This window comes from Anser brachyrhynchus, assembly GCF_964034855.1.
Source record: "Anser brachyrhynchus genome assembly, contig: SCAFFOLD_120, whole genome shotgun sequence".
Classification (NCBI taxonomy): domain Eukaryota; kingdom Metazoa; phylum Chordata; class Aves; order Anseriformes; family Anatidae; genus Anser; species Anser brachyrhynchus.
Window position 1 is genome coordinate 40,356 of NW_027663910.1, and position 60,613 is coordinate 100,968.

General features: G+C 60.3%; 3 protein-coding genes across 3 annotated transcripts in view; all 3 read left to right on the plus strand.

The window, feature by feature from the left end:
• Window positions 1-12,121, plus strand: part of LOC308186656 (adenylate cyclase type 10-like) — a gene marked incomplete at both ends in the record, with an annotated part of 14,797 nt that extends 2,676 nt beyond the window's left edge. Inside the window, 20 exon segments of the mRNA XM_080608776.1 lie at window positions 14-52; window positions 386-529; window positions 1,286-1,488; window positions 1,937-2,030; window positions 2,346-2,434; window positions 3,006-3,197; window positions 3,413-3,534; window positions 4,161-4,237; window positions 5,124-5,313; window positions 6,233-6,425; window positions 6,754-6,840; window positions 7,294-7,455; window positions 7,458-7,585; window positions 8,254-8,390; window positions 9,032-9,163; window positions 9,759-10,013; window positions 10,158-10,496; window positions 10,715-10,833; window positions 11,053-11,165; window positions 11,908-12,121. Of these exon segments, the coding sequence (XP_080464902.1) occupies window positions 14-52; window positions 386-529; window positions 1,286-1,488; window positions 1,937-2,030; window positions 2,346-2,434; window positions 3,006-3,197; window positions 3,413-3,534; window positions 4,161-4,237; window positions 5,124-5,313; window positions 6,233-6,425; window positions 6,754-6,840; window positions 7,294-7,455; window positions 7,458-7,585; window positions 8,254-8,390; window positions 9,032-9,163; window positions 9,759-10,013; window positions 10,158-10,496; window positions 10,715-10,833; window positions 11,053-11,165; window positions 11,908-12,121 (3,029 nt within the window).
• A 10,751-nt stretch (window positions 12,122-22,872) lies between these two features.
• LOC308186657 (adenylate cyclase type 10-like) lies at window positions 22,873-30,912 on the plus strand (the record flags this gene model as incomplete). The annotated part of the gene is given in 14 exon segments (XM_080608777.1): window positions 22,873-23,029; window positions 23,916-24,105; window positions 25,017-25,209; window positions 25,538-25,624; window positions 26,078-26,239; window positions 26,242-26,369; window positions 27,038-27,174; window positions 27,816-27,947; window positions 28,543-28,797; window positions 28,942-29,280; window positions 29,499-29,550; window positions 29,799-30,021; window positions 30,392-30,499; window positions 30,673-30,912. Coding segments are annotated over 14 exon segments (2,349 nt in total). The 3' UTR covers window positions 30,859-30,912.
• Window positions 30,913-44,303: 13,391 nt separating this feature from the next.
• LOC308186658 (adenylate cyclase type 10-like) lies at window positions 44,304-52,350 on the plus strand (the record flags this gene model as incomplete). Its single annotated transcript, XM_080608778.1, is given in 14 exon segments — window positions 44,304-44,460; window positions 45,347-45,536; window positions 46,455-46,647; window positions 46,976-47,062; window positions 47,516-47,677; window positions 47,680-47,807; window positions 48,476-48,612; window positions 49,254-49,385; window positions 49,981-50,235; window positions 50,380-50,718; window positions 50,937-50,988; window positions 51,237-51,459; window positions 51,830-51,937; window positions 52,111-52,350. Coding segments are annotated over 14 exon segments (2,349 nt in total). The 3' UTR covers window positions 52,297-52,350.
• Between the last annotated feature and the right edge of the window lie 8,263 nt (window positions 52,351-60,613).

A 60,613-nucleotide genomic window follows, 5' to 3' on the forward strand; every position in this document is an offset into this window, starting at 1 on the left:
TCTTTCTCCGCAGATGTGCTGGATTTTGGAGGAGACATCCTGAAGTTTGGAGGTGTGTCCTTAGGAGGAGGCTGCCTCCGTGTCCTGCTGCTGTGCAGTGTTTCCCGCGGGAGCCGCTTGCTCTGTGCTCTGGCGTGATGGAGCAGCTCTCTGGCCGCTGCAGCTGTGGAGGAGTGCCGGGCAGAGGGTCCCCCCGCCACCCACCCTCTTCCTCTGCCGCCCTGGCTGGTGCTGTGGCTGGCCCGGCAGAGGGGAGGGGTCCCTGTGGCCAGGGTGCCGTCCCTCAGGAGGATGCCCTCCCACAAGCCCATCTTCCTCTGCACGCCGGCTGGCCGCTTGCTGCTGTCCCTCAGGAGAGCCTTCACCTTCCCCTCCCTTTCCCCAGGGGATGCTGTGCTGGTGCTGTGGAGAGCATCGGAAGCTCAGCTGCCTCAGACCATCGGCCTGGTGCTGCAGTGTTGCCAGCAAATCCAGAAGAAGCATGGCACTCGTGACACGCACGTGGGTGTGAAGCTCCAGCTGAAGATAGGTATGGGCGCTGCTGGGTCAGCTGTGCCACGTGCACAGCCCTGGCACTCTCCAGTGCTGCTGGCTGCTTCTTGCCTCCAGAGCAAGGCCGGCACCTCTGCAGGGGCCAGCGCCAATGGAAAGCCTCCCCTGCCAGCATTCCACACCGAGTCCCTGCACAGGCACTTTTGCCCTGCCTGCCGCTTGGGTAAGGCACGCGTCGGCTCTGGGAAGCTGCCTCATGTTCCGGCAGCCAAGCAGCCAAGGGTTGGTGTTGCTGAGAAGGATTGTCGCAAATGAGCAGGCGACAGCAGCGGACTGCAGCCTTCCTTACATCACCTGTGTCTCCCTGCTTGCTTTTGTTCCACCTCTTCACCTCATCTTCACCTCAAGCTCCACCCTTCCCCACTATCTGAGAGCCTCCCATCTTTCCTCAAGCAGACAGCTACAACCTGCGTGCCATCAAAAAGAGCAGGCACTGATCAAACCTGCTGTTCTGCTGGGCTGGTGGCACAGGCAGCAGGGTGAGATGCCCGGCAGTGCCAACACATCGTCAGCGTCGACTTCTTTGGTGTCTTTGCAGACACCAATTCTAATTTACAGTAGAATATCTAATGTAAATCTCCTTCTTTTTAGTCTAAAACCATTACTCCTCCCCCCTCCCTAATGCCCGTCTCCAGGCTGGGTTTCAGCTGAGCTGCTGGCCAGCTGAGGTGCTGGGGGGCCATAGAGGTCAAAAGCTCCCCGGTGTCAGTGCTTCTTCTCGCTCTCTCCCCAGGGATCTCCGCAGGGCAAATGACCTTACTGACTGCCGGAGACAGGGAGCAGCATTACTTCATCTGCAGCCAGGCCCTGGATGAAGTTATGGAGGCCCAAAACCTTGCGGTTAAAAGTGAAGTGATCCTCTCACCCACCTGCTGGGAGCTGTGTGAGCAGGAACAGATCCAGACCAAGCTTCTTGGTGGCAAACGGTCTCTGAAGGTAGGTGGACGGGTTGGCCTCTAGAGCCTTTCTGAAGACCCGCACCCGGAAGGGAAGGAGGCAGGTGCTAGAAGGCTGAGGCGCTGGACGTGGAGAGAGTTGTAGCCGTAAGGGTTGGTGGAGAGCTGAAGCAGTTGCCCTTCCACCTCAGGGGTAACTCTGGGTTGTGTTTGCTTGGCGTGAGGGGCCGAGGGAAGCACGGGAAGGGTCTGGGCCCCCGTGGGTCGCCGCAGCTGTCCTTGAGAGCTGGGGCATGCTTGGGTGATGCCTGCGTGGCTCTGGTCCTTCTGAGGAGGCACTTCTGTCCCAGCTGAAAATCCAGAGAAGTGGGCTTGCTGCACCAAGAGCTTCTGCCCTTCTCTGGAAAGTGAGAGTGGAGGGGCCGGCTGTGTCTCCTGGGGCTCCTTGGGGCGGCCAGTGGCAGTACTTTCCTTCTGCGTGTCTGCAGGTTCTGAGGATGGAGCACAGGTCTGGATCGGAACGCCAAGATGCTGCAGGCCGCTTTGACCAACACGCGAAGATGCGGCATTTGGAAAGGATAAGTGAGTCCCTGCTTCACCGTGTTCTGGGACTGGCGGGAAAAGTGGGGCCTGCCTGCTTCAGAGTTCCAGGGAGGAACTCCCTCTGCCCTCTTCCACCTTTCAGTCGACGTTCGTGCCTTTGGCCCTCCTGTGCTTCAGCTGAGGCTGTCGCTGCCGCCCCCTCCTGCCAGGGGACGGCTCCGGCCGAGCAGCTGCAGAGGGGAGCAGGAGGAAACACCAAAGAATCTCTGCTCTGCTTTGCCCAGCGCCAGCCCCGTCTTTCAGCCCCCTTCTAGTCCCGTCCTGCCAGTGAAGGCCTGCGTTTGCTTCCCTTAGGGCAACGAAGGCCAGCTCTTATCATGTCCAGTGATCGAAAAGTGGCAGCAAGGCTGAAGAAGCACATACCGGCAGCCGCTCTCAGGAAGGTAAGGCCACCGCTGCTGGAGGCTGCATTTTGGGAGGGCAGAAGAAGGTGTGCATTGCAGGGGTGGAGCTCTCGTGAAAACAGACAAACGAAAGGAAAAGCAGCCTGAGGCGGGAACCCAGGGGAACTGACGCCAGGGCTAGTGGTGCTGCATGTGCCAGGAAACTGCCCGTTTTGTGCTGCTCCTCAAAGAGGCGCGGGTGGCGGGAGGTGGCCTTCCCTCTGCCTTTTCCACGACTCTTGTTCTGGACGTGCTGTGGGCACGAGGCGAGGACAAGCGGGCGAGTCTGCTCAAGTCCCTGGGACGTGCCAGAGGGTCGCCCCTCGCGGCCGTACTTGTCACAAGATGGGGTGTTGCTGGAACATTCCCCTCCTTTGTCGTTTGTGCTATGACTGTGCTATGACCTGCCTGCCGCGGGCTGGCCTGCGATTGGCACCGAGCAGAGGACTTACCCTTCCTCCAGTAGTACCTGGTATTGCGAGCACGCCTGCTCTCCCTTGGTGTATGGCACGGGCCCAGAGGAACCCCCGGGAGAACAGGCTGGCAAAGCTGTCGTGCTCTTCCCTTCCAGATGGATGAGGATGTGCCGCTGCACCTGTGGTCTGAGCTACGGCCAGTCACCAGCCTCTTTGTCCAGCTGCAGTTTTCTGCAGAGGCCAACTTACTGGATCTTAGGAGGGGCCTCTCTAACGCCAACAGGATCATTTCAGCAATCCTCAGTCCTCACAAGGGCGAAAACAACAAAAGCCTCCTGTTTGATAAGGTGAGCGTGGGGGAGCAACCCCACCCCCAGAGGGTGGCCCTTGTCTGTTTAGTGGAGAGGGACTGAGAAGCAGCTCTGCCTTGCCGGTGGGATCAGTCCTCTGTGGCTTTGTGTTGACCTGCAGCTGTGCTGGTCTCCCTGGCGACTGCAGCGGAACGACATTAGCTGCTGGCCATGGGCACTGTAACCAGATGTGTTGCATCCGTCCTCTGCAGGGCTGCACGTTCCTCTGTGTGTTGGGACTGTCTGGAGCAAAGCTGCAGCACGAGAGCATCCATGCCTTGGAAAGCGCTCTTCAGATCGTCAGCATGTGCTCCGCGTCGCTGAGGAAACTTGAGTGAGTGTGTGGCAGCGTTGCAGGGCGTGCGTGCTGCCTGGGACAGCGCAAGGGGGCTGACCAGCAAGAGATGTGGCCTCCTGGCTTGGCCTCCTTTGTCCCTGGCAGGATTGAGGCAGCACCCTGAGAGGCAGCAGGCGGCCCCTGGGCTTAGCTCAGGGCAGCCAGGCGCAGGCCCTCCAAGCAGAGCCTGCCAGTCGTGGTGCTGGAGCGAGCCCTCACCAGGGCACGAGGCTCCTTGGTGCCAGAGGCAGGCCCCTCTGGGCAACAGGGCCAGGAACAGGGCTCGGGCCCAGCCCCGTGATCTCAAGCCGCTGGCATTGTAGGTGCTCTGTGGGCAGCACCTGCTTTCCTCCACTAATGAGAGGGGCTGTGGCCTGCTGCAGGTCGCAGCCATCGTGCCTCAGGGGAAGGGTCCAAGCCATCTTGCGTGCGCCCTCCCCGTGTCCCTTGTGAGCGGGGTGTGTTGCGCCCCGAGCTCTCCAAGTCCCCAAGACACGCACTGGCTGTGGGACAGCAGGTGGCCCTGGCTGGCGCCAAGGGGAGATGTGGGAAGGGGCGGAGCGGGGCGAGCAGGTCTGCGCCTGGGGCGCCACTGACTTTGCGCTTCTCTCCCCGTGTGCCAGGGCAGTGTCCGTCGGGGTCACCAGCGGGACGGTGTTCTGCGGCCTCTGTGGCCACCCTGAGAGGGCCGAACATACAGGTACCGCACCTTAGTCTGAAGAGTGGGAGGCTGGCGTGGGTGCGCTTAAGGATGTCAGTCATGAAGAGACGGGCAGGCTGGGGCAAGCACATATGCCACAGGCTGCCGGTGGCGGCCCAGATGGCACCGGTCTCCACCTGAGGTGGGAGAATGGGCTCAGAGACTTGTGGTTCCCGCTGGGTCCGCTTGCCCTGCCGCTGGGTTGACCTGTGCCTGAGGGTGTAGTCCCAAAGCTGGGGAAAAAAAAAACACAAGGAAACCTTGAGGAATATAGGGAGGCCCGCAGCTTGTGTAGTCTTTTCTATAGCTCGTATAGTCTTTTAGCTGAGAAAATAAGGGAGCAGAGAGACAGGCAGCCTTGAGCTAGCAGAAGCAAGGAAGATATGGGATAAAAGGTAAAAACAAGAAGGAGAACAACAGCTCCAGACTGATCTATAGTAACCTTTTGCTCATTAAGGGTCATAAACGTATTAAAAAACATACCCATCAAAATGCTAATGTATGCTGATGTGGGATTTGGTGTCCCTTCCTCCCCCGCTCTTCCTCTGTAATGTGCAAACTCCGTAGACATAAGTTAGGTGAGCTGTAATAGCCAATCAAAAGTAGCCAAAGAGATAGCTTTCACAAGTTTGCTGTGTATAAATAACGGTGATTCAAGTCTGAAGTGTGCTGGCTTTGCAAAAGATCGCCAAGCACCTGACTCTGCAGAGTTATATAATTAGTTATTTAATTAAAAGACCTTCGTGTGGATTTCAGCTCTGTGTGCTTATTGGTGCAGTCCACTGGGCATGCACCTATGGACAACAAGGGGAAGTAGCCCTTGGCCTTGAAGGGTGGGGCAAGGCCGCTTTCCTAACCATGTCAACGTGTTCTCTCTCTGTGGCAGTGATTGGCCATAAGGTGAACTTGGCTGCACGCTTGATGGTGCACTACCCTAGGCTGGTGTCCTGTGATGAAGCCACCTCCGCAGCCTCTCGCCTGCCCGGTTGCTTCTTCAAGGAGTTGCCGGAGACAAAGCTGAAAGGCGTTACCAATCCCGGCCATATCTATCAATATGTGGGAATCGCCGAGAAGTGGTGAGTGTCTTCCGAGCCATCTGGATGGGGGCACAGGGACCCCAAGGGTGCAACCTTGGCCGGCAAAGAGGAGCTGTGCAGCAAGAGACCAGCCTGGTCTCCCGCAGACATCCCTTCCCCGTGGCCAGGAAGATTCAAAGGCCTGGCACGGGTCTGCTTTGTACCTCTCTGCCTTTCTGTCTCCTGCTGCTAAGAGAGCCGGGAGTGATGCCAGTGGGGTGGGGAAGGTTGTCCTGGCTTTGGAGACGCACGCTAGCCATGCAGGCTTTGTCCAAGCGGCTTTCCGCTGGGCTCCCTGCGCTGTGCTTGCTCCACTACGTGCAAGGCTACGGCAGAGGTCATTCTGACGCAAGGAGGAATTTTTTCCCAGCTCCTTCTGCGCAGGAAGCTTTGGGTCAGTCATGTCGCCCTGGGGAAAGGTGGGCCACTGGGCCACTCTTCCTCCTGTCTGCCTGCTCAGTTCTCAGGTGTCCCTCTGGGCCATGGTTGGAGGACCTTTTGAATGTTAACGTTGCTGTCTCTTGAAAACTATCAAAAGACTTGAGCCAAAGGTGCCAGATGCTTGGTGTCCTGAGCCACTAAGTGACACAGGTCCTCCTTTCCAAGAGGCTTCTTTTGCTTGTCCAGGGTGGCAAAGCAGTCTACTAGCCTACAGCACACCCCGGCTTCTTTGCCCCATCTGGGTTTTCTTTGGTTTTGGCCTCTGGCGAGGCCTCTGGCCTCTGGCCTGACGTTCGTGGAAGACTGCGATGCCTCTGCCCTGTGCCTGGCCCTCCTCCCCCACCCCCGGGACTGCGCACCCTGCGTTCCTTTGCAGTAAGAACCAGGCGGCGTGAATCTCTAGCTCTCCTGTCTTGGCAGGCGTGGGCTACTGGGGGCCTTTTCTGCAGCTCAGGTGCCTTTTGCTTTTGCACCGCAGGGTTGTCACCGTGGAACTGACCGAGGCCAACGTGAGGCAGCCCTTCTCTGCCATCCGTATGCTGGTGGCCAGGGCTCTGGGCCTGCAGGCGGGTGAAACGTGCGAGGACAGGCAGCGCACCCTGCAGGCCAAGCTCCAAGGGGCGATAGAAGAGAGCAGATATTGCCTCCTCAATGACATTCTCCTCGTCAAGGTGGGAGCGAGAGGGTGAGACTGCCTCCTGAGGTAGTCTGGTTGTTGTCTGGGTGTTCCGCTGGGCAGGCTTAGCTCCGGGCTGGGAGCCGCGGGGCTCATAGCACCGCGTTCTGATTCCTGGGTCCGGGGAGGCTCCCTGTCTGTGGTGACTTCATGTCCTGCGCATGAGCCAGGTGTCTTGGTCAGCACCCTGGAAAGGCCAGTGAAGAGAGGCTCGTGTTGACCTCATGCAAAAGCAGAGGCGCTTTGTTCTGCCGTCGAGCTTGGTGGATAGGCATGCCTGGTCCCAGGATGATGTTTCTTTCTGACTCTGCTTTCCCGTCCAGTTTGCCGTCCCGGACAAGATTCGCAAGATGCATGACACTCCAAGGAAAAGGGAGTTGCACCTGACTTGTATGCAAGTGCTACAGAAGGTGAGCGTTCCTCCTTCCACCTGGGTCAGAGAAAGAAAACAACCCTGCCCGCTGCAGGCTCCACATCAGAGCGGCCTGAGTGGGCAGCAGGACGATGTGCCAGGGTCATCGCCCTTCAGGGCCCAGGAGCCCCTCCTCCCAGAAGCCCCTCTCGAGCCCTCCCCATATGCCTAGTAGCTCGCCTCCTGTTAAGTTGGAGGGTATGTGCCCTGGAGGAGGATTGACGCCTTCTGCGTTCCTTTGCCCAAGTTCCCTCCTTCAGAAGGGCAAGTGGTGCTTGAGGAGACCTTAAAGTCTCGCAGAAATGAACAGCCAGTAAGCTTCTGAAGAGGGAAGCGGCTGGGGAGAGACTTCTGAGTATTCTCCGTCTCCGGAGAGAGGGGCTACATTTCCTCCCCTAGAAGACGCTTGAGAATCCACCAGACCCCACACAGAACCGTCTGCTTTTTTCAGACCCTTGGAGGAGAATTCGGCATATTTGTCATCGACAACGCCCACTTCATCGACCCTGCCTCCTGGATTATCATGTGGCCCGTGCTCCAAAGCGTCACGCTCTTCATGGTCATGAGCTTAGCTCCTGGCCACGAGAGAACGGAGAGCTTTTTCAAAGCTGCAGCACAATGTCTGTGAGCACAATGTCCCAGAGAATCAGCTGTCTTCATCTGGAAGAGCTGAAACCTGCAGCTGTGGTGCAGAAAGCCTGCCAGGACCTTGGAGTGGTCAGCATCCCCAGGGATCTAGCAAGGTATGTTGCAGGCCAGGGAGTTCTTCCGGAGGGGCTGGACCTACGCCGCCCACGGAAGGAAGTCGCCCCGCAGGAAAGGAAGCACGGGGCCTTCTGGCAGCATCCTTGACTCCAGCAAGGACCTGGGTTTCTCCTTAAGACTCACCACAGCAGGCGGGAGCTAAGAATAGGCAGCTCCCAAGATGCAGCACGCGGGCAGTGACAGCCCTTTGCTGTTGCAGAGGAGGGAGGGCAAGGCAGGGAGGAAAGGGGAGAGAAGAGGAGAGAGGAGAGCAGAGGGAGGTGGGTGCCCAAGCCTTAGCGTGGCTGAGGCGTGCAAAAGGCTTTGACCTATGTGGCCAGGCTGCAGGAGGGATTCCCAGGAGCAGGGGTCCAGCCAGCTGCCAGAGCAGATCTGGGCTCCTGAGGACAGGGAAGGTCAGGCTTGCTGCGTTGTGCTTTGGACATTGTCCACGACCATTTCCCCACGGACTCCAGCAAACGGTGTAGGGTCAGGGGGTCCCAAACGCCCAAGCCAGTGGGAGGACCGCCCCCTTCTGAAGTGCGCCGTAGCTGTGACGAAGAGGCTGGTTACCCTGTGAGGCTGAGTGACTCGCCGCCCGCCCATCAGAACTGTGTCGCACCGTACTTCCCTGGTGTTGGTCACTGCTGGCTCTGCTCCTGCCCAGGTTCCTGATCCAAAGAAGCTCTGGCATCCCATATTACTGCGAGGAACTGCTGCGCTGCCTGCGTTGCAACAACATGCGCTTGTTCCGCACTGGGAGGCAGGACAAAAAAGCAGAGGACGACTGGGAGGGCTTGATCGGTAAGCACTCTTGTTGCGCACTGGCTAGATGCTGTTGCACCTCCCTCCCCCCCGCACGACCGTGTCCTGTGGCTCTCCAGTGAGTCTGGGCAGAGTCCGATCTGGCAGCAGGACAGAACTTGATCTGGCTGAGGCGTGGGCTCCCGCACACCTTGCTGTCACCTTGGCAAGCCACCAGCTCCCTTGAGAAGAAAGCCCTTCTGCAGGAGAGGGACAGACCTGGGAAACTGTAATCCAAAACCATAAATGCCCGCAAAGGCGCTGGGAACTGAGGAGCTTGGCAGTAATGCAAGAGCACTAATTGCAAGAGCAATGCCAAGCAGAGTGCTGTTGCCCTGGGGACAGCCTGCATGGGCTTTGCTTTTTGGATTATCACCGGCAATTTCCCTGGCTGTGGGAGGTAGCGCGGTCAAAGGCAGCAACTACTGCGTTCTGTCGCGGGACGTTCATTCAGTACAGCTGGGCAGCTGGTGTGAAGGCGGAAAAAGAGTTGCAAGGGCGATGCAAACAAAAACACTGCAGTGGAAACCGGTTTGCCCCGCTCACTGACCGCATTCGGTGCGGGCCATGAAGCGCACCCGACCGTGACAGGTTGGACTTGCCCCACCTTGTTCATGCGCTCCCTCTCTCTCTCTCCCCAGCTTCTGCAGTCGAGACTTCACACCTCGTCTCAGCCACCTCAAGCTCCAGTGCTGGGAATAACAGCGGCAGGGTCTGCACCATCAGACCAGACGTCAGCCTGGAGACCACCGTGCTGCCGGCCACCTTGAAAGGTGAGCGGCTGAGTTCGCGGCTGTGCTGGGGTCCTTTCCTGGGGTGCACATGAGAGAGGGGCTGGGCATCGGCATGCTGTGGAGTCACCCGCTCAGCCGGGGGGTCCGTGCCAGGAAAGCGACTCCGGTCTGAGCAGAAAGAGCTCTGTGCTTAAGGGCACAGATGTCCCCCTCCGGGCTGTGGACCAGCTGTGAGCCTACCTGTGAGGCGCACAGCAGTTGCGGGGAGCTCCAAGTCCAGCTCTGAGGTGGTGAAAGCGCTCTCTGTTCTCTGTGTGCACTGCTGGGCGTCAGCCTAGTTCAGCTCTGCTAGGTCGCATCGCGGGTCGCATGTACCCGCAGGATCGTGCCCTCCCCATCCTTGGTGGAGGAGCGCTTGTCTGGGTCTCTCTTATCCCTGGGCCTTGTGGCCTGTGGTTGCCGGAGGAGTGGAGCCATCCTGAAGACATTCCCCTGGGCTGCGATTGCCCAGCAGGTGCCATCTTGAGGAAGAGAGGCCAAAGTCTACCCTGTTTCCGATGGTGGAACTGTCCAGCCTCTCCAAGCTCAGGCTCTGGGACACAAAAGAGAGAGACGTTTTGCTTCTTCTTGACAGAGATTGCGCTGGCTGAGCTGGACCGGATCACGCTGAAGAAGCAGATGGCTTTGAAGTTTGCGGCCATCACAGGGCCGGTGTTTACCACCCAGCTGCTGGCTCACATCCTGCTCACCTGCATCAGGCAGCAGATGAATTACTTGTTGGACGTGCTGGTGAGCGACAACATCATTAAGTGGCTGAAGGACACAGGGGTGCCCAGAGACGTCCAAGATGCTGGAGAGGAGCCGTTCACCTCTCAGCAGGCAGGGAGCGGTAAGTGGTGGCAGTAACGTAGACCCAGGAGCGCTGTAGCTGAAAGGGGCCTTCCCCCACCAGCTTTGCGCAGAGGGAAATTCCCAGCGGCTGTTGAGAATGCCTCTACCACTCTGTCTGAGGCCACGATCCATTGCCTTGCAGGGGCGGAGAGGCCGTCTATGAGCGAGGAGACCACAGAGTGGCGGGCTGGCGTCCTGGCCTTCTGTGCCCCGCTGCTGCGGGAGGCAGCCTACGAGCTGTGGCCCGAGAGACAGAGGGCCAACGCGCAGCGCAAGCGTGCTGCGTTCCTGGAGAAGCACGCGCACAAATGCCGGAGCTGCCACGGAGGGGACTTTGTGGCCTTCCACCGCTTTGCCGTCCCCAGTCCCCAGGATGGGGAAAACTGCCAGGGCTCTGCGGACGAGGATGACTGGCACAGCTGGGAGGCCTTGGTGCTCGCTGGAGAACAGCTGAAGAAGGACAGGAGTCACAACCCTGAGGGTAGGCTGTGTGCGTGCTGCGGAGCCCCCTCCCTCTGGAAGCCCAGGCCCATGTGCTGGGGACCTGGTGGGCCCCAGCTTGCCAGGGATGAGCCAGGGGACGAGGATGATCACCGCAGCTCTTGTGCCCTGGGTCTGCTCGGCAGGAGCCTTGCAAGCCCGCAGCTCTTAGCCCGGGCTACGTGGGGAGGTCCTTGACACGCTCTCTCTTCTTCCCAGGTAGTGCAAATGCCCTGCAGCAGCAGCAGGCTTTCTCGGAGGAGGCCCTGATGGAAGGCCCTTATGAAGCTGAACGAAGCGGAGGCCCTGAGGAACTCCATGGAGAAGACAGCAACTGCGTTAGACTGCTTTGAGGAGGCGACCTTCTTCAGCCTCAAAGGGGAGGTAAAGCGGCAGGGTGACGCAGAGGGGTGTCCTGGAGGATGGAGCCGGATGCTTTCCCTTCTTGCAGGGGGCGTCCCTGCTATAGGCAGCCCCTGGTACATTTCTGCAGCCTCTGCAGGAGGAGAGGCTTGGGAAAGCGGTCCGTGTCTGCCCGTCTCCCTCTTCCTGTGCAGGTCTGCTGTAATCTAGGATGCGTGAGGCTGGCCAAGAAAACGACCAGGCGGGCGCTGAGCCTTCTGAAAAAGCAATTCCCTCAGACGCGCGCCGGAGCCTTTGTCAAGTCTCTGTGGGAAAGGTTTCAGGGTGCTCTTTGTGCCCCAAACAGAAGAACACCCTCCCTTCCGCCAGAGGCTCGGTAAGCAGCAGAAGGGAGCACATGGGAAAGGAAGAGTATTCTGGTGCCAGGCATTCAGGCCCAGGCCTGCCTGGACTTCAGGCCATACCTACGCTGTCCCATAGCTCATTAGCAGGACCGAGGCATTAAGGCACGACGTGTGAGTCAAACAGCGGGCAGTGCAGCCTCACGCTGCCCCCCTGTGCGGTCCCTGGGCCTTTGGGTAGAAAGCAGCTTGTGCCGAGGGATGCACCTGCTGGCACGTTTCGGATGAGGCCAGGGGTGCCTGGGAACAGAGAGATGTGAACAGGGAGGACGGGCTTAACAAGGGAAGGAAGGCAGTCTGGAGTGACCTCCAGGGACGGGATGGGGTTGGGTTAAGGTGTGCGTGCGGGGCGGGGAGCGTGATGATGAGGAGGCGCAGAGTTGCGATAGTCCTTCTCCTGCTGGTGCCTGGCATCACTTCCCCCCCCCCCCCCAGTCCCGTAGTGCCAGCACACCCTCTGTAGCGGTCGGCTGCCCCTGGCAGCACTTCTTCATTTGCGCACTTCCATGCCGGCAGCCCTTCCAGCACCAGCTCCCTTCCTCTGAGGAGGCGGACGTGTCTCAGCCGCCACCCCACTTTCCCCTGCCCAGCCTGACTTGGTGCTCTACAGCCGTGCCTCTGGGCTCAGCAGTTTCTCTTGTGTGCCAGGAGGAAGAAGCTCGCCTGGATGCTTCAGCAGACCCGCTGCCTCTCCTTACTGGGGCACCTCTACAGCCTGGAGGGCACATCAGGAGGACGGAGGTTCTCCCGCCTGGCAGCTCTCATGAAAGCCAACAGGGACGGGAGAATGGACTCCTCTCAGGAAGAAGACTCCCTCTCCGCCAACTGCCTTTGCGTCCCTCCTCTTCTTAGTGTGTCTTAATAAAACATCTGTTGTCTTACGGTGGTGGTTGTCGGGGCTCGCCAGGGGAGGTTCAGGTTGGAAATAAGAAGAAAGTTCTTCTCAGAAAGGGAGAGCTCGCTCCCACAGCGAGAGATGCGGGGCACTGAAGAAGGCCCGTCAGCACAAGCTGCATTGCCGGGGAGGCGGTCTGAAGGCTCCCTTGGGGCCCGTGTGGGCACCTGGAGGGAGACGGCATGGTCAGGGTGGGACACGGGCAGCTGCCAGGGGCTGGCACCGGTCTGCAGGGCAGGCAGAGCGCTGCTGCCACCGTGCCAGCATTGGCCTCAAGACCGGGGCGGGGAGCCACGGGCCAGGCTGCTCTGTGCCCACAGAGGCCCGTCCCACCCCCACTGGGGGGCACAGAACCCCCAGCGCTGTTGCGACCGCTGGGCTGGTGCCCGGGCAGCTCAGCCTTCCCCCCCTCCCCGCCCCACTGGGTGTCCCCTCGCCTTCTTCTCCGCTCCCAGTTTGCCATCGGGCAGGTGCCTCCCCTCCAGCCTTGCTCAGGGCAGGTATTTCCTCCCCGAGACGGCGTGGGGTGCGTTTTTCTGCCGTTTCCCTTTGTGGGTTTCCGGGAAAACGGTTTGGGAAGAGGGAGAGGCACAGGCACAGGGAGAGGAGAGGAACGGCACGGGGGGGCGTTCCGGAGTCCCCGCGGGGTCAGGTGGGCTGCTCCGTCCCGAGGCATGCTGGGAGCTGTAGTCCTGTCTGCAGCTCCCTTCCCAGGCTGGTGGGGCTGGAGGCCGTGCTGGCTCCTGCAAGCCCTGGCAGGGGCTGCACCCCTCTGCGTGGCCCAGGGCACTGTGCGGGCCAGGGTTTCTGCAGTGAGCACGCTGGCAGCTCCAGGGTGCTCATGCCCAAGAGAGCAAGGGAGCATTCAGCCTAGACATCTGGCGGGTCCCTGTGCGTAACATGGGGTCGACAACTGTTGGGCGCCACACCACTGGCCTCAGACACCTGCACGCACAGCTGGGATGCCCGTGAAAACTCTAGTGCCTAGGTATCCGTGGCTACGCACCACTGCTGAGCACTGCTGGGAGCAGGCAGGGCGGGCCTGGAAAACGCCCGTGCCCACCTTCTCGGCCCCTGACAGCTCTAGGGCTGCAGGAAGCCTCCCAGCGGGCTGTTCTGTGGAGGGCGGCGTGTGGGGCTGGATGTGGGGCAGGGAGAGGCCCCTCCGCTCTGGCCCTTTGTGTGGGTGGAGGCGCAGCAAGGGCAAAACGGCTGTGGTGGGCCTGGTGCAGGCACGGAGGGGCTCCGCACCTTTCTTCTGGATTCAGGAGCTTCGGCCCCAGGGTGAGGCACGTTCAGAGGGAGCCTTGCTAACAGCCCGTGCCCCTGATGCGCAGGCCCTCCTGAGGGGTGTTGCCCCCTCAAGCGACCGCTCAGCTTAGAAATCCCCACCTGAGCCACACACTGGTTCTGGTCATGCAGGTGGAAGAAGAGGGGGAGGAGGGTGCTCTGCACTTGCTTCTTCATCTCCGTTTCATGGGTGCCCTCTGCCACCTCCATGGCGTCCTTGCAGAGAAGGATGGAGAGCTCTCTCACGCAGCTGGACTCCTGGTGAGACAGAACAAGTGAGGACCTCAGTCCAGGCTCTTCCGAGCTCACAGTGAGCAAGGGGTCGGTGTGGCTGATAGGGAGACACGCTCCTGGCTCCCACTCTGCAGTGAGCTGTGGTAGGTAAGGCCGAGCGTGCAGGCAGTGCAAAATGGCTCAAGACGCAGGAAGGGCAAGGCAGTGGGTTGCAGATGCTCCACCCTGGGGCTGGCAAGGGGACACGTGGCAAGGGGAGAAGCTGCCACGGGCAGCGAGGGGCCGAGGAGAAGTTGCCGTTGTGGAGCACACGTCTGCAGGGCTCTGCACAGGGAGGGACTGCCCCAGCCGGAGAGCCCAAGAAGCACCAAGCAAAACGTTTCCAGCACGTGCCCAGGGGTCGTGGTGGGAGAAGAATTCGCAGGCCAGTGAGACACGCGGAGAGGGACGCACCACCCCCAGGCCACGTTCACGTGTCCCGTGGCCACGCTGGCCAAACCTCCGGCTTGCCCACCAGCCTTACGTTTTCAAAGAGGGGCAGGAGCCTCTCCGGCAGCTGCAGAGCGATGGGGCCAGCCACCTGCCCATCTGCCAGGCGGAGTGCGTTGCGGAGGACAGTCAGGGCCTTCATACTGATGGCGCCGTCGGCATCCTGCAGTTGCTGCATGACCTCTGGCAGCAGGCCTTGCAGAGTTACTGCCTGCATGAAACACAGCAGTTCTTTTTCAGGATCACCGAGGACCACTCCAGCAGAAGCCCTTTGCTTACAGCGGGCGCAGCCCAGGGCAAAGGTCTGTCTCCAGGCCAGCACGGAGCATGCTGAGGCCCCTCGGGACAGAAGGCTGCTGCGTTGGGTTGCAGAAGCAGCCACTTGTGTCAGCCTGGCCCCGTGTGGGGGCTCATCGTCCCAACCTCAGCAGGATGACTGCTCTGAGTAGAGTGCTCCTGCAGCTGAGGCAGCCCCGCGCTGGCTGGCCTGGGGCCTGGCATTGACCTCTACCTGGCACAGCAGGAGATGCCTTTGAGCGGACACCGGTGCCGCTCTCCTCGTGCTGCACAGTCCAGGGGCTGGCCAGAAGCGCTCAGGGGCCGATGAAGAAGGCAGTGAGAGCAGTGGAGCCACTACCGCCCCTCCCGATTCCTGGCAAAGTCCAAGCAAGCCTCTGCGGGCAACAGCGCCTGCAGGCCAGCCCCAGGTGGGTGCCGCCACTTGGCCCAGATGCCCCCACTCACTGTCTTGGGTCTCGTAGGCAGCACGACGACGCTTGTGACCGCCATCCTACGCAGCACCAAGGACTGACTGTGCATGTGTGACTGAAGAAGGGTCAGGATGCAGTCATCGATGTGCTGCTCAAAGTCTACGCAGTCCAGCAACTGAAAGACACTCAGCAGGCCCGTGAGAGCCTGGCCCAGCCGGCAGGACTCCTGGCAGTACGCTGAATCACCCCTCCCACACAGCTCGGGGCAAGGGCCCCGGAGCCAGTCACAGCTCTGCCTCGCGGCACGTAGCGCAGCTCCCTCGCCTGCTGCTTCTGCCCGCTGAACCACTTGCAGCCTTTTGCTCCCCGGACTTTCGGAAGAGGTTGTGTGCAGCGCCGGGGCGGGCTCCGTGCCTGTGCGCAGTGGGGCCCCAGCAGTGCACGTGGCCCTGCTGGGCTCTGGCTCCCGGGCCTCCTGACTGGGGAGCCCCAGGGGAGGCTGTCGTTCGGGAACAGGGGAAGAGTGGAGGAGGGGACGGGGAGGGGAGTGCAGCCCCGCTGGGGGTGAGCGAGGCCTGCTCCAGGAACTCACAGCCCAGGAGCGGACGCAGCTGTGCTGTGGGCCGAAGCCATCGTGCTCAGACCCTGTGCGTTGCATCAGCAGGCTTCTCAGCACGTCCTCTGCAACGCGGGGCTCGGAGACCATCGTCTGCCACATGGCCGTGGCAACCCTGCAGAGACAAAGCATGCTGTCGGTGGGGCCACCCCAGCCACCGCCCCTCGGCCTGTGCCGGCCCTGGGCGTCCTGAGCTGTGCCAGAGGTGGATGGGTGGGCCCCATACCCATCGCACCACGGGAAGGCCTCCAGCAGGCCCTGGACCGCATGCTCGGGGTCCAAGGAGGTGATCTGGAAAAGGGTCCTGTTCAGGCTGTCCAGGAGTGACTCCTTGCTGACCGACACCAGGCAGTCATGGATGATCTGCATGACCCATGGCACCTGGACGAGAGACGAGGGAGAATGGAGCAGAGCACAGCCATGGCCCCAGCTGCCACCAGCAAATGCTTCCCTCCTGTGGCTCTTTGCCAGCCCCACCTTAAATCCCCACCTGAGCCACACACTGGTTCTAGTCATGCAGGTAGAAGAAGAGGGGGAGGAGGGTGCTCTGCACTTGCTTCTTGCAAGGTACCGCAGGGCGGTACCATGGGGGCACTTGCCCCCGGTACCACAGGGCGCTGATCATGGCATCTGCCTGGGAGAGGAAATACCTGTACTCTGAGCTGGGGAAAAGAGCTGTGCTCCTCCCCGATCTCCGTCTTTCTGAGGACTTCATCTGGGACAACTTGGTCCCCAAGGTTATCGTGGAAGTGCTGTTCTTAGCGGATTTTGCAGGTGGGCTGGGCACGGTGGAGCCTCCACAGAAACGAGCCATTGGGGCACACCAGGCCCTCGGGAGCCCTGGCCCGTAGATGGCACAGCTATCTTGGCACCGTTGAGGACTCCTGCTGTGATGGCTAAAGAGAGCATGGGTTGGCTTCTCTTGCGATGCAGCGACTGACGGGCGCTTGGGCTTGGCAGAACGGGACTGGCTGCCAGGTCCTTTGGCCCACGTAGACATGTCCTGATCTCTGTGTGTCCTTCCTGCAGGTTTCACTGCGTTTTCAGAGAAGTGCGTCCAGCAGAGCGGCGCAGACAGAGGTGCTGACGAGCTGGCGCAAACGCTCAATGACTACAAGTGTGACGTTTTGGAGGGTAAGAGCCATGCTGCCAGGCTGTTGGACATCGTGCCCTGAGGCTGCTTGCCGAGGGCAGAGGCAGCCTTGCTGCTCCGCCTGCTCCTGCCTCCTTGGAAGGGCTGTGGAGCTCACTGCGGCCTGGGGGGACAGTGGGAGCCGTGGGGCTGCCGTGGCGAGGCAGGAGCGCAGCAGGTCTCTTCTGCTGCCCACTGTGACCAGGGAGGCCCAGCGGACTGGAGGCTGGCAGACGTGCCTCCAGGCGACAGGAAGGGCTGGAAGGACTTTCCAGGGAATTACAGGCCTGTCAGTCTGACGTCGGTATCAGGGCAGGTTACGGAGCAGGTGATCCTGAGTGCTGTGACACGGCACGTGCGTGTGCCTCCAATGGAGGGATCAGAAGCAGCCGGCATGGGGTTTTGAAGGCTCGGTCCCTCCTGACTACCCTGATCAACTATGACAAGGTGACCCGCTTAGTAGAGGAGGGAGAGGCTCTGGACGTTGTCTGCCTGGCTTTTTATAAAGCGTTTCATACCGCTGCCCACAGTATTCTCCCGGAGAAACTGGCTGCTCATATATATGCTGCCTGGGCGTATGTACTGTTTGCTGAGTAAAGAAGTGGCTGGATGGCTGGGCTCAAAGAGTCCTAGCAAGTGGCATTCAATCCAGGTTCAATCCAGTTGGTGGCTGGACACCAGTGGCATTCTCCAGGGCTCTGTACCAGGGCCTTTTTTGTTTAACATTTTCATCAGTGACCAGGAGGGAGGAGGGGATTGAATGCACCCTCCATCAGTAAGTTTGCAGACGATTCCAAGTTAGGCACGATGGTTGACTGGCTTGAGGGTGGGAAGGCTTTGCCGAGGTGGGCTGGGCCAAGTCCAGCCACGTGCCACTGAACAAGGCTAAGTGCTGGGTCCTGTGCTTGGCTCACAGCAACCTAATGCAGCCGCATAGGCCTGGGGAAGGGTGGCTGGAAATGTGCCCAGTAGAAAAGGATGTGGGGTTGCTGGTCGGCGGCCAGCTGAACATGTGCCAGCAGCGTGCGCGGGTGTCTAGAAAGGCCGATGGCATCCCGGCCTGCATGAGAACTAGTGTGGCCAGCAGGGCTAGGGAAGTGATAGCTCTTGGACACGGCAGCGGTGAGCCCGCACCTCGAATACTGCGTTCAGTTTGGGGCCCCGACCGCAAGAAGGATGTTTGAGTCGCTTGCGTGTGTACAGAGAAGAGCATCAAAGCCGGTGAAGGGACTAGAAAACAGGAGTTACGAGGAGCGGCTGAGGGCATTGTGGTTGTTTAGTCTGGAGAAGAGGAGGCTGAGGGGAGACCTCACTGCGCTTTCCACCTCCTTGCAAGGAGGCTGCAGCGCGGAGGCAGTCGGTCTCTTTTCTCAGGTGAGAAGAGATAGGCCATTAGGAGAGGGTCTCAATTTGGGGCAGGTTGTGCTTGGGTCGGGTATTAGGAAGAATTTCTTCATGGAGGGTGTGGTCGAGCATTGGAACAGCCTGCCCAGTTAAGTGATGGAGTCCCAGTCCCTGCAGCTATTTAAGAGATGCGTGGACATGGCACTAAGGTACATGGTTTAGTGCTGGGGACTCAGTAGGCCAGGTGGATGGTCGGACTTGATGATCTCGAAGGCCTTTTCCAACCTAGATCGTTCTCTGATTGCATGAGCAAGGGGACACCCTCTTTCTCAGCATCTGCCTCTGTGCTTGCAGAGAGACAGTTCCAGTTCCACGATGGAACACCGCTTTGGTGCCATTAGGACCCCGGGCAGGCTGGGGGCATCCAGTGAGTGCCAGCGTGCCAGTGACCTAGGGATGCTGGCACTGACATCTGTGTGTGGCCCTCATGAGCCCCTTATCCTGGGGGATGTCTCTGACCGTGAGCATGTGGTGGCCACCACTTTGGCAGCATTTGCAAGTGTCCCCGCTCAGAGACCTTCACCAGGCATCTGGACGTGGCCCCAGGCAGGTGGCTCTGGGTGGCTCGGCTTGAGTGGAGACGGGGGTGCGGGACTGGAGCAGATAATCTCCAGAGGTGCCTTCCAGCTTGCAGCGTACTGTGCTTGTGTAGCATCCCACGGCACTGCCTCCCAGCTCGCTGTGCAGGGGCCAGGGCTGTGGCCACAGTGGCTTGCACCACGGCTTCCAGAAGAAGGCACCCCCATAACTCTGCCTTCCCTTCTCTTTCTCCGCAGATGTGCTGGATTTTGGAGGAGACATCCTGAAGTTTGGAGGTGTGTCCTTAGGAGGAGGCTGCCTCCGTGTCCTGCTGCTGTGCAGTGTTTCCCGCGGGAGCCGCTTGCTCTGTGCTCTGGCGTGATGGAGCAGCTCTCTGGCCGCTGCAGCTGCGGAGGAGTGCCGGGCAGAGGGTCCCCCCGCCACCCACCCTCTTCCTCTGCCGCCCTGGCTGGTGCTGTGGCTGGCCCGGCAGAGGGGAGGGGTCCCTGTGGCCAGGGTGCCGTCCCTCAGGAGGATGCCCTCCCACAAGCCCATCTTCCTCTGCACGCCGGCTGGCCGCTTGCTGCTGTCCCTCAGGAGAGCCTTCACCTTCCCCTCCCTTTCCCCAGGGGATGCTGTGCTGGTGCTGTGGAGAGCATCGGAAGCTCAGCTGCCTCAGACCATCGGCCTGGTGCTGCAGTGTTGCCAGCAAATCCAGAAGAAGCATGGCACTCGTGACACGCACGTGGGTGTGAAGCTCCAGCTGAAGATAGGTATGGGCGCTGCTGGGTCAGCTGTGCCACGTGCACAGCCCTGGCACTCTCCAGTGCTGCTGGCTGCTTCTTGCCTCCAGAGCAAGGCCGGCACCTCTGCAGGGGCCAGCGCCAATGGAAAGCCTCCCCTGCCAGCATTCCACACCGAGTCCCTGCACAGGCACTTTTGCCCTGCCTGCCGCTTGGGTAAGGCACGCGTCGGCTCTGGGAAGCTGCCTCATGTTCCGGCAGCCAAGCAGCCAAGGGTTGGTGTTGCTGAGAAGGATTGTCGCAAATGAGCAGGCGACAGCAGCGGACTGCAGCCTTCCTTACATCACCTGTGTCTCCCTGCTTGCTTTTGTTCCACCTCTTCACCTCATCTTCACCTCAAGCTCCACCCTTCCCCACTATCTGAGAGCCTCCCATCTTTCCTCAAGCAGACAGCTACAACCTGCGTGCCATCAAAAAGAGCAGGCACTGATCAAACCTGCTGTTCTGCTGGGCTGGTGGCACAGGCAGCAGGGTGAGATGCCCGGCAGTGCCAACACATCGTCAGCGTCGACTTCTTTGGTGTCTTTGCAGACACCAATTCTAATTTACAGTAGAATATCTAATGTAAATCTCCTTCTTTTTAGTCTAAAACCATTACTCCTCCCCCCTCCCTAATGCCCGTCTCCAGGCTGGGTTTCAGCTGAGCTGCTGGCCAGCTGAGGTGCTGGGGGGCCATAGAGGTCAAAAGCTCCCCGGTGTCAGTGCTTCTTCTCGCTCTCTCCCCAGGGATCTCCGCAGGGCAAATGACCTTACTGACTGCCGGAGACAGGGAGCAGCATTACTTCATCTGCAGCCAGGCCCTGGATGAAGTTATGGAGGCCCAAAACCTTGCGGTTAAAAGTGAAGTGATCCTCTCACCCACCTGCTGGGAGCTGTGTGAGCAGGAACAGATCCAGACCAAGCTTCTTGGTGGCAAACAGTCTCTGAAGGTAGGTGGACGGGTTGGCCTCTAGAGCCTTTCTGAAGACCCGCACCCGGAAGGGAAGGAGGCAGGTGCTAGAAGGCTGAGGCGCTGGACGTGGAGAGAGTTGTAGCCGTAAGGGTTGGTGGAGAGCTGAAGCAGTTGCCCTTCCACCTCAGGGGTAACTCTGGGTTGTGTTTGCTTGGCGTGAGGGGCCGAGGGAAGCACGGGAAGGGTCTGGGCCCCCGTGGGTCGCCGCAGCTGTCCTTGAGAGCTGGGGCATGCTTGGGTGATGCCTGCGTGGCTCTGGTCCTTCTGAGGAGGCACTTCTGTCCCAGCTGAAAATCCAGAGAAGTGGGCTTGCTGCACCAAGAGCTTCTGCCCTTCTCTGGAAAGTGAGAGTGGAGGGGCCGGCTGTGTCTCCTGGGGCTCCTTGGGGCGGCCAGTGGCAGTACTTTCCTTCTGCGTGTCTGCAGGTTCTGAGGATGGAGCACAGGTCTGGATCGGAACGCCAAGATGCTGCAGGCCGCTTTGACCAACACGCGAAGATGCGGCATTTGGAAAGGATAAGTGAGTCCCTGCTTCACCGTGTTCTGGGACTGGCGGGAAAAGTGGGGCCTGCCTGCTTCAGAGTTCCAGGGAGGAACTCCCTCTGCCCTCTTCCACCTTTCAGTCGACGTTCGTGCCTTTGGCCCTCCTGTGCTTCAGCTGAGGCTGTCGCTGCCGCCCCCTCCTGCCAGGGGACGGCTCCGGCCGAGCAGCTGCAGAGGGGAGCAGGAGGAAACACCAAAGAATCTCTGCTCTGCTTTGCCCAGCGCCAGCCCCGTCTTTCAGCCCCCTTCTAGTCCCGTCCTGCCAGTGAAGGCCTGCGTTTGCTTCCCTTAGGGCAACGAAGGCCAGCTCTTATCATGTCCAGTGATCGAAAAGTGGCAGCAAGGCTGAAGAAGCACATACCGGCAGCCGCTCTCAGGAAGGTAAGGCCACCGCTGCTGGAGGCTGCATTTTGGGAGGGCAGAAGAAGGTGTGCATTGCAGGGGTGGAGCTCTCGTGAAAACAGACAAACGAAAGGAAAAGCAGCCTGAGGCGGGAACCCAGGGGAACTGACGCCAGGGCTAGTGGTGCTGCATGTGCCAGGAAACTGCCCGTTTTGTGCTGCTCCTCAAAGAGGCGCGGGTGGCGGGAGGTGGCCTTCCCTCTGCCTTTTCCACGACTCTTGTTCTGGACGTGCTGTGGGCACGAGGCGAGGACAAGCGGGCGAGTCTGCTCAAGTCCCTGGGACGTGCCAGAGGGTCGCCCCTCGCGGCCGTACTTGTCACAAGATGGGGTGTTGCTGGAACATTCCCCTCCTTTGTCGTTTGTGCTATGACTGTGCTATGACCTGCCTGCCGCGGGCTGGCCTGCGATTGGCACCGAGCAGAGGACTTACCCTTCCTCCAGTAGTACCTGGTATTGCGAGCACGCCTGCTCTCCCTTGGTGTATGGCACGGGCCCAGAGGAACCCCCGGGAGAACAGGCTGGCAAAGCTGTCGTGCTCTTCCCTTCCAGATGGATGAGGATGTGCCGCTGCACCTGTGGTCTGAGCTACGGCCAGTCACCAGCCTCTTTGTCCAGCTGCAGTTTTCTGCAGAGGCCAACTTACTGGATCTTAGGAGGGGCCTCTCTAACGCCAACAGGATCATTTCAGCAATCCTCAGTCCTCACAAGGGCGAAAACAACAAAAGCCTCCTGTTTGATAAGGTGAGCGTGGGGGAGCAACCCCACCCCCAGAGGGTGGCCCTTGTCTGTTTAGTGGAGAGGGACTGAGAAGCAGCTCTGCCTTGCCGGTGGGATCAGTCCTCTGTGGCTTTGTGTTGACCTGCAGCTGTGCTGGTCTCCCTGGCGACTGCAGCGGAACGACATTAGCTGCTGGCCATGGGCACTGTAACCAGATGTGTTGCATCCGTCCTCTGCAGGGCTGCACGTTCCTCTGTGTGTTGGGACTGTCTGGAGCAAAGCTGCAGCACGAGAGCATCCATGCCTTGGAAAGCGCTCTTCAGATCGTCAGCATGTGCTCCGCGTCGCTGAGGAAACTTGAGTGAGTGTGTGGCAGCGTTGCAGGGCGTGCGTGCTGCCTGGGACAGCGCAAGGGGGCTGACCAGCAAGAGACGTGGCCTCCTGGCTTGGCCTCCTTTGTCCCTGGCAGGATTGAGGCAGCACCCTGAGAGGCAGCAGGCGGCCCCTGGGCTTAGCTCAGGGCAGCCAGGCGCAGGCCCTCCAAGCAGAGCCTGCCAGTCGTGGTGCTGGAGCGAGCCCTCACCAGGGCACGAGGCTCCTTGGTGCCAGAGGCAGGCCCCTCTGGGCAACAGGGCCAGGAACAGGGCTCGGGCCCAGCCCCGTGATCTCAAGCCGCTGGCATTGTAGGTGCTCTGTGGGCAGCACCTGCTTTCCTCCACTAATGAGAGGGGCTGTGGCCTGCTGCAGGTCGCAGCCATCGTGCCTCAGGGGAAGGGTCCAAGCCATCTTGCGTGCGCCCTCCCCGTGTCCCTTGTGAGCGGGGTGTGTTGCGCCCCGAGCTCTCCAAGTCCCCAAGACACGCACTGGCTGTGGGACAGCAGGTGGCCCTGGCTGGCGCCAAGGGGAGATGTGGGAAGGGGCGGAGCGGGGCGAGCAGGTCTGCGCCTGGGGCGCCACTGACTTTGCGCTTCTCTCCCCGTGTGCCGGGGCAGTGTCCGTCGGGGTCACCAGCGGGACGGTGTTCTGCGGCCTCTGTGGCCACCCTGAGAGGGCCGAACATACAGGTACCGCACCTTAGTCTGAAGAGTGGGAGGCTGGCGTGGGTGCGCTTAAGGATGTCAGTCATGAAGAGACGGGCAGGCTGGGGCAAGCACATATGCCACAGCCTGCCGGTGGCGGCCCAGATGGCACCGGTCTCCACCTGAGGTGGGAGAATGGGCTCAGAGACTTGTGGTTCCCGCTGGGTCCGCTTGCCCTGCTGCTGGGTTGACCTGTGCCTGAGGGTGTAGTCCCAAAGCTGGGGAAAAAAAAAACACAAGGAAACCTTGAGGAATATAGGGAGGCCCGCAGCTTGTGTAGTCTTTTCTATAGCTCGTATAGTCTTTTAGCTGAGAAAATAAGGGAGCAGAGAGACAGGCAGCCTTGAGCTAGCAGAAGCAAGGAAGATATGGGATAAAAGGTAAAAACAAGAAGGAGAACAACAGCTCCAGACTGATCTATAGTAACCTTTTGCTCATTAAGGGTCATAAACGTATTAAAAAACATACCCATCAAAATGCTAATGTATGCTGATGTGGGATTTGGTGTCCCCTCCTCCCCCGCTCTTCCTCTGTAATGTGCAAACTCCGTAGACATAAGTTAGGTGAGCTGTAATAGCCAATCAAAAGTAGCCAAAGAGATAGCTTTCACAAGTTTGCTGTGTATAAATAACGGTGATTCAAGTCTGAAGTGTGCTGGCTTTGCAAAAGATCGCCAAGCACCTGACTCTGCAGAGTTATATAATTAGTTATTTAATTAAAAGACCTTCGTGTGGATTTCAGCTCTGTGTGCTTATTGGTGCAGTCCACTGGGCATGCACCTATGGACAACAAGGGGAAGTAGCCCTTGGCCTTGAAGGGTGGGGCAAGGCCGCTTTCCTAACCATGTCAACGTGTTCTCTCTCTGTGGCAGTGATTGGCCATAAGGTGAACTTGGCTGCACGCTTGATGGTGCACTACCCTAGGCTGGTGTCCTGTGATGAAGCCACCTCCGCAGCCTCTCGCCTGCCCGGTTGCTTCTTCAAGGAGTTGCCGGAGACAAAGCTGAAAGGCGTTACCAATCCCGGCCATATCTATCAATATGTGGGAATCGCCGAGAAGTGGTGAGTGTCTTCCGAGCCATCTGGATGGGGGCACAGGGACCCCAAGGGTGCAACCTTGGCCGGCAAAGAGGAGCTGTGCAGCAAGAGACCAGCCTGGTCTCCCGCAGACATCCCTTCCCCGTGGCCAGGAAGATCCAAAGGCCTGGCACGGGTCTGCTTTGTACCTCTCTGCCTTTCTGTCTCCTGCTGCTAAGAGAGCCGGGAGTGATGCCAGTGGGGTGGGGAAGGTTGTCCTGGCTTTGGAGACGCACGCTAGCCATGCAGGCTTTGTCCAAGCGGCTTTCCGCTGGGCTCCCTGCGCTGTGCTTGCTCCACTACGTGCAAGGCTACGGCAGAGGTCATTCTGACGCAAGGAGGAATTTTTTCCCAGCTCCTTCTGCGCAGGAAGCTTTGGGTCAGTCATGTCGCCCTGGGGAAAGGTGGGCCACTGGGCCACTCTTCCTCCTGTCTGCCTGCTCAGTTCTCAGGTGTCCCTCTGGGCCATGGTTGGAGGACCTTTTGAATGTTAACGTTGCTGTCTCTTGAAAACTATCAAAAGACTTGAGCCAAAGGTGCCAGATGCTTGGTGTCCTGAGCCACTAAGTGACACAGGTCCTCCTTTCCAAGAGGCTTCTTTTGCTTGTCCAGGGTGGCAAAGCAGTCTACTAGCCTACAGCACACCCCGGCTTCTTTGCCCCATCTGGGTTTTCTTTGGTTTTGGCCTCTGGCGAGGGACTCCCCTGACGTTCGTGGAAGACTGCGATGCCTCTGCCCTGTGCCTGGCCCTCCTCCCCCACCCCCGGGACTGCGCACCCTGCGTTCCTTTGCAGTAAGAACCAGGCGGCGTGAATCTCTAGCTCTCCTGTCTTGGCAGGCGTGGGCTACTGGGGGCCTTTTCTGCAGCTCAGGTGCCTTTTGCTTTTGCACCGCAGGGTTGTCACCGTGGAACTGACCGAGGCCAACGTGAGGCAGCCCTTCTCTGCCATCCGTATGCTGGTGGCCAGGGCTCTGGGCCTGCAGGCGGGTGAAACGTGCGAGGACAGGCAGCGCACCCTGCAGGCCAAGCTCCAAGGGGCGATAGAAGAGAGCAGATATTGCCTCCTCAATGACATTCTCCTCGTCAAGGTGGGAGCGAGAGGGTGAGACTGCCTCCTGAGGTAGTCTGGTTGTTGTCTGGGTGTTCCGCTGGGCAGGCTTAGCTCCGGGCTGGGAGCCGCGGGGCTCATAGCACCGCGTTCTGATTCCTGGGTCCGGGGAGGCTCCCTGTCTGTGGTGACTTCATGTCCTGCGCATGAGCCAGGTGTCTTGGTCAGCACCCTGGAAAGGCCAGTGAAGAGAGGCTCGTGTTGACCTCATGCAAAAGCAGAGGCGCTTTGTTCTGCCGTCGAGCTTGGTGGATAGGCATGCCTGGTCCCAGGATGATGTTTCTTTCTGACTCTGCTTTCCCGTCCAGTTTGCCGTCCCGGACAAGATTCGCAAGATGCATGACACTCCAAGGAAAAGGGAGTTGCACCTGACTTGTATGCAAGTGCTACAGAAGGTGAGCGTTCCTCCTTCCACCTGGGTCAGAGAAAGAAAACAACCCTGCCCGCTGCAGGCTCCACATCAGAGCGGCCTGAGTGGGCAGCAGGACGATGTGCCAGGGTCATCGCCCTTCAGGGCCCAGGAGCCCCTCCTCCCAGAAGCCCCTCTCGAGCCCTCCCCATATGCCTAGTAGCTCGCCTCCTGTTAAGTTGGAGGGTATGTGCCCTGGAGGAGGATTGACGCCTTCTGCGTTCCTTTGCCCAAGTTCCCTCCTTCAGAAGGGCAAGTGGTGCTTGAGGAGACCTTAAAGTCTCGCAGAAATGAACAGCCAGTAAGCTTCTGAAGAGGGAAGCGGCTGGGGAGAGACTTCTGAGTATTCTCCGTCTCCGGAGAGAGGGGCTACATTTCCTCCCCTAGAAGACGCTTGAGAATCCACCAGACCCCACACAGAACCGTCTGCTTTTTTCAGACCCTTGGAGGAGAATTCGGCATATTTGTCATCGACAACGCCCACTTCATCGACCCTGCCTCCTGGATTATCATGTGGCCCGTGCTCCAAAGCGTCACGCTCTTCATGGTCATGAGCTTAGCTCCTGGCCACGAGAGAACGGAGAGCTTTTTCAAAGCTGCAGCACAATGTCTGTGAGCACAATGTCCCAGAGAATCAGCTGTCTTCATCTGGAAGAGCTGAAACCTGCAGCTGTGGTGCAGAAAGCCTGCCAGGACCTTGGAGTGGTCAGCATCCCCAGGGATCTAGCAAGGTATGTTGCAGGCCAGGGAGTTCTTCCGGAGGGGCTGGACCTACGCCGCCCACGGAAGGAAGTCGCCCCGCAGGAAAGGAAGCACGGGGCCTTCTGGCAGCATCCTTGACTCCAGCAAGGACCTGGGTTTCTCCTTAAGACTCACCACAGCAGGCGGGAGCTAAGAATAGGCAGCTCCCAAGATGCAGCACGCGGGCAGTGACAGCCCTTTGCTGTTGCAGAGGAGGGAGGGCAAGGCAGGGAGGAAAGGGGAGAGAAGAGGAGAGAGGAGAGCAGAGGGAGGTGGGTGCCCAAGCCTTAGCGTGGCTGAGGCGTGCAAAAGGCTTTGACCTATGTGGCCAGGCTGCAGGAGGGATTCCCAGGAGCAGGGGTCCAGCCAGCTGCCAGAGCAGATCTGGGCTCCTGAGGACAGGGAAGGTCAGGCTTGCTGCGTTGTGCTTTGGACATTGTCCACGACCATTTCCCCACGGACTCCAGCAAACGGTGTAGGGTCAGGGGGTCCCAAACGCCCAAGCCAGTGGGAGGACCGCCCCCTTCTGAAGTGCGCCGTAGCTGTGACGAAGAGGCTGGTTACCCTGTGAGGCTGAGTGACTCGCCGCCCGCCCATCAGAACTGTGTCGCACCGTACTTCCCTGGTGTTGGTCACTGCTGGCTCTGCTCCTGCCCAGGTTCCTGATCCAAAGAAGCTCTGGCATCCCATATTACTGCGAGGAACTGCTGCGCTGCCTGCGTTGCAACAACATGCGCTTGTTCCGCACTGGGAGGCAGGACAAAAAAGCAGAGGACGACTGGGAGGGCTTGATCGGTAAGCACTCTTGTTGCGCACTGGCGAGATGCTGTTGCACCTCCCTCCCCCCCGCACGACCGTGTCCTGTGGCTCTCCAGTGAGTCTGGGCAGAGTCCGATCTGGCAGCAGGACAGAACTTGATCTGGCTGAGGCGTGGGCTCCCGCACACCTTGCTGTCACCTTGGCAAGCCACCAGCTCCCTTGAGAAGAAAGCCCTTCTGCAGGAGAGGGACAGACCTGGGAAACTGTAATCCAAAACCATAAATGCCCGCAAAGGCGCTGGGAACTGAGGAGCTTGGCAGTAATGCAAGAGCACTAATTGCAAGAGCAATGCCAAGCAGAGTGCTGTTGCCCTGGGGACAGCCTGCATGGGCTTTGCTTTTTGGATTATCACCGGCAATTTCCCTGGCTGTGGGAGGTAGCGCGGTCAAAGGCAGCAACTACTGCGTTCTGTCGCGGGACGTTCATTCAGTACAGCTGGGCAGCTGGTGTGAAGGCGGAAAAAGAGTTGCAAGGGCGATGCAAACAAAAACACTGCAGTGGAAACCGGTTTGCCCCGCTCACTGACCGCATTCGGTGCGGGCCATGAAGCGCACCCGACCGTGACAGGTTGGACTTGCCCCACCTTGTTCATGCGCTCCCTCTCTCTCTCTCCCCAGCTTCTGCAGTCGAGACTTCACACCTCGTCTCAGCCACCTCAAGCTCCAGTGCTGGGAATAACAGCGGCAGGGTCTGCACCATCAGACCAGACGTCAGCCTGGAGACCACCGTGCTGCCGGCCACCTTGAAAGGTGAGCGGCTGAGTTCGCGGCTGTGCTGGGGTCCTTTCCTGGGGTGCACATGAGAGAGGGGCTGGGCATCGGCATGCTGTGGAGTCACCCGCTCAGCCGGGGGGTCCGTGCCAGGAAAGCGACTCCGGTCTGAGCAGAAAGAGCTCTGTGCTTAAGGGCACAGATGTCCCCCTCCGGGCTGTGGACCAGCTGTGAGCCTACCTGTGAGGCGCACAGCAGTTGCGGGGAGCTCCAAGTCCAGCTCTGAGGTGGTGAAAGCGCTCTCTGTTCTCTGTGTGCACTGCTGGGCGTCAGCCTAGTTCAGCTCTGCTAGGTCGCATCGCGGGTCGCATGTACCCGCAGGATCGTGCCCTCCCCATCCTTGGTGGAGGAGCGCTTGTCTGGGTCTCTCTTATCCCTGGGCCTTGTGGCCTGTGGTTGCCAGAGGAGTGGAGCCATCCTGAAGACATTCCCCTGGGCTGCGATTGCCCAGCAGGTGCCATCTTGAGGAAGAGAGGCCAAAGTCTACCCTGTTTCCGATGGTGGAACTGTCCAGCCTCTCCAAGCTCAGGCTGTGGGACACAAAAGAGAGAGACGTTTTGCTTCTTCTTGACAGAGATTGCGCTGGCTGAGCTGGACCGGATCACGCTGAAGAAGCAGATGGCTTTGAAGTTTGCGGCCATCACAGGGCCGGTGTTTACCACCCAGCTGCTGGCTCACATCCTGCCCACCTGCATCAGGCAGCAGATGAATTACTTGTTGGACGTGCTGGTGAGCGACAACATCATTAAGTGGCTGAAGGACACAGGGGTGCCCAGAGACGTCCAAGATGCTGGAGAGGAGCCGTCCACCTCTCAGCAGGCAGGGAGCGGTAAGTGGTGGCAGTAACGTAGACCCAGGAGCGCTGTAGCTGAAAGGGGCCTTCCCCCACCAGCTTTGCGCAGAGGGAAATTCCCAGCGGCTGTTGAGAATGCCTCTACCACTCTGTCTGAGGCCACGATCCATTGCCTTGCAGGGGCGGAGAGGCCGTCTATGAGCGAGGAGACCACAGAGTGGCGGGCTGGCGTCCTGGCCTTCTGTGCCCCGCTGCTGCGGGAGGCAGCCTACGAGCTGTGGCCCGAGAGACAGAGGGCCAACGCGCAGCGCAAGCGTGCTGCGTTCCTGGAGAAGCACGCGCACAAATGCCGGAGCTGCCACGGAGGGGACTTTGTGGCCTTCCACCGCTTTGCCGTCCCCAGTCCCCAGGATGGGGAAAACTGCCAGGGCTCTGCGGACGAGGATGACTGGCACAGCTGGGAGGCCTTGGTGCTCGCTGGAGAACAGCTGAAGAAGGACAGGAGTCACACCCCTGAGGGTAGGCTGTGTGCGTGCTGCGGAGCCCCCTCCCTCTGGAAGCCCAGGCCCATGTGCTGGGGACCTGGTGGGCCCCAGCTTGCCAGGGATGAGCCAGGGGACGAGGATGATCACCGCAGCTCTTGTGCCCTGGGTCTGCTCGGCAGGAGCCTTGCAAGCCCGCAGCTCTTAGCCCGGGCTACGTGGGGAGGTCCTTGACACGCTCTCTCTTCTTCCCAGGTAGTGCAAATGCCCTGCAGCAGCAGCAGGCTTTCTCGGAGGAGGAGTTGAGGTGAGGAGACAAGGTTCTGATGATTGTGGAAACCAGTGAGCTCCAGAGCAGACAGATGGAGCTCTGCCGTTTGGCTGCTGGCTGGGACTCCAGCTCTGGGACGAGGAGGCTGGCTGTGGGGTGGGAGCTGGGATGAGACAGCAGGAAACTGGGCTTTTGTTGCTACCTGTAGGGAGAGCAGGGTCATCTCAGGTGATGCTCATCCGCTCTTTGCTCTCTTCTTTTCCTGGCATCCTGCCGCTGACCAGAGCGTCAGAGCGGTTTCCACCAGCGGGCGAGTGGACAACTGCGCAGCCCAGCAGGACCGAAGAGAAGGACGGTGGCGAGTGTTCCTGCAAATGCGAAGCCATCATCGAATCAGTGCTTGTGCCTTTGGCTCGCCACTATGTGGCAATAGGCAACGCTCCCCGAGCCTTCTATTACCTGCTGGAGTGTGCGGCTGCCTACCTGCACGTCTCCAACAGCTACATGGTGAGTGGCCCTGCTTGCCAGCACGCACCGCACCTGGAGTCCACTGCAACAGGACACGCCGGCTAAGGGGCCTCCCAAAAGAAACAGCAGGGGCAGAGCCGGACTGTTTCCTGCGCTTTGCCTCTCCCGCAGCAAGAGACACGGGGCACTCAAGCAGGCCCGTCAGCACAAGCTGCTTTACCTGGGAGGCGGTCTGAAGGCTCCCTTGGTGCCTGAGCTCCGAGCCCACGGGGCACTGTGCTAGGGCAGGGATCGCGTGGGGAGATGCGGGCCCTCCTAAGGCAGGTGCCACAGGAGGCAAGAGGGAAGGACGGAGCTGGCCAGGGGCTCTGCACCGATGCTCACCTGCTGCCTGTGTGCTTGCTCGAAGGCCCTTATGAAGCTGAACGAAGCGGAGGCCCTGAGGAACTCCATGGAGAAGACAGCAACTGCGTTAGACTGCTTTGAGGAGGCGACCTTCTTCAGCCTCAAAGGGGAGGTAAAGCGGCAGGGTGACGCAGAGGGGTGTCCTGGAGGATGGAGCCGGATGCTTTCCCTTCTTGCAGGGGGCGTCCCTGCTATAGGCAGCCCCTGGTACATTTCTGCAGCCTCTGCAGGAGGAGAGGCTTGGGAAAGCGGTCCGTGTCTGCCCGTCTCCCTCTTCCTGTGCAGGTCTGCTGTAATCTAGGATGCGTGAGGCTGGCCAAGAAAACGACCAGGCGGGCGCTGAGCCTTCTGAAAAAGCAATTCCCTCAGACGCGCGCCGGAGCCTTTGTCAAGTCTCTGTGGGAAAGGTTTCAGGGTGCTCTTTGTGCCCCAAACAGAAGAACACCCTCCCTTCCGCCAGAGGCTCGGTAAGCAGCAGAAGGGAGCACATGGGAAAGGAAGAGTATTCTGGTGCCAGGCATTCAGGCCCAGGCCTGCCTGGACTTCAGGCCATACCTACGCTGTCCCATAGCTCGTTAGCAGGACCGAGGCATTAAGGCACGACGTGTGAGTCAAACAGCGGGCAGTGCAGCCTCACGCTGCCCCCCTGTGCGGTCCCTGGGCCTTTGGGTAGAAAGCAGCTTGTGCCGAGGGATGCACCTGCTGGCACGTTTCGGATGAGGCCAGGGGTGCCTGGGAACAGAGAGATGTGAACAGGGAGGACGGGCTTAACAAGGGAAGGAAGGCAGTCTGGAGTGACCTCCAGGGACGGGATGGGGTTGGGTTAAGGTGTGCGTGCGGGGCGGGGAGCGTGATGATGAGGAGGCTCAGAGTTGCGATAGTCCTTCTCCTGCTGGTGCCTGGCATCACTTCCCCCCCCCCCCCAGTCCCGTAGTGCCAGCACACCCTCTGTAGCGGTCGGCTGCCCCTGGCAGCACTTCTTCATTTGCGCACTTCCATGCCGGCAGCCCTTCCAGCACCAGCTCCCTTCCTCTGAGGAGGCGGACGTGTCTCAGCCGCCACCCCACTTTCCCCTGCCCAGCCTGACTTGGTGCTCTACAGCCGTGCCTCTGGGCTCAGCAGTTTCTCTTGTGTGCCAGGAGGAAGAAGCTCGCCTGGATGCTTCAGCAGACCCGCTGCCTCTCCTTACTGGGGCACCTCTACAGCCTGGAGGGCACATCAGGAGGACGGAGGTTCTCCCGCCTGGCAGCTCTCATGAAAGCCAACAGGGACGGGAGAATGGACTCCTCTCAGGAAGAAGACTCCCTCTCCGCCAACTGCCTTTGCGTCCCTCCTCTTCTTAGTGTGTCTTAATAAAACATCTGTTGTCTTACGGTGGTGGTTGTCGGGGCTCGCCAGGGGAGGTTCAGGTTGGAAATAAGAAGAAAGTTCTTCTCAGAAAGGGAGAGCTCGCTCCCACAGCGAGAGATGCGGGGCACTGAAGAAGGCCCGTCAGCACAAGCTGCATTGCCGGGGAGGCGGTCTGAAGGCTCCCTTGGGGCCCGTGTGGGCACCTGGAGGGAGACGGCATGGTCAGGGTGGGACACGGGCAGCTGCCAGGGGCTGGCACCGGTCTGCAGGGCAGGCAGAGCGCTGCTGCCACCGTGCCAGCATTGGCCTCAAGACCGGGGCGGGGAGCCACGGGCCAGGCTGCTCTGTGCCCACAGAGGCCCGTCCCACCCCCACTGGGGGGCACAGAACCCCCAGCGCTGTTGCGACCGCTGGGCTGGTGCCCGGGCAGCTCAGCCTTCCCCCCCTCCCCGCCCCACTGGGTGTCCCCTCGCCTTCTTCTCCGCTCCCAGTTTGCCATCGGGCAGGTGCCTCCCCTCCAGCCTTGCTCAGGGCAGGTATTTCCTCCCCGAGACGGCGTGGGGTGCGTTTTTCTGCCGTTTCCCTTTGTGGGTTTCCGGGAAAACGGTTTGGGAAGAGGGAGAGGCACAGGCACAGGGAGAGGAGAGGAACGGCACGGGGGGGCGTTCCGGAGTCCCCGCGGGGTCAGGTGGGCTGCTCCGTCCCGAGGCATGCTGGGAGCTGTAGTCCTGTCTGCAGCTCCCTTCCCAGGCTGGTGGGGCTGGAGGCCGTGCTGGCTCCTGCAAGCCCTGGCAGGGGCTGCACCCCTCTGCGTGGCCCAGGGCACTGTGCGGGCCAGGGTTTCTGCAGTGAGCACGCTGGCAGCTCCAGGGTGCTCATGCCCAAGAGAGCAAGGGAGCATTCAGCCTAGACATCTGGCGGGTCCCTGTGCGTAACATGGGGTCGACAACTGTTGGGCGCCACACCACTGGCCTCAGACACCTGCACGCACAGCTGGGATGCCCGTGAAAACTCTAGTGCCTAGGTATCCGTGGCTACGCACCACTGCTGAGCACTGCTGGGAGCAGGCAGGGCGGGCCTGGAAAACGCCCGTGCCCACCTTCTCGGCCCCTGACAGCTCTAGGGCTGCAGGAAGCCTCCCAGCGGGCTGTTCTGTGGAGGGCGGCGTGTGGGGCTGGATGTGGGGCAGGGAGAGGCCCCTCCGCTCTGGCCCTTTGTGTGGGTGGAGGCGCAGCAAGGGCAAAACGGCTGTGGTGGGCCTGGTGCACGCACGGAGGGGCTCCGCACCTTTCTTCTGGATTCAGGAGCTTCGGCCCCAGGGTGAGGCACGTTCAGAGGGAGCCTTGCTAACAGCCCGTGCCCCTGATGCGCAGGCCCTCCTGAGGGGTGTTGCCCCCTCAAGCGACCGCTCAGCTTAGAAATCCCCACCTGAGCCACACACTGGTTCTGGTCATGCAGGTGGAAGAAGAGCGGGAGGAGGGTGCTCTGCACTTGCTTCTTCATCTCCGTTTCATGGGTGCCCTCTGCCACCTCCATGGCATCCTTGCAGAGAAGGATGGAGAGCTCTCTCACGCAGCTGGACTCCTGGTGAGACAGAACAAGTGAGGACCTCAGTCCAGGCTCTTCCGAGCTCACAGTGAGCAAGGGGTCGGTGTGGCTGATAGGGAGACACGCTCCTGGCTCCCACTCTGCAGTGAGCTGTGGTAGGTAAGGCCGAGCGTGCAGGCAGTGCAAAATGGCTCAAGACGCAGGAAGGGCAAGGCAGTGGGTTGCAGATGCTCCACCCTGGGGCTGGCAAGGGGACACGTGGCAAGGGGAGAAGCTGCCACGGGCAGCGAGGGGCCGAGGAGAAGTTGCCGTTGTGGAGCACACGTCTGCAGGGCTCTGCACAGGGAGGGACTGCCCCAGCAGGAGAGCCCAAGAAGCACCAAGCAAAACGTTTCCAGCACGTGCCCAGGGGTCGTGGTGGGAGAAGAATTCGCAGGCCAGTGAGACACGCGGAGAGGGACGCACCACCCCCAGGCCACGTTCACGTGTCCCGTGGCCACGCTGGCCAAACCTCCGGCTTGCCCACCAGCCTTACGTTTTCAAAGAGGGGCAGGAGCCTCTCCGGCAGCTGCAGAGCGATGGGGCCAGCCACCTGCCCATCTGCCAGGCGGAGTGCGTTGCGGAGGACAGTCAGGGCCTTCATACTGATGGCGCCGTCGGCATCCTGCAGTTGCTGCATGACCTCTGGCAGCAGGCCTTGCAGAGTTACTGCCTGCATGAAACACAGCAGTTCTTTTTCAGAAACACCGAGGACCACTCCAGCAGAAGCCCTTTGCTCACAGCGGGCGCAGCCCAGGGCAGAGGTCTGTCTCCAGGCCAGCACGGAGCATGCTGAGGCCCCTCGGGACAGAAGGCTGCTGCGTTGGGTTGCAGAAGCAGCCACTTGTGTCAGCCTGGCCCCGTGTGGGGGCTCATCTTCCCAACCTCAGCAGGATGACTGCTCTGGGTAGAGTGCTCCTGCAGCTGAGGCAGCCCCGCGCTGGCCGGCCTGGGGCCTGGCATTGACCTCTTCCTGGCACAGCAGGAGGTGCCTTTGAGCGGACACCGGTGCCGCTCTCCTCGTGCTGCACAGTCCAGGGGCTGGCCAGAAGCGCTCAGGGGCCGATGAAGAAGGCAGTGAGAGCAGTGGAGCCACTACCGCCCCTCCCGATTCCTGGCAAAGTCCAAGCAAGCCTCTGCGGGCAACAGCGCCTGCAGGCCAGCCCCAGGTGGGTGCCGCCACTTGGCCCAGATGCCCCCACTCACTGTCTTGGGTCTCGTAGGCAGCACGACGACGCTTGTGACCGCCATCCTACGCAGCACCAAGGACTGACTGTGCATGTGTGACTGAAGAAGGGTCAGGATGCAGTCATCAATGTGCTGCTCAAAGTCTACGCAGTCCAGCAACTGAAAGACACTCAGCAGGCCCGTGAGAGCCTGGCCCAGCCGGCAGGACTCCTGGCAGTACGCTGAATCACCCCTCCCACACAGCTCGGGGCAAGGGCCCCGGAGCCAGTCACAGCTCTGCCTCGCGGCACGTAGCGCAGCTCCCTCGCCTGCTGCTTCTGCCCGCTGAACCACTTGCAGCCTTTTGCTCCCCGGACTTTCGGAAGAGGTTGTGTGCAGGGAGCTGCCCCCCAGGACGGACAAAATGCAAATGCTTCAGGCCCGGTCCCTCAGTGGAAAAGGCCCCAGTGACTGGGAGGAGAGCGCAGTCACCAGCCCAGCTCCATCAGACTGGCAACTTGGCCCCTCCCCTATCTGCCAGACAGCCCAGAGTTTCAAGACACCTTGGAGAGGCACCACTTGCCGCTAGGCCCTACCTCCGTGAAGACAGCCATGGCGACGATCTCCTTGTGCTTCCGTCTCTGGCAGAGACCCGTGACTGCCTCTTCAAACATCGAGGCACAGTAGAGTGGTGCTTTGCTTCGCAGAGCCCTGGCCAGGGGAAGAACGCATTGGTAGCACCAAGCTGGGCAAACGAACCTCCTTGGGACTGCGCTGCCAGCGCTAGCTGCTATCCCATGGGCCAGGCCAGGGCAAGGCTTGCATTTCTGCGCTCTGCTTCAGCAGCTGGTGCTATCCGCTTGAGGAGAGGCCGCCCGCCCTTCGCCATACACCTTGCCTTTGCAAGCATGGAGGGTGACGAGCATAGATGTGCTCGGTTTACTGAGAGACGCCCCGCCTACACGCAAGTTGTGGCCTTCCAACAGATGCCATTTCCTGACCGCTTTGGATCCCCAGGCCCCCGGGCCTTCCCAAGCTCGCTGGCCACCCTTCCGGCTGCTCTGCCACACAGCTCCAGCGCAGGCTGTGGCACTGCCTGCAGAGCCAGCCCCAGCACTCTCCTGTCCCGCTGGTCTCCGAGGAAGGGGCGCTTTGGAAGGTGACACGTCCTGCGAGTCCTCCTCCTGCACCGGGCAACAGCAGCCCTTCTCCCAGGAACTCTCAGAGGCAGCGGCATGGAAATCACAGAATGGACCATAGAATGGCTCGGGTCGGAAGGGACCTTAAAGATCAAAGCGGCCACTCCCCCTGTCGGTCTCTTCTGAGATCCCTCCGTCACCAGCGCTCAGGGTCAGCGTTGTCCCTCGGACCCCTGGGCACACCCCAGCAGCCACGAGGAAGGGGATCACGTGGGGCCCTCCACCTCCGGGAGAAGAATGCCAGGGGAGACAAGGACAACTGATGAGGCGCTCACCTAGTCAGCACAGCGACACCTGTGTGGAAGGTCTCAGGGCTTAAAAGCATGTCCCAGCCACCCTGCGTCTGGATGTCTTCAACCAAAGCGGCACCCTTCAGGTGCTGGAAAAGCGCTCTCATGGTCATCACAGCAGTCCTGCATGCAGAGCACAGCGTGCGTCACATGTGGAGCCCCGGCCCTGGCTCTGGCCTGGGGCACAGACCTGGCAGTGGGGATGGAGCACCTGAGAAAGCTGCCCGGGGGCCACATGCGCTCCCCCGTCTGACTGCTGCTCATGCTGAAGTCCTGCAGCGTGCACTCGTGGGTGAAGGAGATCTGGAAGAGCATGGCAACGTAGAACTTGTGGAACAGGGACTGCGCAACGCCTTTGCTGGAGGGCAGCTGGAAGATCTTGTGCATGGCACTGGTTACCTGCAGAAAACAGCCAGGCGCAGCTCTCAGTGCACGGATGTCCCTGCAGCACTGTCAGAGACACCAGGGCAGAGCCTGCTGCCTGGCTGCCTGGCCTGGGGCCCAGCCCCAGCGACTCTCTGGGGTCGGCTCTGCTTTGTGTCACGGGCAAGCCAGCTTTTCGTATCCAGAGCAAAGGCCCCAGCAGTCCCCGGGGGTCCTGCCAGCTGCCCTGGGCTCCCTGGGCCACACCTTGCAGCCTGCTTGGGCCAGGGAGCCGCCCGGCCCCGGGCTGCCCAGCAAGGCAGGAGCAGGTGGGGAGGGAGGAGGACGGAGAGTGGCAGCGCCGGGGCGGGCTGCGTGCCTGTGCGCAGCGGGGCCCCAGCAGTGCACGTGGCCCTGCTGGGCTCTGGCTCCCGGGCCTCCTGACTGGGGAGCCCCAGGGGAGGCTGTCGTTCGGGAACAGGGGAAGAGTGGAGGAGGGGACGGGGAGGGGAGTGCAGCCCCGCTGGGGGTGAGCGAGGCCTGCTCCAGGAACTCACAGCCCAGGAGCGGACGCAGCTGTGCTGTGGGCCGAAGCCATCGTGCTCAGGCCCTGTGTGTTGCATCAGCAGGCTTCTCAGCACGTCCTCTGCAACGCGGGGCTCGGAGACCATCGTCTGCCACATGGCCGTGGCAACCCTGCAGAGACAAAGCATGCTGTCGGTGGGGCCACCCCAGCCACCGCCCCTCGGCCTGTGCCGGCCCTGGGCGTCCTGAGCTGTGCCAGAGGTGGATGGGTGGGCCCCATACCCATCGCACCACGGGAAGGCCTCCAGCAGGCCCTGGACCGCATGCTCGGGGTCCAAGGAGGTGATCTGGAAAAGGGTCCTGTTCAGGCTGTCCAGGAGTGACTCCTTGCTGACCGACACCAGGCAGTCATGGATGATCTGCATGACCCATGGCACCTGGACGAGAGACGAGGGAGAATGGAGCAGAGCACAGCCATGGCCCCAGCTGCCACCAGCAAATGCTTCCCTCCTGTGGCTCTTTGCCAGCCCCACCTTAAATCCCCACCTGAGCCACACACTGGTTCTAGTCATGCAGGTAGAAGAAGAGGGGGAGGAGGGTGCTCTGCACTTGCTTCTTGCAAGGTACCGCAGGGCGGTACCATGGGGGCACTTGCCCCCGGTACCACAGGGCGCTGATCATGGCATCTGCCTGGGAGAGGAAATACCTGTACTCTGAGCTGGGGAAAAGAGCTGTGCTCCTCCCCGATCTCCGTCTTTCTGAGGACTTCATCTGGGACAACTTGGTCCCCAAGGTTATCGTGGAAGTGCTGTTCTTAGCGGATTTTGCAGGTGGGCTGGGCACGGTGGAGCCTCCACAGAAACGAGCCATTGGGGCACACCAGGCCCTCGGGAGCCCTGGCCCGTAGATGGCACAGCTATCTTGGCACCGTTGAGGACTCCTGCTGTGATGGCTAAAGAGAGCATGGGTTGGCTTCTCTTGCGATGCAGCGACTGACGGGCGCTTGGGCTTGGCAGAACGGGACTGGCTGCCAGGTCCTTTGGCCCACGTAGACATGTCCTGATCTCTGTGTGTCCTTCCTGCAGGTTTCACTGCGTTTTCAGAGAAGTGCGTCCAGCAGAGCGGCGCAGACAGAGGTGCTGACGAGCTGGCGCAAACGCTCAATGACTACAAGTGTGACGTTTTGGAGGGTAAGAGCCATGCTGCCAGGCTGTTGGACATCGTGCCCTGAGGCTGCTTGCCGAGGGCAGAGGCAGCCTTGCTGCTCCGCCTGCTCCTGCCTCCTTGGAAGGGCTGTGGAGCTCACTGCGGCCTGGGGGGACAGTGGGAGCCGTGGGGCTGCCGTGGCGAGGCAGGAGCGCAGCAGGTCTCTTCTGCTGCCCACTGTGACCAGGGAGGCCCAGCGGACTGGAGGCTGGCAGACGTGCCTCCAGGCGACAGGAAGGGCTGGAAGGACTTTCCAGGGAATTACAGGCCTGTCAGTCTGACGTCGGTATCAGGGCAGGTTACGGAGCAGGTGATCCTGAGTGCTGTGACACGGCACGTGCGTGTGCCTCCAATGGAGGGATCAGAAGCAGCCGGCATGGGGTTTTGAAGGCTCGGTCCCTCCTGACTACCCTGATCAACTATGACAAGGTGACCCGCTTAGTAGAGGAGGGAGAGGCTCTGGACGTTGTCTGCCTGGCTTTTTGTAAAGCGTTTCATACCGCTGCCCACAGTATTCTCCCGGAGAAACTGGCTGCTCATATATATGCTGCCTGGGCGTATGTACTGTTTGCTGAGTAAAGAAGTGGCTGGATGGCTGGGCTCAAAGAGTCCTAGCAAGTGGCATTCAATCCAGGTTCAATCCAGTTGGTGGCTGGACACCAGTGGCATTCTCCAGGGCTCTGTACCAGGGCCTTTTTTGTTTAACATTTTCATCAGTGACCAGGAGGGAGGAGGGGATTGAATGCACCCTCCATCAGTAAGTTTGCAGACGATTCCAAGTTAGGCACGATGGTTGACTGGCTTGAGGGTGGGAAGGCTTTGCCGAGGTGGGCTGGGCCAAGTCCAGCCACGTGCCACTGAACAAGGCTAAGTGCTGGGTCCTGTGCTTGGCTCACAGCAACCTAATGCAGCCGCATAGGCCTGGGGAAGGGTGGCTGGAAATGTGCCCAGTAGAAAAGGATGTGGGGTTGCTGGTCGGCGGCCAGCTGAACATGTGCCAGCAGCGTGCGCGGGTGTCTAGAAAGGCCGATGGCATCCCGGCCTGCATGAGAACTAGTGTGGCCAGCAGGGCTAGGGAAGTGATAGCTCTTGGACACGGCAGCGGTGAGCCCGCACCTCGAATACTGCGTTCAGTTTGGGGCCCCGACCGCAAGAAGGATGTTTGAGTCGCTTGCGTGTGTACAGAGAAGAGCATCAAAGCCGGTGAAGGGACTAGAAAACAGGAGTTACGAGGAGCGGCTGAGGGCATTGTGGTTGTTTAGTCTGGAGAAGAGGAGGCTGAGGGGAGACCTCACTGCGCTTTCCACCTCCTTGCAAGGAGGCTGCAGCGCGGAGGCAGTCGGTCTCTTTTCTCAGGTGAGAAGAGATAGGCCATTAGGAGAGGGTCTCAATTTGGGGCAGGTTGTGCTTGGGTCGGGTATTAGGAAGAATTTCTTCATGGAGGGTGTGGTCGAGCATTGGAACAGCCTGCCCAGTTAAGTGATGGAGTCCCAGTCCCTGCAGCTATTTAAGAGATGCGTGGACATGGCACTAAGGTACATGGTTTAGTGCTGGGGACTCAGTAGGCCAGGTGGATGGTCGGACTTGATGATCTCGAAGGCCTTTTCCAACCTAGATCGTTCTCTGATTGCATGAGCAAGGGGACACCCTCTTTCTCAGCATCTGCCTCTGTGCTTGCAGAGAGACAGTTCCAGTTCCACGATGGAACACCGCTTTGGTGCCATTAGGACCCCGGGCAGGCTGGGGGCATCCAGTGAGTGCCAGCGTGCCAGTGACCTAGGGATGCTGGCACTGACATCTGTGTGTGGCCCTCATGAGCCCCTTATCCTGGGGGATGTCTCTGACCGTGAGCATGTGGTGGCCACCACTTTGGCAGCATTTGCAAGTGTCCCCGCTCAGAGACCTTCACCAGGCATCTGGACGTGGCCCCAGGCAGGTGGCTCTGGGTGGCTCGGCTTGAGTGGAGACGGGGGTGCGGGACTGGAGCAGATAATCTCCAGAGGTGCCTTCCAGCTTGCAGCGTACTGTGCTTGTGTAGCATCCCACGGCACTGCCTCCCAGCTCGCTGTGCAGGGGCCAGGGCTGTGGCCACAGTGGCTTGCCCCACGGCTTCCAGAAGAAGGCACCCCCATAACTCTGCCTTCCCTTCTCTTTCTCCGCAGATGTGCTGGATTTTGGAGGAGACATCCTGAAGTTTGGAGGTGTGTCCTTAGGAGGAGGCTGCCTCCGTGTCCTGCTGCTGTGCAGTGTTTCCCGCGGGAGCCGCTTGCTCTGTGCTCTGGCGTGATGGAGCAGCTCTCTGGCCGCTGCAGCTGCGGAGGAGTGCCGGGCAGAGGGTCCCCCCGCCACCCACCCTCTTCCTCTGCCGCCCTGGCTGGTGCTGTGGCTGGCCCGGCAGAGGGGAGGGGTCCCTGTGGCCAGGGTGCCGTCCCTCAGGAGGATGCCCTCCCACAAGCCCATCTTCCTCTGCACGCCGGCTGGCCGCTTGCTGCTGTCCCTCAGGAGAGCCTTCACCTTCCCCTCCCTTTCCCCAGGGGATGCTGTGCTGGTGCTGTGGAGAGCATCGGAAGCTCAGCTGCCTCAGACCATCGGCCTGGTGCTGCAGTGTTGCCAGCAAATCCAGAAGAAGCATGGCACTCGTGACACGCACGTGGGTGTGAAGCTCCAGCTGAAGATAGGTATGGGCGCTGCTGGGTCAGCTGTGCCACGTGCACAGCCCTGGCACTCTCCAGTGCTGCTGGCTGCTTCTTGCCTCCAGAGCAAGGCCGGCACCTCTGCAGGGGCCAGCGCCAATGGAAAGCCTCCCCTGCCAGCATTCCACACCGAGTCCCTGCACAGGCACTTTTGCCCTGCCTGCCGCTTGGGTAAGGCACGCGTCGGCTCTGGGAAGCTGCCTCATGTTCCGGCAGCCAAGCAGCCAAGGGTTGGTGTTGCTGAGAAGGATTGTCGCAAATGAGCAGGCGACAGCAGCGGACTGCAGCCTTCCTTACATCACCTGTGTCTCCCTGCTTGCTTTTGTTCCACCTCTTCACCTCATCTTCACCTCAAGCTCCACCCTTCCCCACTATCTGAGAGCCTCCCATCTTTCCTCAAGCAGACAGCTACAACCTGCGTGCCATCAAAAAGAGCAGGCACTGATCAAACCTGCTGTTCTGCTGGGCTGGTGGCACAGGCAGCAGGGTGAGATGCCCGGCAGTGCCAACACATTGTCAGCGTCGACTTCTTTGGTGTCTTTGCAGACACCAATTCTAATTTACAGTAGAATATCTAATGTAAATCTCCTTCTTTTTAGTCTAAAACCATTACTCCTCCCCCCTCCCTAATGCCCGTCTCCAGGCTGGGTTTCAGCTGAGCTGCTGGCCAGCTGAGGTGCTGGGGGGCCATAGAGGTCAAAAGCTCCCCGGTGTCAGTGCTTCTTCTCGCTCTCTCCCCAGGGATCTCCGCAGGGCAAATGACCTTACTGACTGCCGGAGACAGGGAGCAGCATTACTTCATCTGCAGCCAGGCCCTGGATGAAGTTATGGAGGCCCAAAACCTTGCGGTTAAAAGTGAAGTGATCCTCTCACCCACCTGCTGGGAGCTGTGTGAGCAGGAACAGATCCAGACCAAGCTTCTTGGTGGCAAACAGTCTCTGAAGGTAGGTGGACGGGTTGGCCTCTAGAGCCTTTCTGAAGACCCGCACCCGGAAGGGAAGGAGGCAGGTGCTAGAAGGCTGAGGCGCTGGACGTGGAGAGAGTTGTAGCCGTAAGGGTTGGTGGAGAGCTGAAGCAGTTGCCCTTCCACCTCAGGGGTAACTCTGGGTTGTGTTTGCTTGGCGTGAGGGGCCGAGGGAAGCACGGGAAGGGTCTGGGCCCCCGTGGGTCGCCGCAGCTGTCCTTGAGAGCTGGGGCATGCTTGGGTGATGCCTGCGTGGCTCTGGTCCTTCTGAGGAGGCACTTCTGTCCCAGCTGAAAATCCAGAGAAGTGGGCTTGCTGCACCAAGAGCTTCTGCCCTTCTCTGGAAAGTGAGAGTGGAGGGGCCGGCTGTGTCTCCTGGGGCTCCTTGGGGCGGCCAGTGGCAGTACTTTCCTTCTGCGTGTCTGCAGGTTCTGAGGATGGAGCACAGGTCTGGATCGGAACGCCAAGATGCTGCAGGCCGCTTTGACCAACACGCGAAGATGCGGCATTTGGAAAGGATAAGTGAGTCCCTGCTTCACCGTGTTCTGGGACTGGCGGGAAAAGTGGGGCCTGCCTGCTTCAGAGTTCCAGGGAGGAACTCCCTCTGCCCTCTTCCACCTTTCAGTCGACGTTCGTGCCTTTGGCCCTCCTGTGCTTCAGCTGAGGCTGTCGCTGCCGCCCCCTCCTGCCAGGGGACGGCTCCGGCCGAGCAGCTGCAGAGGGGAGCAGGAGGAAACACCAAAGAATCTCTGCTCTGCTTTGCCCAGCGCCAGCCCCGTCTTTCAGCCCCCTTCTAGTCCCGTCCTGCCAGTGAAGGCCTGCGTTTGCTTCCCTTAGGGCAACGAAGGCCAGCTCTTATCATGTCCAGTGATCGAAAAGTGGCAGCAAGGCTGAAGAAGCACATACCGGCAGCCGCTCTCAGGAAGGTAAGGCCACCGCTGCTGGAGGCTGCATTTTGGGAGGGCAGAAGAAGGTGTGCATTGCAGGGGTGGAGCTCTCGTGAAAACAGACAAACGAAAGGAAAAGCAGCCTGAGGCGGGAACCCAGGGGAACTGACGCCAGGGCTAGTGGTGCTGCATGTGCCAGGAAACTGCCCGTTTTGTGCTGCTCCTCAAAGAGGCGCGGGTGGCGGGAGGTGGCCTTCCCTCTGCCTTTTCCACGACTCTTGTTCTGGACGTGCTGTGGGCACGAGGCGAGGACAAGCGGGCGAGTCTGCTCAAGTCCCTGGGACGTGCCAGAGGGTCGCCCCTCGCGGCCGTACTTGTCACAAGATGGGGTGTTGCTGGAACATTCCCCTCCTTTGTCGTTTGTGCTATGACTGTGCTATGACCTGCCTGCCGCGGGCTGGCCTGCGATTGGCACCGAGCAGAGGACTTACCCTTCCTCCAGTAGTACCTGGTATTGCGAGCACGCCTGCTCTCCCTTGGTGTATGGCACGGGCCCAGAGGAACCCCCAGGAGAACAGGCTGGCAAAGCTGTCGTGCTCTTCCCTTCCAGATGGATGAGGATGTGCCGCTGCACCTGTGGTCTGAGCTACGGCCAGTCACCAGCCTCTTTGTCCAGCTGCAGTTTTCTGCAGAGGCCAACTTACTGGATCTTAGGAGGGGCCTCTCTAACGCCAACAGGATCATTTCAGCAATCCTCAGTCCTCACAAGGGCGAAAACAACAAAAGCCTCCTGTTTGATAAGGTGAGCGTGGGGGAGCAACCCCACCCCCAGAGGGTGGCCCTTGTCTGTTTAGTGGAGAGGGACTGAGAAGCAGCTCTGCCTTGCCGGTGGGATCAGTCCTCTGTGGCTTTGTGTTGACCTGCAGCTGTGCTGGTCTCCCTGGCGACTGCAGCGGAACGACATTAGCTGCTGGCCATGGGCACTGTAACCAGATGTGTTGCATCCGTCCTCTGCAGGGCTGCACGTTCCTCTGTGTGTTGGGACTGTCTGGAGCAAAGCTGCAGCACGAGAGCATCCATGCCTTGGAAAGCGCTCTTCAGATCGTCAGCATGTGCTCCGCGTCGCTGAGGAAACTTGAGTGAGTGTGTGGCAGCGTTGCAGGGCGTGCGTGCTGCCTGGGACAGCGCAAGGGGGCTGACCAGCAAGAGACGTGGCCTCCTGGCTTGGCCTCCTTTGTCCCTGGCAGGATTGAGGCAGCACCCTGAGAGGCAGCAGGCGGCCCCTGGGCTTAGCTCAGGGCAGCCAGGCGCAGGCCCTCCAAGCAGAGCCTGCCAGTCGTGGTGCTGGAGCGAGCCCTCACCAGGGCACGAGGCTCCTTGGTGCCAGAGGCAGGCCCCTCTGGGCAACAGGGCCAGGAACAGGGCTCGGGCCCAGCCCCGTGATCTCAAGCCGCTGGCATTGTAGGTGCTCTGTGGGCAGCACCTGCTTTCCTCCACTAATGAGAGGGGCTGTGGCCGGCTGCAGGTCGCAGCCATCGTGCCTCAGGGGAAGGGTCCAAGCCATCTTGCGTGCGCCCTCCCCGTGTCCCTTGTGAGCGGGGTGTGTTGCGCCCCGAGCTCTCCAAGTCCCCAAGACACGCACTGGCTGTGGGACAGCAGGTGGCCCTGGCTGGCGCCAAGGGGAGATGTGGGAAGGGGCGGAGCGGGGCGAGCAGGTCTGCGCCTGGGGCGCCACTGACTTTGCGCTTCTCTCCCCGTGTGCCGGGGCAGTGTCCGTCGGGGTCACCAGCGGGACGGTGTTCTGCGGCCTCTGTGGCCACCCTGAGAGGGCCGAACATACAGGTACCGCACCTTAGTCTGAAGAGTGGGAGGCTGGCGTGGGTGCGCTTAAGGATGTCAGTCATGAAGAGACGGGCAGGCTGGGGCAAGCACATATGCCACAGCCTGCCGGTGGCGGCCCAGATGGCACCGGTCTCCACCTGAGGTGGGAGAATGGGCTCAGAGACTTGTGGTTCCCGCTGGGTCCGCTTGCCCTGCTGCTGGGTTGACCTGTGCCTGAGGGTGTAGTCCCAAAGCTGGGGAAAAAAAAAACACAAGGAAACCTTGAGGAATATAGGGAGGCCCGCAGCTTGTGTAGTCTTTTCTATAGCTCGTATAGTCTTTTAGCTGAGAAAATAAGGGAGCAGAGAGACAGGCAGCCTTGAGCTAGCAGAAGCAAGGAAGATATGGGATAAAAGGTAAAAACAAGAAGGAGAACAACAGCTCCAGACTGATCTATAGTAACCTTTTGCTCATTAAGGGTCATAAACGTATTAAAAAACATACCCATCAAAATGCTAATGTATGCTGATGTGGGATTTGGTGTCCCCTCCTCCCCCGCTCTTCCTCTGTAATGTGCAAACTCCGTAGACATAAGTTAGGTGAGCTGTAATAGCCAATCAAAAGTAGCCAAAGAGATAGCTTTCACAAGTTTGCTGTGTATAAATAACGGTGATTCAAGTCTGAAGTGTGCTGGCTTTGCAAAAGATCGCCAAGCACCTGACTCTGCAGAGTTATATAATTAGTTATTTAATTAAAAGACCTTCGTGTGGATTTCAGCTCTGTGTGCTTATTGGTGCAGTCCACTGGGCATGCACCTATGGACAACAAGGGGAAGTAGCCCTTGGCCTTGAAGGGTGGGGCAAGGCCGCTTTCCTAACCATGTCAACGTGTTCTCTCTCTGTGGCAGTGATTGGCCATAAGGTGAACTTGGCTGCACGCTTGATGGTGCACTACCCTAGGCTGGTGTCCTGTGATGAAGCCACCTCCGCAGCCTCTCGCCTGCCCGGTTGCTTCTTCAAGGAGTTGCCGGAGACAAAGCTGAAAGGCGTTACCAATCCCGGCCATATCTATCAATATGTGGGAATCGCCGAGAAGTGGTGAGTGTCTTCCGAGCCATCTGGATGGGGGCACAGGGACCCCAAGGGTGCAACCTTGGCCGGCAAAGAGGAGCTGTGCAGCAAGAGACCAGCCTGGTCTCCCGCAGACATCCCTTCCCCGTGGCCAGGAAGATCCAAAGGCCTGGCACGGGTCTGCTTTGTACCTCTCTGCCTTTCTGTCTCCTGCTGCTAAGAGAGCCGGGAGTGATGCCAGTGGGGTGGGGAAGGTTGTCCTGGCTTTGGAGACGCACGCTAGCCGTGCAGGCTTTGTCCAAGCGGCTTTCCGCTTTCCGCTGGGCTCCCTGCGCTGTGCTTGCTCCACTACGTGCAAGGCTACGGCAGAGGTCATTCTGACGCAAGGAGGAATTTTTTCCCAGCTCCTTCTGCGCAGGAAGCTTTGGGTCAGTCATGTCGCCCTGGGGAAAGGTGGGCCACTGGGCCACTCTTCCTCCTGTCTGCCTGCTCAGTTCTCAGGTGTCCCTCTGGGCCATGGTTGGAGGACCTTTTGAATGTTAACGTTGCTGTCTCTTGAAAACTATCAAAAGACTTGAGCCAAAGGTGCCAGATGCTTGGTGTCCTGAGCCACTAAGTGACACAGGTCCTCCTTTCCAAGAGGCTTCTTTTGCTTGTCCAGGGTGGCAAAGCAGTCTACTAGCCTACAGCACACCCCGGCTTCTTTGCCCCATCTGGGTTTTCTTTGGTTTTGGCCTCTGGCGAGGGACTCCCCTGACGTTCGTGGAAGACTGCGATGCCTCTGCCCTGTGCCTGGCCCTCCTCCCCCACCCCCGGGACTGCGCACCCTGCGTTCCTTTGCAGTAAGAACCAGGCGGCGTGAATCTCTAGCTCTCCTGTCTTGGCAGGCGTGGGCTACTGGGGGCCTTTTCTGCAGCTCAGGTGCCTTTTGCTTTTGCACCGCAGGGTTGTCACCGTGGAACTGACCGAGGCCAACGTGAGGCAGCCCTTCTCTGCCATCCGTATGCTGGTGGCCAGGGCTCTGGGCCTGCAGGCGGGTGAAACGTGCGAGGACAGGCAGCGCACCCTGCAGGCCAAGCTCCAAGGGGCGATAGAAGAGAGCAGATATTGCCTCCTCAATGACATTCTCCTCGTCAAGGTGGGAGCGAGAGGGTGAGACTGCCTCCTGAGGTAGTCTGGTTGTTGTCTGGGTGTTCCGCTGGGCAGGCTTAGCTCCGGGCTGGGAGCCGCGGGGCTCATAGCACCGCGTTCTGATTCCTGGGTCCGGGGAGGCTCCCTGTCTGTGGTGACTTCATGTCCTGCGCATGAGCCAGGTGTCTTGGTCAGCACCCTGGAAAGGCCAGTGAAGAGAGGCTCGTGTTGACCTCATGCAAAAGCAGAGGCGCTTTGTTCTGCCGTCGAGCTTGGTGGATAGGCATGCCTGGTCCCAGGATGATGTTTCTTTCTGACTCTGCTTTCCCGTCCAGTTTGCCGTCCCGGACAAGATTCGCAAGATGCATGACACTCCAAGGAAAAGGGAGTTGCACCTGACTTGTATGCAAGTGCTACAGAAGGTGAGCGTTCCTCCTTCCACCTGGGTCAGAGAAAGAAAACAACCCTGCCCGCTGCAGGCTCCACATCAGAGCGGCCTGAGTGGGCAGCAGGACGATGTGCCAGGGTCATCGCCCTTCAGGGCCCAGGAGCCCCTCCTCCCAGAAGCCCCTCTCGAGCCCTCCCCATATGCCTAGTAGCTCGCCTCCTGTTAAGTTGGAGGGTATGTGCCCTGGAGGAGGATTGACGCCTTCTGCGTTCCTTTGCCCAAGTTCCCTCCTTCAGAAGGGCAAGTGGTGCTTGAGGAGACCTTAAAGTCTCGCAGAAATGAACAGCCAGTAAGCTTCTGAAGAGGGAAGCGGCTGGGGAGAGACTTCTGAGTATTCTCCGTCTCCGGAGAGAGGGGCTACATTTCCTCCCCTAGAAGACGCTTGAGAATCCACCAGACCCCACACAGAACCGTCTGCTTTTTTCAGACCCTTGGAGGAGAATTCGGCATATTTGTCATCGACAACGCCCACTTCATCGACCCTGCCTCCTGGATTATCATGTGGCCCGTGCTCCAAAGCGTCACGCTCTTCATGGTCATGAGCTTAGCTCCTGGCCACGAGAGAACGGAGAGCTTTTTCAAAGCTGCAGCACAATGTCTGTGAGCACAATGTCCCAGAGAATCAGCTGTCTTCATCTGGAAGAGCTGAAACCTGCAGCTGTGGTGCAGAAAGCCTGCCAGGACCTTGGAGTGGTCAGCATCCCCAGGGATCTAGCAAGGTATGTTGCAGGCCAGGGAGTTCTTCCGGAGGGGCTGGACCTACGCCGCCCACGGAAGGAAGTCGCCCCGCAGGAAAGGAAGCACGGGGCCTTCTGGCAGCATCCTTGACTCCAGCAAGGACCTGGGTTTCTCCTTAAGACTCACCACAGCAGGCGGGAGCTAAGAATAGGCAGCTCCCAAGATGCAGCACGCGGGCAGTGACAGCCCTTTGCTGTTGCAGAGGAGGGAGGGCAAGGCAGGGAGGAAAGGGGAGAGAAGAGGAGAGAGGAGAGCAGAGGGAGGTGGGTGCCCAAGCCTTAGCGTGGCTGAGGCGTGCAAAAGGCTTTGACCTATGTGGCCAGGCTGCAGGAGGGATTCCCAGGAGCAGGGGTCCAGCCAGCTGCCAGAGCAGATCTGGGCTCCTGAGGACAGGGAAGGTCAGGCTTGCTGCGTTGTGCTTTGGACATTGTCCACGACCATTTCCCCACGGACTCCAGCAAACGGTGTAGGGTCAGGGGGTCCCAAACGCCCAAGCCAGTGGGAGGACCGCCCCCTTCTGAAGTGCGCCGTAGCTGTGACGAAGAGGCTGGTTACCCTGTGAGGCTGAGTGACTCGCCGCCCGCCCATCAGAACTGTGTCGCACCGTACTTCCCTGGTGTTGGTCACTGCTGGCTCTGCTCCTGCCCAGGTTCCTGATCCAAAGAAGCTCTGGCATCCCATATTACTGCGAGGAACTGCTGCGCTGCCTGCGTTGCAACAACATGCGCTTGTTCCGCACTGGGAGGCAGGACAAAAAAGCAGAGGACGACTGGGAGGGCTTGATCGGTAAGCACTCTTGTTGCGCACTGGCGAGATGCTGTTGCACCTCCCTCCCCCCCGCACGACCGTGTCCTGTGGCTCTCCAGTGAGTCTGGGCAGAGTCCGATCTGGCAGCAGGACAGAACTTGATCTGGCTGAGGCGTGGGCTCCCGCACACCTTGCTGTCACCTTGGCAAGCCACCAGCTCCCTTGAGAAGAAAGCCCTTCTGCAGGAGAGGGACAGACCTGGGAAACTGTAATCCAAAACCATAAATGCCCGCAAAGGCGCTGGGAACTGAGGAGCTTGGCAGTAATGCAAGAGCACTAATTGCAAGAGCAATGCCAAGCAGAGTGCTGTTGCCCTGGGGACAGCCTGCATGGGCTTTGCTTTTTGGATTATCACCGGCAATTTCCCTGGCTGTGGGAGGTAGCGCGGTCAAAGGCAGCAACTACTGCGTTCTGTCGCGGGACGTTCATTCAGTACAGCTGGGCAGCTGGTGTGAAGGCGGAAAAAGAGTTGCAAGGGCGATGCAAACAAAAACACTGCAGTGGAAACCGGTTTGCCCCGCTCACTGACCGCATTCGGTGCGGGCCATGAAGCGCACCCGACCGTGACAGGTTGGACTTGCCCCACCTTGTTCATGCGCTCCCTCTCTCTCTCTCCCCAGCTTCTGCAGTCGAGACTTCACACCTCGTCTCAGCCACCTCAAGCTCCAGTGCTGGGAATAACAGCGGCAGGGTCTGCACCATCAGACCAGACGTCAGCCTGGAGACCACCGTGCTGCCGGCCACCTTGAAAGGTGAGCGGCTGAGTTCGCGGCTGTGCTGGGGTCCTTTCCTGGGGTGCACATGAGAGAGGGGCTGGGCATCGGCATGCTGTGGAGTCACCCGCTCAGCCGGGGGGTCCGTGCCAGGAAAGCGACTCCGGTCTGAGCAGAAAGAGCTCTGTGCTTAAGGGCACAGATGTCCCCCTCCGGGCTGTGGACCAGCTGTGAGCCTACCTGTGAGGCGCACAGCAGTTGCGGGGAGCTCCAAGTCCAGCTCTGAGGTGGTGAAAGCGCTCTCTGTTCTCTGTGTGCACTGCTGGGCGTCAGCCTAGTTCAGCTCTGCTAGGTCGCATCGCGGGTCGCATGTACCCGCAGGATCGTGCCCTCCCCATCCTTGGTGGAGGAGCGCTTGTCTGGGTCTCTCTTATCCCTGGGCCTTGTGGCCTGTGGTTGCCGGAGGAGTGGAGCCATCCTGAAGACATTCCCCTGGGCTGCGATTGCCCAGCAGGTGCCATCTTGAGGAAGAGAGGCCAAAGTCTACCCTGTTTCCCGTGGTGGAACTGTCCAGCCTCTCCAAGCTCAGGCTCTGGGACACAAAAGAGAGAGACGTTTTGCTTCTTCTTGACAGAGATTGCGCTGGCTGAGCTGGACCGGATCACGCTGAAGAAGCAGATGGCTTTGAAGTTTGCGGCCATCACAGGGCCGGTGTTTACCACCCAGCTGCTGGCTCACATCCTGCCCACCTGCATCAGGCAGCAGATGAATTACTTGTTGGACGTGCTGGTGAGCGACAACATCATTAAGTGGCTGAAGGACACAGGGGTGCCCAGAGACGTCCAAGATGCTGGAGAGGAGCCGTCCACCTCTCAGCAGGCAGGGAGCGGTAAGTGGTGGCAGTAACGTAGACCCAGGAGCGCTGTAGCTGAAAGGGGCCTTCCCCCACCAGCTTTGCGCAGAGGGAAATTCCCAGCGGCTGTTGAGAATGCCTCTACCACTCTGTCTGAGGCCACGATCCATTGCCTTGCAGGGGCGGAGAGGCCGTCTATGAGCGAGGAGACCACAGAGTGGCGGGCTGGCGTCCTGGCCTTCTGTGCCCCGCTGCTGCGGGAGGCAGCCTACGAGCTGTGGCCCGAGAGACAGAGGGCCAACGCGCAGCGCAAGCGTGCTGCGTTCCTGGAGAAGCACGCGCACAAATGCCGGAGCTGCCACGGAGGGGACTTTGTGGCCTTCCACCGCTTTGCCGTCCCCAGTCCCCAGGATGGGGAAAACTGCCAGGGCTCTGCGGACGAGGATGACTGGCACAGCTGGGAGGCCTTGGTGCTCGCTGGAGAACAGCTGAAGAAGGACAGGAGTCACACCCCTGAGGGTAGGCTGTGTGCGTGCTGCGGAGCCCCCTCCCTCTGGAAGCCCAGGCCCATGTGCTGGGGACCTGGTGGGCCCCAGCTTGCCAGGGATGAGCCAGGGGACGAGGATGATCACCGCAGCTCTTGTGCCCTGGGTCTGCTCGGCAGGAGCCTTGCAAGCCCGCAGCTCTTAGCCCGGGCTACGTGGGGAGGTCCTTGACACGCTCTCTCTTCTTCCCAGGTAGTGCAAATGCCCTGCAGCAGCAGCAGGCTTTCTCGGAGGAGGAGTTGAGGTGAGGAGACAAGGTTCTGATGATTGTGGAAACCAGTGAGCTCCAGAGCAGACAGATGGAGCTCTGCCGTTTGGCTGCTGGCTGGGACTCCAGCTCTGGGACGAGGAGGCTGGCTGTGGGGTGGGAGCTGGGATGAGACAGCAGGAAACTGGGCTTTTGTTGCTACCTGTAGGGAGAGCAGGGTCATCTCAGGTGATGCTCATCCGCTCTTTGCTCTCTTCTTTTCCTGGCATCCTGCCGCTGACCAGAGCGTCAGAGCGGTTTCCACCAGCGGGCGAGTGGACAACTGCGCAGCCCAGCAGGACCGAAGAGAAGGACGGTGGCGAGTGTTCCTGCAAATGCGAAGCCATCATCGAATCAGTGCTTGTGCCTTTGGCTCGCCACTATGTGGCAATAGGCAACGCTCCCCGAGCCTTCTATTACCTGCTGGAGTGTGCGGCTGCCTACCTGCACGTCTCCAACAGCTACATGGTGAGTGGCCCTGCTTGCCAGCACGCACCGCACCTGGAGTCCACTGCAACAGGACACGCCGGCTAAGGGGCCTCCCAAAAGAAACAGCGGGGGCAGAGCCGGACTGTTTCCTGCGCTTTGCCTCTCCCGCAGCAAGAGACACGGGGCACTCAAGCAGGCCCGTCAGCACAAGCTGCATTACCTGGGAGGCGGTCTGAAGGCTCCCTTGGTGCCTGAGCTCCGAGCCCACGGGGCACTGTGCTAGGGCAGGGATCGCGTGGGGAGATGCGGGCCCTCCTAAGGCAGGTGCCACAGGAGGCAAGAGGGAAGGACGGAGCTGGCCAGGGGCTCTGCACCGATGCTCACCTGCTGCCTGTGTGCTTGCTCGAAGGCCCTTATGAAGCTGAACGAAGCGGAGGCCCTGAGGAACTCCATGGAGAAGACAGCAACTGCGTTAGACTGCTTTGAGGAGGCGACCTTCTTCAGCCTCAAAGGGGAGGTAAAGCGGCAGGGTGACGCAGAGGGGTGTCCTGGAGGATGGAGCCGGATGCTTTCCCTTCTTGCAGGGGGCGTCCCTGCTATAGGCAGCCCCTGGTACATTTCTGCAGCCTCTGCAGGAGGAGAGGCTTGGGAAAGCGGTCCGTGTCTGCCCGTCTCCCTCTTCCTGTGCAGGTCTGCTGTAATCTAGGATGCGTGAGGCTGGCCAAGAAAACGACCAGGCGGGCGCTGAGCCTTCTGAAAAAGCAATTCCCTCAGACGCGCGCCGGAGCCTTTGTCAAGTCTCTGTGGGAAAGGTTTCAGGGTGCTCTTTGTGCCCCAAACAGAAGAACACCCTCCCTTCCGCCAGAGGCTCGGTAAGCAGCAGAAGGGAGCACATGGGAAAGGAAGAGTATTCTGGTGCCAGGCATTCAGGCCCAGGCCTGCCTGGACTTCAGGCCATACCTACGCTGTCCCATAGCTCGTTAGCAGGACCGAGGCATTAAGGCACGACGTGTGAGTCAAACAGCGGGCAGTGCAGCCTCACGCTGCCCCCCTGTGCGGTCCCTGGGCCTTTGGGTAGAAAGCAGCTTGTGCCGAGGGATGCACCTGCTGGCACGTTTCGGATGAGGCCAGGGGTGCCTGGGAACAGAGAGATGTGAACAGGGAGGACGGGCTTAACAAGGGAAGGAAGGCAGTCTGGAGTGACCTCCAGGGACGGGATGGGGTTGGGTTAAGGTGTGCGTGCGGGGCGGGGAGCGTGATGATGAGGAGGCGCAGAGTTGCGATAGTCCTTCTCCTGCTGGTGCCTGGCATCACTTCCCCCCCCCTCGGTGCCGTAGTGCCAGCACACCCTCTGTAGCGGTCGGCTGCCCCTGGCAGCACTTCTTCATTTGCGCACTTCCATGCCGGCAGCCCTTCCAGCACCAGCTCCCTTCCTCTGAGGAGGCGGACGTGTCTCAGCCGCCACCCCACTTTCCCCTGCCCAGCCTGACTTGGTGCTCTACAGCCGTGCCTCTGGGCTCAGCAGTTTCTCTTGTGTGCCAGGAGGAAGAAGCTCGCCTGGATGCTTCAGCAGACCCGCTGCCTCTCCTTACTGGGGCACCTCTACAGCCTGGAGGGCACATCAGGAGGACGGAGGTTCTCCCGCCTGGCAGCTCTCATGAAAGCCAACAGGGACGGGAGAATGGACTCCTCTCAGGAAGAAGACTCCCTCTCCGCCAACTGCCTTTGCGTCCCTCCTCTTCTTAGTGTGTCTTAATAAAACATCTGTTGTCTTACGGTGGTGGTTGTCGGGGCTCGCCAGGGGAGGTTCAGGTTGGAAATAAGAAGAAAGTTCTTCTCAGAAAGGGAGAGCTCGCTCCCACAGCGAGAGATGCGGGGCACTGAAGAAGGCCCGTCAGCACAAGCTGCATTGCCGGGGAGGCGGTCTGAAGGCTCCCTTGGGGCCCGTGTGGGCACCTGGAGGGAGACGGCATGGTCAGGGTGGGACACGGGCAGCTGCCAGGGGCTGGCACCGGTCTGCAGGGCAGGCAGAGCGCTGCTGCCACCGTGCCAGCATTGGCCTCAAGACCGGGGCGGGGAGCCACGGGCCAGGCTGCTCTGTGCCCACAGAGGCCCGTCCCACCCCCACTGGGGGGCACAGAACCCCCAGCGCTGTTGCGACCGCTGGGCTGGTGCCCGGGCAGCTCAGCCTTCCCCCCCTCCCCGCCCCACTGGGTGTCCCCTCGCCTTCTTCTCCGCTCCCAGTTTGCCATCGGGCAGGTGCCTCCCCTCCAGCCTTGCTCAGGGCAGGTATTTCCTCCCCGAGACGGCGTGGGGTGCGTTTTTCTGCCGTTTCCCTTTGTGGGTTTCCGGGAAAACGGTTTGGGAAGAGGGAGAGGCACAGGCACAGGGAGAGGAGAGGAACGGCACGGGGGGGCGTTCCGGAGTCCCCGCGGGGTCAGGTGGGCTGCTCCGTCCCGAGGCATGCTGGGAGCTGTAGTCCTGTCTGCAGCTCCCTTCCCAGGCTGGTGGGGCTGGAGGCCGTGCTGGCTCCTGCAAGCCCTGGCAGGGGCTGCACCCCTCTGCGTGGCCCAGGGCACTGTGCGGGCCAGGGTTTCTGCAGTGAGCACGCTGGCAGCTCCAGGGTGCTCATGCCCAAGAGAGCAAGGGAGCATTCAGCCTAGACATCTGGCGGGTCCCTGTGCGTAACATGGGGTCGACAACTGTTGGGCGCCACACCACTGGCCTCAGACACCTGCACGCACAGCTGGGATGCCCGTGAAAACTCTAGTGCCTAGGTATCCGTGGCTACGCACCACTGCTGAGCACTGCTGGGAGCAGGCAGGGCGGGCCTGGAAAACGCCCGTGCCCACCTTCTCGGCCCCTGACAGCTCTAGGGCTGCAGGAAGCCTCCCAGCGGGCTGTTCTGTGGAGGGCGGCGTGTGGGGCTGGATGTGGGGCAGGGAGAGGCCCCTCCGCTCTGGCCCTTTGTGTGGGTGGAGGCGCAGCAAGGGCAAAACGGCTGTGGTGGGCCTGGTGCAGGCACGGAGGGGCTCCGCACCTTTCTTCTGGATTCAGGAGCTTCGGCCCCAGGGTGAGGCACGTTCAGAGGGAGCCTTGCTAACAGCCCGTGCCCCTGATGCGCAGGCCCTCCTGAGGGGTGTTGCCCCCTCAAGCGACCGCTCAGCTTAGAAATCCCCACCTGAGCCACACACTGGTTCTGGTCATGCAGGTGGAAGAAGAGGGGGAGGAGGGTGCTCTGCACTTGCTTCTTCATCTCCGTTTCATGGGTGCCCTCTGCCACCTCCATGGCGTCCTTGCAGAGAAGGATGGAGAGCTCTCTCACGCAGCTGGACTCCTGGTGAGACAGAACAAGTGAGGACCTCAGTCCAGGCTCTTCCGAGCTCACAGTGAGCAAGGGGTCGGTGTGGCTGATAGGGAGACACGCTCCTGGCTCCCACTCTGCAGTGAGCTGTGGTAGGTAAGGCCGAGCGTGCAGGCAGTGCAAAATGGCTCAAGACGCAGGAAGGGCAAGGCAGTGGGTTGCAGATGCTCCACCCTGGGGCTGGCAAGGGGACACGTGGCAAGGGGAGAAGCTGCCACGGGCAGCGAGGGGCCGAGGAGAAGTTGCCGTTGTGGAGCACACGTCTGCAGGGCTCTGCACAGGGAGGGACTGCCCCAGCAGGAGAGCCCAAGAAGCACCAAGCAAAACGTTTCCAGCACGTGCCCAGGGGTCGTGGTGGGAGAAGAATTCGCAGGCCAGTGAGACACGCGGAGAGGGACGCACCACCCCCAGGCCACGTTCACGTGTCCCGTGGCCACGCTGGCCAAACCTCCGGCTTGCCCACCAGCCTTACGTTTTCAAAGAGGGGCAGGAGCCTCTCCGGCAGCTGCAGAGCGATGGGGCCAGCCACCTGCCCATCTGCCAGGCGGAGTGCGTTGCGGAGGACAGTCAGGGCCTTCATACTGATGGCGCCGTCGGCATCCTGCAGTTGCTGCATGACCTCTGGCAGCAGGCCTTGCAGAGTTACTGCCTGCATGAAACACAGCAGTTCTTTTTCAGGATCACCGAGGACCACTCCAGCAGAAGCCCTTTGCTTACAGCGGGCGCAGCCCAGGGCAGAGGTCTGTCTCCAGGCCAGCACGGAGCATGCTGAGGCCCCTCGGGACAGAAGGCTGCTGCGTTGGGTTGCAGAAGCAGCCACTTGTGTCAGCCTGGCCCCGTGTGGGGGCTCATCTTCCCAACCTCAGCAGGATGACTGCTCTGGGTAGAGTGCTCCTGCAGCTGAGGCAGCCCCGCGCTGGCTGGCCTGGGGCCTGGCATTGACCTCTTCCTGGCACAGCAGGAGGTGCCTTTGAGCGGACACCGGTGCCGCTCTCCTCGTGCTGCACAGTCCAGGGGCTGGCCAGAAGCGCTCAGGGGCCGATGAAGAAGGCAGTGAGAGCAGTGGAGCCACTACCGCCCCTCCCGATTCCTGGCAAAGTCCAAGCAAGCCTCTGCGGGCAACAGCGCCTGCAGGCCAGCCCCAGGTGGGTGCCGCCACTTGGCCCAGATGCCCCCACTCACTGTCTTGGGTCTCGTAGGCAGCACGACGACGCTTGTGACCGCCATCCTACGCAGCACCAAGGACTGACTGTGCATGTGTGACTGAAGAAGGGTCAGGATGCAGTCATCGATGTGCTGCTCAAAGTCTACGCAGTCCAGCAACTGAAAGACACTCAGCAGGCCCGTGAGAGCCTGGCCCAGCCGGCAGGACTCCTGGCAGTACGCTGAATCACCCCTCCCACACAGCTCGGGGCAAGGGCCCCGGAGCCAGTCACAGCTCTGCCTCGCGGCACGCAGCACAGCTCCCTCGCCTGCTGCTTCTGCCCGCTGAACCACTTGCAGCCTTTTGCTCCCCGGACTTTCGGAAGAGGTTGTGTGCAGCGCCGGGGCGGGCTCCGTGCCTGTGCGCAGTGGGGCCCCAGCAGTGCACGTGGCCCTGCTGGGCTCTGGCTCCCGGGCCTCCTGACTGGGGAGCCCCAGGGGAGGCTGTCGTTCGGGAACAGGGGAAGAGTGGAGGAGGGGACGGGGAGGGGAGTGCAGCCCCGCTGGGGGTGAGCGAGGCCTGCTCCAGGAACTCACAGCCCAGGAGCGGACGCAGCTGTGCTGTGGGCCGAAGCCATCGTGCTCAGGCCCTGTGTGTTGCATCAGCAGGCTTCTCAGCACGTCCTCTGCAACGCGGGGCTCGGAGACCATCGTCTGCCACATGGCCGTGGCAACCCTGCAGAGACAAAGCATGCTGTCGGTGGGGCCACCCCAGCCACCGCCCCTCGGCCTGTGCCGGCCCTGGGCGTCCTGAGCTGTGCCAGAGGTGGATGGGTGGGCCCCATACCCATCGCACCACGGGAAGGCCTCCAGCAGGCCCTGGACCGCATGCTCGGGGTCCAAGGAGGTGATCTGGAAAAGGGTCCTGTTCAGGCTGTCCAGGAGTGACTCCTTGCTGACCGACACCAGGCAGTCATGGATGATCTGCATGACCCATGGCACCTGGACGAGAGACGAGGGAGAATGGAGCAGAGCACAGCCATGGCCCCAGCTGCCACCAGCAAATGCTTCCCTCCTGTGGCTCTTTGCCAGCCCCACCTTAAATCCCCACCTGAGCCACACACTGGTTCTAGTCATGCAGGTAGAAGAAGAGGGGGAGGAGGGTGCTCTGCACTTGCTTCTTGCAAGGTACCGCAGGGCGGTACCATGGGGGCACTTGCCCCCGGTACCACAGGGCGCTGATCATGGCATCTGCCTGGGAGAGGAAATACCTGTACTCTGAGCTGGGGAAAAGAGCTGTGCTCCTCCCCGATCTCCGTCTTTCTGAGGACTTCATCTGGGACAACTTGGTCCCCAAGGTTATCGTGGAAGTGCTGTTCTTAGCGGATTTTGCAGGTGGGCTGGGCACGGTGGAGCCTCCACAGAAACGAGCCATTGGGGCACACCAGGCCCTCGGGAGCCCTGGCCCGTAGATGGCACAGCTATCTTGGCACCGTTGAGGACTCCTGCTGTGATGGCTAAAGAGAGCATGGGTTGGCTTCTCTTGCGATGCAGCGACTGACGGGCGCTTGGGCTTGGCAGAACGGGACTGGCTGCCAGGTCCTTTGGCCCACGTAGACATGTCCTGATCTCTGTGTGTCCTTCCTGCAGGTTTCACTGCGTTTTCAGAGAAGTGCGTCCAGCAGAGCGGCGCAGACAGAGGTGCTGACGAGCTGGCGCAAACGCTCAATGACTACAAGTGTGACGTTTTGGAGGGTAAGAGCCATGCTGCCAGGCTGTTGGACATCGTGCCCTGAGGCTGCTTGCCGAGGGCAGAGGCAGCCTTGCTGCTCCGCCTGCTCCTGCCTCCTTGGAAGGGCTGTGGAGCTCACTGCGGCCTGGGGGGACAGTGGGAGCCGTGGGGCTGCCGTGGCGAGGCAGGAGCGCAGCAGGTCTCTTCTGCTGCCCACTGTGACCAGGGAGGCCCAGCGGACTGGAGGCTGGCAGACGTGCCTCCAGGCGACAGGAAGGGCTGGAAGGACTTTCCAGGGAATTACAGGCCTGTCAGTCTGACGTCGGTATCAGGGCAGGTTACGGAGCAGGTGATCCTGAGTGCTGTGACACGGCACGTGCGTGTGCCTCCAATGGAGAGATCAGAAGCAGCCGGCATGGGGTTTTGAAGGCTCGGTCCCTCCTGACTACCCTGATCAACTATGACAAGGTGACCCGCTTAGTAGAGGAGGGAGAGGCTCTGGACGTTGTCTGCCTGGCTTTTTATAAAGCGTTTCATACCGCTGCCCACAGTATTCTCCCGGAGAAACTGGCTGCTCATATATATGCTGCCTGGGCGTATGTACTGTTTGCTGAGTAAAGAAGTGGCTGGATGGCTGGGCTCAAAGAGTCCTAGCAAGTGGCATTCAATCCAGGTTCAATCCAGTTGGTGGCTGGACACCAGTGGCATTCTCCAGGGCTCTGTACCAGGGCCTTTTTTGTTTAACATTTTCATCAGTGACCAGGAGGGAGGAGGGGATTGAATGCACCCTCCATCAGTAAGTTTGCAGACGATTCCAAGTTAGGCACGATGGTTGACTGGCTTGAGGGTGGGAAGGCTTTGCCGAGGTGGGCTGGGCCAAGTCCAGCCACGTGCCACTGAACAAGGCTAAGTGCTGGGTCCTGTGCTTGGCTCACAGCAACCTAATGCAGCCGCATAGGCCTGGGGAAGGGTGGCTGGAAATGTGCCCAGTAGAAAAGGATGTGGGGTTGCTGGTCGGCGGCCAGCTGAACATGTGCCAGCAGCGTGCGCGGGTGTCTAGAAAGGCCGATGGCATCCCGGCCTGCATGAGAACTAGTGTGGCCAGCAGGGCTAGGGAAGTGATAGCTCTTGGACACGGCAGCGGTGAGCCCGCACCTCGAATACTGCGTTCAGTTTGGGGCCCCGACCGCAAGAAGGATGTTTGAGTCGCTTGCGTGTGTACAGAGAAGAGCATCAAAGCCGGTGAAGGGACTAGAAAACAGGAGTTACGAGGAGCGGCTGAGGGCATTGTGGTTGTTTAGTCTGGAGAAGAGGAGGCTGAGGGGAGACCTCACTGCGCTTTCCACCTCCTTGCAAGGAGGCTGCAGCGCGGAGGCAGTCGGTCTCTTTTCTCAGGTGAGAAGAGATAGGCCATTAGGAGAGGGTCTCAATTTGGGGCAGGTTGTGCTTGGGTCGGGTATTAGGAAGAATTTCTTCATGGAGGGTGTGGTCGAGCATTGGAACAGCCTGCCCAGTTAAGTGATGGAGTCCCAGTCCCTGCAGCTATTTAAGAGATGCGTGGACATGGCACTAAGGTACATGGTTTAGTGCTGGGGACTCAGTAGGCCAGGTGGATGGTCGGACTTGATGATCTCGAAGGCCTTTTCCAACCTAGATCGTTCTCTGATTGCATGAGCAAGGGGACACCCTCTTTCTCAGCATCTGCCTCTGTGCTTGCAGAGAGACAGTTCCAGTTCCACGATGGAACACCGCTTTGGTGCCATTAGGACCCCGGGCAGGCTGGGGGCATCCAGTGAGTGCCAGCGTGCCAGTGACCTAGGGATGCTGGCACTGACATCTGTGTGTGGCCCTCATGAGCCCCTTATCCTGGGGGATGTCTCTGACCGTGAGCATGTGGTGGCCACCACTTTGGCAGCATTTGCAAGTGTCCCCGCTCAGAGACCTTCACCAGGCATCTGGACGTGGCCCCAGGCAGGTGGCTCTGGGTGGCTCGGCTTGAGTGGAGACGGGGGTGCGGGACTGGAGCAGATAATCTCCAGAGGTGCCTTCCAGCTTGCAGCGTACTGTGCTTGTGTAGCATCCCACGGCACTGCCTCCCAGCTCGCTGTGCAGGGGCCAGGGCTGTGGCCACAGTGGCTTGCCCCACGGCTTCCAGAAGAAGGCACCCCCATAACTCTGCCTTCCCTTCTCTTTCTCCGCAGATGTGCTGGATTTTGGAGGAGACATCCTGAAGTTTGGAGGTGTGTCCTTAGGAGGAGGCTGCCTCCGTGTCCTGCTGCTGTGCAGTGTTTCCCGCGGGAGCCGCTTGCTCTGTGCTCTGGCGTGATGGAGCAGCTCTCTGGCCGCTGCAGCTGCGGAGGAGTGCCGGGCAGAGGGTCCCCCCGCCACCCACCCTCTTCCTCTGCCGCCCTGGCTGGTGCTGTGGCTGGCCCGGCAGAGGGGAGGGGTCCCTGTGGCCAGGGTGCCGTCCCTCAGGAGGATGCCCTCCCACAAGCCCATCTTCCTCTGCACGCCGGCTGGCCGCTTGCTGCTGTCCCTCAGGAGAGCCTTCACCTTCCCCTCCCTTTCCCCAGGGGATGCTGTGCTGGTGCTGTGGAGAGCATCGGAAGCTCAGCTGCCTCAGACCATCGGCCTGGTGCTGCAGTGTTGCCAGCAAATCCAGAAGAAGCATGGCACTCGTGACACGCACGTGGGTGTGAAGCTCCAACTGAAGATAGGTATGGGCGCTGCTGGGTCAGCTGTGCCACGTGCACAGCCCTGGCACTCTCCAGTGCTGCTGGCTGCTTCTTGCCTCCAGAGCAAGGCCGGCACCTCTGCAGGGGCCAGCGCCAATGGAAAGCCTCCCCTGCCAGCATTCCACACCGAGTCCCTGCACAGGCACTTTTGCCCTGCCTGCCGCTTGGGTAAGGCACGCGTCGGCTCTGGGAAGCTGCCTCATGTTCCGGCAGCCAAGC